Raw genomic sequence first — 72,089 nt, 5'->3', positions numbered from 1 at the left:
TGCACTGAGCTCAGAGTTGGGGAGACAAGCACAGTCTGCTCCCCCCAGCACACCTTGTGCCTCTTCCTACCTACCTCCCCTCACCCCCAACCACACTGCCATGCCTTCCATGGGGCTGAAATGCTCAAGTCCCAGCCATCCCTGCTCACAAAAACCTCCGCAGGGTAGAGGATTTCACTGCTAGCCCCTAGACAGCGGCCTTGAAGCTCTTGGGATCCTCAGCAATAAAGCACTTTACATCCCGCCCCCTCCCCGCCCCCCCCCCCCCCCCCCCCCGCAAAAAAAAAATGATAAGGATAACCAGGAAGCTGGTCGTGCCCACAGGGGCCTGGAAAGATGGGGGCGGGCCCCTAACATTCCAAAACAGGTCTAGCTGCAGGCAAGGTAGGTAGCATTCAACTCAGGGGTGCCAGGAACTGGCCAAACCTTTCCCTTGTCCACTTTCTAGTGGCGGGTGGGGGAGCGGGGTGTGGTGGTGGTGGTGGTGGTGGTGGTGTGGGCTAGGTTGCTAAAGAAGATTGGCCTTTTGTTTTTTCTTGGATGGAGGGACCCCCTGAGTCTAATTTCTCCCAAGTGTTGGTGAGTATGTACCCCCAAAAAGGGGACTCTCGAGGTACCGCGGCCTGGTTCCCCATCTACGGAGACACATGGGTAGCGAGCCGAGCTGAGAGTGAGAGGCGTCTCTGCCAGCCTCTGGGGCTGCTTGGGGCCATTCTGAGCAGGGAGGGTCCCCCATGAATCGGTCGCTCAGGCTCTGTCGTGGAAGTTCATCATGGAGAAAGGACTGTTGGCAAACAGACATACGTTTAGTCCATCTCCAGATGAGATTCCTCTCGGGATGTTTCCTTTTTAAAAATCATCATTCTTGCCCTAACCGGTTTGGCTCAGTGGATAGAGCAGCGATGGCGAACCTTTTGAGATTGGCGTGCCAGCATTTTGAAAAACCCTAACTTAACTCTGGTGCCCTGTCACATATAGAAATTTTTTGATATTTGCAACCATGGTAAAACAAAGACTTATATTTCTGATATTCATTTTATATATTTAAATGCCATTTAACGAAGAAAAAATCAACCAAAAAAAAAATTGAGTTGTGTCATAGGTTCACCATCACTGGGATAGAGCGTCAGCCTGCAGACTCAAGGGTCCCAGGTTCAATTCCAGTCAAGGGCATGTACCTTGGTTGCGGGCACATCCCCAGTAGGGAGTGTGCAGGAGGCAGCTGATGGATGTTTCTCTCTCATCGATGTTTCCAACTCTCTATCCCTCTCCCTTCCTCTCTGTAAAAAATAAAAAAATAAATAAAGTATATTTTAAAAAATAAAAACCATCACATTCTCCCCTGTTGGTTCAGTCTCTGGCTCATTGAAGTCTACATACACACGACCCTTCTAATAAAACCCCACAAAAACCAACAACCATCATATGTTGGCATCATTGGCTTAAAGACAGACATGCAGACAGGCAGACAGACAGAGACAAACCTCTGAGTCCCTATCAGGTGAATTGGGGATGATTTGAGCAGGAAAATATAGGTTGCCCCTGTCCCATGCCCTCATTGAAAGGGGACAGGTTCTGATTTTAAAACAGCCATCTGTCAGTCGGTCGGTCAGTGGGATACCCCTACCTACCGCTGTGGGCACACAAGCTTGACTCCCAGGGAGAGGGAGACTTGGTTGGGTAGGGTTAAGAATGGGTAAAGTAGCCCCGGCCGGTCGGTCGGCGTCTCCGAGAGCTTCAGTACCTTCACCTCTTAGAATCATTGCCATTTTTCCAAAAGCGGTATGAGTGAGGAGAAGGGGAGATTCCCTCTCACAGTCCTCGGAGCATCCCTCGGTTTGCTTCTGTGTGTTTTCTCTTTGTAAATCCAATTTCTGTCTTTTATTGTTGTTGTTTTCTACACTCTTTCTAAGGGTGACCTGGCTTCTGACAGCAGAAACAGACGCCTCTACCGTTTCACAGCAGACCTCATGGACAGATTCTGTTGCCTCGCTCTCAGAAACCAGCAGGTGTATACGTCGTGTTCACGGAAAAACATGCAAACCCGTAGAGAACTTTCATGAGTTTACTTGAGCCAAACTGTCCACACTTGCCGGGAAGCAGAACTGCAAGGGGTTGGGACAATGCTCCAGAGAATGGCTGTTTTTCACTGTGTTTTATACATTCTTTCTCCAAATTATTATTTAATACATTTTCATTGATTTCTGAGAGGAAGGGAGAGGGAGAGAGCGATAGAAACACCCGTTCCTGGGGATCGAGCCCACAACCGGGCCTGCACCCTTGACTGAAATCGAACCCGGGACCCTTCGGTCTCCAGGCCGATGCTCTACCCACTGACCAAAACCAGCTGGGGCGTTACTTTGTTTTATACGTGACAATCCAATCCAAGGAGGAGACATACGTGGGTTACAGGAAATCCACTGGTGATAGATGAGGGAGGGAGGGAGGGAGGAAAGGAGGGAGGGAGGGAGGGAGGGAGGGAGGGAGGGAGGGAGAAAACGGAGGGTGGGGTGGGGAGTGGGGGTACACCTCTGGGATTGGATATAAAGCAAAATGATAGATGCATACTTCTTTTTAAAAAAATATATTTTTATTGATTGCAGAGAGGGAGGGAGGGAGAGAGAAACATCATTGATGAGAGAGAATCGGGGATCGGTGTCCTCCTGCATGCCCCATAGTGGGGCTCGAGCCCGTGACCAGGGTGGGCATGCTCCCTGGCCCCGAATCCAACCCAGGACCTTAAGGTCTGCCACAGACTGACATCTGCTCTACTCACTGAGCCAAACCTGTCAGGGCCACACTTCCTTCTTTTCCTTAGGTGGGTGCAGAATAGATAGTTAACATGCAACAATACAGGTGATAACAATAACAATGAAGGAATTTATGGTCTCTTTCCTGCAGGGCCCCCAGGGGCATTTGCTTGTGTGTGTGTGGGGGGGGGGGGGTGGAGGTGGGGGGAGGGGGAGAGAGTAGGGGGGCTAATGTTACAAGTTCCTCTAACATTTCAGAGGTGTGTTGTCTTAGATGCAAAAGGACCATAGGTTCAGTTAAGGTAAACACTGACCTGGTCAGGGAAGACTCAGACCTAGGACGCGACTACCCACCACAAGTGCTCTTAGTTACAGCCTCCCTTCAGACCATCCCTGTGGTCGATTTAGGCCTTTCAGTTTGCAAGACCGCCAGGCAGGCCTTCCCCTGAGCTCATCGGGTTAGCATGTGGCCCCTTTTGTCCACAGTTGTGTGGGAATAAAGGAGTCATCCTTTCTGTCAAAGAAGGGAGCTTAGGCAGCCTCCATTTTGGCTCCAGGGACTTGGCAGCCGCCATTTTGAAACGGCATAGGTCAACCCCTCCCTCTTATCCTCTCCACCCCCCGCCCCCCGTTTTAATTTCGCTGCTTTGTTTCTCTTTTAAACAAATTCACATTTCATTTATGTTGACATAAACTGTACAAAATTAACTTTCTTCACCGAAAATAACAGCTATGTTTTCTGTATTCTTCCTAGATAAACTACAAAACTTATTCTTGTAGGTTTTCTAGGTTTCGCTTATAAATTGAGACGCGGCAGTAGATGTAACCACGGAAAAAGATAGAATGAAACAGACCGATCTGTTGTCAGTATCCATGGCCTCTGATCCTGTCTTGACCATGAAACAGAACTGTTCCGCATATTCTAGCTTATGGAGCCCTAACTGGTTTGGCTCAGTGGATAGAGCATCTGCCTGCTGACTAAAAGGTCGCAGGTTTGATTCCGGTCAAGGGCATGTACCTCGGTTGTGGGCACATCCACAGTAGGAGGTGTGCAGGAAGCAGCTGATCAATGTTTCTCTCTCATCGATGTTTCTAACTCTCTATCCCTCTCCCTTCCTCTCTGTAAAAAAATATAAATAAATAAATAAAATGCATTTAAAAAAATAAAAATCATCATTCTCCCCTTTTGGTTCAGTCTCTGGCTCACTGAAGTCTACATACACGTGACCCTCCTAAAAAAACAAACAAACAAACAAACAAAAAAAAACCCACCCCACAAAAACCAACAACCAAGTTGGCATCACTGGCTTGAGTCAAACTGTCCACACTTGCCAGGAAGCAGAACCGCAAGGGGTTTGGACAATGCTCCAGAGAATGGCTGTTTTTCACTTTGTTTTATTCATTCTTTTTTCTAAATTATTATTTAATACATTTTTATTTATTTCTGAGAGGAAGGGAGAGGGAGAGAGCGATAGAAACGGTCAGGATGACAGAGGATCACCCGTCCGCTGCTTCCTGCACACCCGCTCCTGGGGATCGAGCCCACAACCGGACCTGTGCCCTTGACTGTAATCGAACCCAGGACCCCTTCGGTCCCCAGGCCGATGTTCTACCCACTGACCCAAACTGGCCTGAGCGTCACTTTGTTTAATACGTGACAAAATCCAATTCAAGGAGGAGACATAAGTGGGTTACAGGAAATCCACTGGTGATAGATGAAGGAGGGAGGGAGCGATGGAGGTACCAAAGTGGGGCGGGGGGTGGGGGGAAACCTCTGGGATTGAATAAAAAGTGAAATGATAGACGCACACTTCTTTTTATTTATTTTTTTGATGTTTTACAGAGAGGAAGGGAGAGGGAGGGAGAGAGAAACCTCATCAATGAGAGAGAATCTTGGATAGGCCGCCTCCTGCACGCCCCCTAGTGGGGCTTGAGCCTGTGACCCGGGCGGGCGGGCATGCGCCCGGGACCCAAAATCGAACCCGGGACCTTAAGGTCCGCCACAGGCTGACCTCGGCTCTACCCACTGAGCAAAACCGGCCAGGGCCACACCTACTTCTTTTCCTGAGGTGGGTGCAGGATAGATAGTTAACAGGCAACAATACACGTGATAACAATAGCAATGAAGGAATTTATGGTCTGTCCTACAGAGCCCCTAGGCGCATTTGCTTGTGTGTGTGTGTGTGGGGGGGGGGTGGAAGGGTGAGGGGCGGGGATGGTGGGATGTTACAAGTTCCTCTGACATTTTATAGCATAGGTATGTTGTGTCTTAGATGCAAAAGGACCATAAGTTCAGTTAAGGTAAACACTGACCTGGTCTTGGAAGACTCCGGCCTAGGTAATACGGGACTACCCACCACTACTGCTCTTAGTAGCAGTCTCCCTTCAGACCGTCCCTGCAGTGGCTTTAGACCTCTCGGTTTGCAAGACCGCCAGGCAGGCCTTCCCCTGAGCTCATAGGGTTAGCATGTGGCCCCTTTCGTCGTCCACAGTTGTGTGGGAATAAAGGAGTCATTCTTTCTGTCAAAGAAGGGAGTTTAGGCAGCTTCCCTTTTGGCTCCAGGGGCTTGGCAGCCGCCATTTTGAAACGGCAAAGGTCAACCCCTCCCTCTTATCCTCTCCACCCCGCCTCCCCCTCCCAACCCCCCCTCGTTTTAATTTCGGCGTTTTGTTTTTCATTAAACAAATTCACATTTTATTTATGTTGACATAGACTGTACAAAATTGACTTTCTTCACCGAAAATGACAGCGATGTTTTCTGTATTCCTAGACCAACTACAAAAAGCATTCTTGTCGGTTGTCTCGCTTTCTCTTATAAATCGAGACGCGGCAGTAGATGTAACCACGGAAAAAGACGGAATGAAACAGACGGATCTGTTGTCAGGATCCATGGCCTCTGATCCTGTCTTGACCGTGAAACGGAAGTGCGCCACATGTTCTTGCTAAAAAGCTTATGAGGATATAGGCTTAACGAAGGAATGTAAACAGCGACACCCAGATGTGGGTGTAAGGATGGCGGGTTCTTTCTTCAATGTTTCACAGTCATTTGTTTAAGATCATCGAATAAAGACAAAAATCCACACCGAAATCCTTGTCTGGCAAGCTCACGTTTCTTTCACGAGCTGGTCATTTCACTGTTGGTTACAGATTTCTCGTAGCATACTTAAAACTCCTGCTAGTCAAAGGTTAGTCGTCAGCTTCATTGCACAATTTTATGAAACAGATTCCTCCCACACCTTCTCAAAATTTATTTCTTCAAAGAACTGATAACTCAATGCCCAACAACTGTGACAATGAATGTGATGTCTGCAATGACCTCACTAAAACAAGCCCAAAGTGCCATCGGCAGAGATCACGCAGAAGTGCAACGTGGCGCTTCCGATGATGCCTGCCGCCCTCTGGAAGAACAACAGTTAGTTCTCCAAAGCATGAGAGTTCACACCGGGACCATTTAAGCAGAGGATCAGTGGCTACTCTACTCAAGAGATCCAGTGATTAAGTGACCCACCTATATCTTACAGCTCTTCTCTGTTTCCTTTCAAATTTCTCAGACTTTTTTTCAATATCAAAATAAGAGAGAACGCATTTTAAAAGTCCTTCGGGTATTTCCGACACTTTTGGAATTATCTGTAGGAAGCTCCGACTTAGTTGTGTAGAGTTTGATGTATGTGTCCACCGTTAAATCCAAATCGTGTTTCACATCGAAATGCATGTTAAGCAAAGCTAAGCTACTTGACCTTTGCCCTGTCAAAGTGTTCCTCTGGTGTGCTTTGAGACGCTTTCGTCCGTTTTCATAGCATTCGTTCTCAACCTTCATCACAGGGAGAATTCGTAGGACATTTAGCAATGTATAAACATGAAAAAACTTGATGTCTGGCAGGTGGAGGGCTTCATACATGGTGGATGGAAGCTCTATATCTTTTCTTCTGGGTTTCCACTTGATTCTCCAACAATGCAGCTCAGCTGAGAGTGCTGCATCGGGATTGGGTAAGTCGCTGCTGTACATATCAGCCTGGACAGGAAGGGAGAGGGATAGAGAGTTGGAAACATCGATGAGAGAGAAACATCCATCAGCTGCCTCCTGCATACCCTCCACTGGGGATGTGCCTGCAACCAAGGTACATGCCCTTGACTGGAATCAAACCCGGGACCCTTGAGTCCGCAGGCTGACGCTCTATCCACTGAGCCAAACTGGTCAGAGCTTTTTGTGTGTGTGTGTGTGCTTTTATTGATTTCAAAGAGGAAGAGAGAGAGAGAGAGATCGATGACAGAGAATCATGGATCATCTGCCTCCTGCACACCCCCTACTGGGGGGTGGGGGGGCTCTGGGGATCCAGCCCGCAACCTGGGCATGTGCCCTTGGCCTGAATCGAACCTGGGACCCTTTAGCACGCAGGCCGACACTCTATCTCCGCCCAGCCAAACCAGCTAGGGTGTAATTTTCCTTTTTAAATCCCCTCATTTTTATTGAGTAAATTGCTGGCCATTAACTATCCTACGCCAACCTAAGTAAGAGAAGTATGAAGAAGTATGTGTCTATCATTTTACTTTAATTTTTATCCAATCCCAGAGGTTTCCCTCCCCTCCCCACCCCGCTTTGCTTTCTCTCGCCTCCCTCATCTATCACCAACGGAGTTCATGTAACCCACTTACATCTCCTCTTTTGCTTGTCATGTATACAACAAGGTTAAAACACACACACACACATACACACACACACACACACACACACATACACACACACCCCTTCCATTCTACGGAGCGTTATCCCAATATGTTGAGAATCTGCTTCCCGGTGGTGGACCGAAGGGTCCGGATTGTGGGCTCCATCCCCAGAAGGGGGCGTGCAAGAGACAGCCGAGCCATGATTCTCTCTCATCGTGGATGTTTCTAGCTCTCTCTCCCCCTCTCCCTTCCTCTCTGAAATCAATAAAAATATATATATATTTTTTAAAAGGTAGTTTAGGCAGCCGCCATTTTAGCTCCAGTGACTTGGCAACCACCATTTTGAAACAGCTAAGGTCAACCCTTCCCTTTTATCCTCCTCCCTATCTCCCCCCCCGCTTTTAAGTTCACTGTTTTAATAACAGGAAATACAAAACATCGTCCAAGCACACTTTTTACTACCTAAAGGTGGAATAATACATTTGTGGTTGTGTTTTTTTTTTTTTTTTAATATCTTTATTGATTTCAGAGAGGAAGGGAGAGGGAGGGAGCGCTAGAACATCCACGATGAGAGAGAGAGAGAGAATCACTGGTCAGCTTCCTCCTGCACACCCCACACTGGGGATCGAGCCCACAACCCAGGCATGTGCCCTTGACTGGAATCTAACCCGGGACGCTTCGCGGTCCACAGGCTGATGCTCTATCCACTGAGCCAAACCGGCTAGGGCCTTTTTTGTTGTTGTTGTTGTTGTTTAAAGAGAGAGTGAAAGGGAGAGGAAGGGGGCAGGGAGAGAGGAGAGAGAGAGAGAGAGAGAGAGAGAGAGAGAGAGAGAGAGAGAGAGAGAGAAAATTGTTTTTCCACTTGTTTATTCATTTTTCCCTAGCTATTAAAAAAATATACAACAGTAGCAATGAGGGAATTTGTGGTCTCTACCCTGGGACCCTGGGCTGTGCCCTGAGGGCACTGGGAAAAGGAAAGTGACTAGTTACCGGGACATTCACTACTCCAAAGACATGTGATCCTAGACTCTATGACCTAGAGGCATAGAAAGACAATAGGCTCAGATGCCAGTATGTTCAAAGGTGATCTCTCTCAGGGGAGATACCGGGCCTAGGGCATGACTGCCCACTCACTATACACTGCTTTCTACTTTAAAAAGTGTTTTTTTTTAAATTCAGAACATCCTGGGTGGTCACTTGAGGTGCCTGAGTTTGCAAGGCCAGGCCTCTCCCGAGTGGGTCAGGTTAGCATGTGGCCCCTTTTCATCCACAATGTTATGGGTTGGCTCAACAAGATAGACCACCGACTCAGAATCTAAATTTAAAAGCCTGTTATTAAGCTGGCCAGCTGACCCCAGCACCTATCTCCCCCTCTGGGAGATTCGGAGCATGTGGCAGAGATCAAGGGTGCAGTATGATCCTTTATAGCAAAACAGTGTTAAAAAAAAAACACAAAGCATTTCATTAGAAATTCACAAAAAGTTCATGAGAACGGAGGGGAGGTAAACAGAGTCACACCTGGCTGGATTTAATCATAACACATTGTTTTCTAAGACAATCCAGCAATTTTTCTCTGCCACGGTTCCTGACATTGACACAATCGGTAACCTTTTCCAGGCCGCAGTCCCTCCCCCTCCCACATTCCGTTACCCTTCCATGCCGCAGCCCCCAGTCCCTCACCCTAGCACACACAATGCAAAGCTTCTTATGTATTACCTTTTTAAAAATATATACAACAGTAGCAATGAGGGAATTTGTGGTCTCTACCCTGGGACCCTGGGCTGTGCCCTGAGGGCACTGGGAAAAGGAAAGTGACTAGTTACCGGGACATTCACTACTCCAAAGACATGTGATCCTAGACTCTATGACCTAGAGGCATAGAAAGACAATAGGCTCAGATGCCAGTAAGTTCAAAGGTGATCTCTCTCAGGGGAGATACCAGGCCTAGGGCGTGACTGCCCACTCACTATACACTGCTTTCTACTTTAAAAAGTTCTTTTTTTTAATTCAGAACATCCTGGGAGGTCACCTAAGGTGTCTGAGTTTGCAAGGCCAGGCCTTTCATTTTATCCTATTGCATTTCATTTCATTTTATTCACCGATGTGTCCCCCAATAAATTCAATTCGGAAAAAAAAAATAACTGAAAGGAAACAGAGAAAATGATCCCTCCGTTTTTGCCCCGTGAATACTCGCCGCCTTTAGAGTCGTGACACCCCCCCCAACACCCCCCCTCCCACCCCCACCCGTTGAGGTTTTAAAGGTCCCGGCACGCAAAAAGTGTTCTGGGTATGTCCTCTTGGTCCTCTGTCAGGCCCCACCCCCAAAAAACTTTTCCAGTCCCCATTCCGCTGCCAGGCCTTGTCTCTCGCAAAAGGGGCCTTCCTGGGTAAACTCCCGGTGTTGGACGCCCCGCCACCCGCCACGGGACCCGGCCGACACGGTCCCACTGGAAAGGTGGGCGCTGAGAGGAGATCGGCCACCCTTGTCCCCTGCCACCCCTCTCCCCACAAACACACACACAGTGGGCTGCGGGGTGCCCGCCCAGGCCGGGCCCATGGCCCAGGAGCCGCCCCACAGTTGTTCTTGGTGTTCGTGCGCCATCTGAAGGCCGTTTTTTTAAAAAAAAATATATATATATATATATATTTTTTTTTTTTTTTTACAGAGAGAAAGGGAGAGAGATACAGAGTTAGAAACATCCATGAGAGAGAACCATCAATCAGCTGCTTCCTGCACACTTCCTACTGGAGATATGGCCCCAACCAAAGTTCATGCCCTTGACCGGAATTGAACCCGGGACCTTTCAGTCCGCAGGCCGAAGCTCTATCCACTGAGCCAAACTGGCTAGAGCCCATTTTTCCAAATCATTTAGGACAATAAAGCACAGTGAAGTGAAGATGAGTGCTATGGGCTGAATGCTTGTGACTCCCACCATGCCCCAAATTCATAAATTGAAATCCTATTACGCCAGCTAATGGGATTAGGAGCTGGAGCTTTGGGATGGGATTAGGTCCTGGGAGTGGAGCCCTCATGTTGGGATTAGGTCCTGGGGGTGGAGTCCTCAGGAGGAGATTTGTGCCCTTATAAAGGCGGCCTGAGAGAGCTGCCTGCCTCATTCCCCAAGTGAGACTGCAACAAGTCGGAGGTCTGCCACTGAAAGAGGGCCCTCACCGACCGACAGACCATACCGGGCGCTCTAGCTTGCCTGGACTCTCGCAGCGCGCACGCGTGCGAGCGCGGTGGTGAACGGTGAACCAGTATGATGGCGGAACAGGATGTGGAAAACGAGCTTCTGGATTATGAGGAAGATGAAGAGCCCCAGGCTCCTACAGAGAGCACCCCAATACCCCCCAAGAAAGATGCCAAGGGGTCCTACGTTTCCATCCACAGCTCTGGCTTCCGCGACTTTCTGCTGAAGCTTGAGCTCCTGAGGACCATAGGGGACTGTGGCTTTGAGCATCCATCTGAGGTTCCGCACCAGTGCATCCCCCAAGCCATCCTGGGCATGGATATCCTGTGCCAGGCCAAGTCTGGAATGGGTAAGACTGCAGTCTTCGTGCTGGCCACCCTTCAGCAGATGGAGCCCATCAATGGACAGGTGGCCGTGCTGGTCATGTGCCACACTCGGGAGCTGGCCTTTCAGATCAGGAAGGAGTATGAGCGCTTCTCCAAGTACATGCCCAGTGTCAAGGTGTCCGTGTTCTTCGGGGGTCTCTCCATCAAGAAGGATGAAGAGGTGTTGAAGAAGAACTGTCCCCACATCGTGGTGGGGACTCCAGGTCGCATCTTGGCACTCGTGCGGAACAGGAGCCTCAACTTGAGAAATGTGAAGCACTTCCTGCTGGACGAGTGTGACAAGATGCTGGAGCAGCTAGACATGCAGCGGGATGTACAGGAGATCTTTCGCCTGACGCCACGAGAGAAGCAGTGCATGATGTTCAGTGCCATGCTGAGCAAGGAGATCTGGCCTGTCTGCAGGAAGTTCATGCAAGATCCCCTGGAAGTGTCGGTGGACGACGACGCCAAGCTCACGCTGCATGGGCTGCAGCAATACTATGTCAAGCTCAAAGAGAGAGAAAAGAACCGTCAACTCCTTGACCTCCTGGACGTGCTAGAGTTTAACCAGGTGGTGATCTTCGTGAGGTCAGTGCAGCGCTGCATGGCCCTGGCCCAGCTACTCATGCAACAGAAATTCCCAGCCATCGCCATCCACAGGGCCATGGCCCAGGAGGAGCGCCTAGCATGCTACCAGCAGTTCAAGGACTTTCAGCGGCGGATCCTGGTGGCCACCGATCTGTTTGGCCGAGGAATGGACATTGAGCGAGTCAACATCGTCTTCAATTATGACATGCCTGGGGACTCGGACACCTACCTCCACCGGGTGGCCCGTGCTGGGCGCTTTGGCACCAAAGGCCTGGCTATCACTTTTGTGTCTCATGAGAACGATGCCAAAATCCTCAATGAGGTTCAGGGTCGGTTTGAAGTCAATGTGGCGGAGCTTCCTGAAGAAATGGACATCTCCACATACATGGAGCCGAGCGGCTAACCACACACATGACATCCCGGAACCACCCTGCTTCCCACGTGCTGCTTCAACTCCTCTTTCTAGGCAACAGTGCGGCTTTCTTGCTCTGTTGAAACACTGTACATTTGTGTAACAATAAATTTGCATTATGGAAAAAAATAAAAATATGGGATTGTATTTTGCTTCCTCACCCCATTTTTTCAAGTCAGATATATATATATATATATATATATATATATATATATATATATATTGCTAGATTGATAGAAATATTCCAACTATTATACCGAGAATTCTTGTATACCCCTCACCAGTTCTCCCTAATGTTCCATTAACATGGAACATTTGTTAAAACTAAGACGTCTGCATATTATTATTAACTAAGCTGCAAATTTTATTCAGATTTCACCAATTTTTTGTCATAATGCACTTTGTCGTTCCTGGATCCAATTTGGGATACCACACTGCATTTAACATCTAGTAATTTTGTCAGAAAATATAGTTAGACGAAAATCCCAACCAACATTAGATTCTGTTCTGATTCATTCTAAGAATAAGTGTTCTGCAGTTATTATCAAGAATTATGTCAATGTATGATAAAAATAAAATTTTAATCCTATTATTTTCTTCCAAGTTTCAAACTGGAGAACCAACCAGAATCCCAAGTGGTGTCAAATACTGTTCTACAGTGTATTGCAATTTAGCAGTGACTCCCAAGTGCTGTCAAACACTGCTCTACACTGATTCCTGATGTATTTTTTTTAAATAAATGTATTTCTTTATTGATTTTAGAGAGGAAGGGAGAGGTAGAGAGACTGAAACATCCATGATGAGAGAGGATCATAGATCAGCTGCCTCTTGCACACCCCCTACTGGAGATTGAGCCTGCAACCCGGACCTGTGCCCTTGGCCAGAATGGAACCCTAGACCCTTCAGTCCGCAGGCTGATGCTCTATCCGCTGAGCCAAAACGGCTAGGTCTTGATGTGTTGTTTAAAGTATATATATTTTTTATTGATTTCAGAGAGGAAGGGAGAGGGAGAGATTGAAACATCCATGAAAAGAGAGGATCATGGATCGGCTGCCTCCTGCACACCCCGTACTGGGCATCTATTCCGAATCCTGGGCATGTGCCCTTGACCGAAATAAAAACTGGGACCTTTTGGTTCTATCCACTGAGCCAAGCCAACTAGGGCTAGTTTTTTTTTTTGAGTGTGGGGGAAAAAAAAGACAGTAGAAGGGAGGAGAGGAGGGAGGGAGGGAGAGGGAGGGAGAGAGAGAGAGATTGTTTATTCATTCGTCGGTAGCTTATATATATATATATATATATATATATATATATATATATGCAAATGTTCCTTTGTTCCAAATTTTAAATCTCCGAAAGCTCTTCACCGATTGCTTTGAATTTTTTAAAAAATATATTTTATTGATTTTTCACAGAGAGGAAGGGAGAGAGACAGAGAGTTAGAAACATAGATGAGAGGGAAACATTGATCAGCTGCCTCCTGCACATCTCCTACTGGGGATGTGCCCGCAACCCCAGTACATGGCCTTGACCGGAATCGAACCTGGGACCTTTCAGTCCGAAGGCCGACGCACGATCCATTGAGCCAAACCAGTTTTTGCCATTGCTTAGATATTTTGACACAACGTTGCATTCGAACACGCGCGTGCTTTTATATATCTATATACCTACTATTATATAGATGTCACACCTGTGACAGGTAAAAACATGCCTTTTTTGAAAAGCAGCGCCATCTGTTGGACATAAAAGCAACACACACTATACTAAATATTTTATGATTCCATTTCAATGTTTCTATTTACATTTATAAAGTGTAGGTAAAATTAACCGCAAATATGTGTGTCGAGCTGCAAAACGATTCATCAGCTGAGATATTCTCACATCAATTGCTGGGAATTGGGAACGGAAAGGTGCTGGTTGATCTGACCTCAGGACGAATTGCATTGCCTCGTCACTTCTGCAATTTAGTGACGTCAAAAGAAGAATTGGTTGAAAAAGTATTTCCCAATATTCAAACCGATTGTAAGAATCACGATTGGCTGAGTGAACAAGCTATTCTTTCGGCCAAGAACAAAGACGTCTACGGACTTAACAATATCATTCAGTCTAACATTCAAAGCGAGGCAGTCACATACAAGTCCGTCGACACTGTTGTGGAAGCAGATGAAGCGGTTAATTATCCAACAAAATTTTTGAATTCACTCGATCTGCCAGGGATGCCACCGCACGCACTGCAATTGAAAATCGGCGTGCCAATTAGCATGTTGCGAAATGTCAACCAGACCAAGTTTTGACAGGCACGCAGCTTGTAGTAAAAAAATTAATAAGCAATGTCGTAGAAGCAACAATCTTGACAGGAACTTTCAAAGGTGAAGATGTCCTCATTCCTCGCATTCCTATGATTCCAACGGATATGCCATTTCAATTTAAGAGATTGCAATTCCCAATTCGATTGGCGTTTGCAATCACCATCAACAAAGCTCAGGGCCAATCTTTAGAATTGTGCGGTTTAGATCTAGTTACGGATTGCTTCTCACATGGACAATGAGATGTTGCGTGTTCTAGAGTTGGCAAACCAGACAATCTCTATATCTGCATAGACAATGGAACAACACAAAATGTTGCATACCCACAGGCATTGTGAAATTAAGTGTATTAGAAACGTGTGCTTTCTCTTTTCTTTCTTTTCCATTTAACCAGACTGAGCCACAGCAATGCGTGCCTGGGTACAGTATATATATATATATATATACATATATATATATATATATATATACACTTCCCTTAGCCTGTTTGGTTCAGTGCATTGAGCAGTGGCCAGCCTGTGAACCAAAGGGTCCCAGGTCCGATTCCAGCCAAGGTCATGGACCTTGGTGGCAGGTTCTTTGGGCCCTTGTCCTGGTAGCAGGCAACCAATTGACGTGTTTCTCTCACATCGATGCTTCCCTCTGTCTTGCCCTGTCTCCTCCACTCTCCCTAAAAATCAATGGAAAAATATCCTCGGGTGAGGATTAACAGCAACAAATATATGTGTGTGTGTTTGTGTGTGTGTGAGTGTGTGTATTATTGATTTTAGGAAATGAGGGAGAAAGGGAAGGGGAGAGAGAGAGAGAGAGAGAGAGAGAGATACCTATCGGTTGCCTCCAATACATACTCCAGCTGGGAAATGAACCTGAAATCTGGGCATGTGCCCCAACCTGGAAAGCAATGGGTGACCTTTCAATGCACGAGGTGATGCTCAACCAACTGAGCCACACCAGCCAGGGCTCTGTTGCTTCCTGTCTGTGCCCTGATTGGGGATTGAACCCACAAACAGTGGCATAAGGGAAGACGCTCTCACCAACTGAGCCACCGGTGCAGGGCCAAATTGATTGATTTTGTACATTTCATGGACAAGGCCTCATCCAGATTTACCTCACTTCAAACACACATACTACAGTGTGCACCCGCTCCCCCCCAACACTTTCTTGTCATTCATAAGGTGAGTCACGCTAAAATCCACAACCACATGACATTGTACCAATGTTCCCCACACCCACCTGCTTGTTGTCTTTGGGCTTTCTTGTGAATATATATATATATACATAGGCAGTGGCAGATGTGGTCCATGTTAGCGTTTATTGCCTCTATGGCTTCCTGGCTTTGTCGCTTTGTTTGTATACCTTAGAAATGCCCCGTCCCTATGTTGAAAATAATAGATTTGGGGTGGTGGGTGGTAGTGGAAGGGGGGAACACAAAAGAAACCCAAAGAGAAAGAAACTGGGAGGGGGGGTTTTGTGGGGGAGGAAAATGGTGACAGAAAGAGGCTTTATACTTTGGGCTCTGTATTCAGGTGATGTTTTGTTGAGTTGTACACTTGAAAAACTTGTATGTATGTGTGTGTGTGTGTGTGTGTGTGTGTGTGTGTGTGGTGTGTGTGGTGTGTGTGTGTTTTCTTGGAGTTTCATACCATTAACCTGAGAAACACTTAAACCAGTAAATAATTTCTGTGATGAATTTATTTGAACCAGACTGTTGGCTACTGCCGGGAAGCAGAATCTCAAGGAATTAAAAATCTATTCCTTTCAAGGCAAGGTGGAGGCCTTTCCAAGGCCTAGATAACAAAATCCAGGGGCCAGACCAGGGGTGAAGTATAAACTTAAGTCATCACATAGGAGTTTAAAATCACCCGGCCTCTGCATAGATACACAGCACAGCAAAGCCCAAAGTCCACAAGCATGTCTTTGACCTATTTTTATAAATCACCATCCAAGGATGAGACTTGTAAGTGGTTTCAAACACTGTTCTACAGTCTTTCCTGCTATTGACCAGTGGGTTTCCATGAAATCCAGTGATGATAGTTGAGGGAGGTGGGAGAAAGCAAAGGGGAGGAGGCTGGGGGTTGGTAAGCTGTAAAATGATAGTGAGTGGTCAAAAATTAACATGATAACAGTAACAATGAGGGAATTTGTGGTCTCTTCCCTGGGACTCTGGGTTGTGCCCCAAGGGCACTGGAAAAATGGGAAGTGACTATTTACCTCTTGTCATTCACTAGTACAAAGATATGTGACCCGCCCTAACCGGTTTTGCTTATCTGGTGCCCGGCCAGGAACAGCTCTGGTGCTATGCGGGAAGTGAAGGATCTGCGTGCCTCCGCAGGGGCTTGATCCGAGGCTGATTCGAGCCCCACCATGGCCGACAAAATCCACATGTCACTGGATGACATTAGGCTGGACCGGAGCCAGCGGGGCTGCCATGGCGGGGGTCCCGGCTGCGGGGGGGGCGGGGGCAAGGACCTAGGTCGGACCGAGGCCCGGCCGCCTCCCAGGGAGGCCGGGGTTGTGGAGCGCAGGCTGCCGCACCAGAGCGCAGGGGCGGCGGGCTGTTCCGGAACCGGGCTGCCCTCGGCCGAGGCAGGATCCGGCCAGCGCCCTACAGCAGGCCGAGACAGCTTCCCGACGAGTGGCACCACGACCGCTTCCGCAGGGCCTTCAGCAGGGGCGCTGGCCTGATGACAGGGGGGAAGCTGTTGTTGTCGTCCAACCTGCACTTCGGAGTGTCCGACGCGGACATCCAGCAGCTGTTTGCGGAGTTCGGGCCTCTGAAGAAGGCCGCTGTCCATTACGACCGCTCTGGCTGCAGCCTGGGAACAGCCCACGTGCACCTTGAGCGCAAGGCAGACACCCTGGAAGCCAGGAAACAGTACAACGGCATACCTTTGGTTGGCCGTCCCCACACATCCAGATCCTCACCTCGCAGATAGATACGAAGCCCAGGCAGGTACAGAGTGTCAACAGAGGCCGGGTGACTACAAACCGAGGATCTGGAGGCTTTGGCGGCGGCACTTAGGGCCGTGCCCCCGGAAGCAACCGGCGTACAGGCAGGCGCACTGGCCGCCATTCAAAGCGACAGATCTCGGAGGAGAAGCTGGACGCCCAGCTGGACGCTTACAACTCGATGAGGGATACCAAAAGTATGAATGCCCATTTGGGCGCTTACAATGCGATGAGGAACACTAAAAAGTTGGACCCCCAGAAGGACGCTGACAGCTGCATGAGGGACACCGAGGAGTTGGACTCCCAGCTGGACACTGACAGCGCGATGAGGGACACCCCTGAGTTGGACACCCTACTGGGCACTTACAACGCTATGAGGGACACCGAGGATTTAGACGGCCAAATGGATGGCGCGGAGATGGACGCCCTGCTGGACGATTACGATGCGATGATGGACACCAGCTAAAGCACCAGCAAGTCAGTGTGTGGTAGGATGGCCAAGGACCTGTGGCCAATGATGGAGTTGTTTCTTCTGTTTGGAAATAGGATTTAAAACTCCTAGAAAGATTTTTTGTTAACTTTTATTTTATTAAATATTTCTGAAAAAGACCTGTTTTGTACGGAGTCATTTTGGGGATACATTTTACTGGTTGCTGTTTTCACCTTGGCCATAATCAACAGAAAGGGGCGTAGGAAAAACAAACAAACAAACAAAAAAACTCGTTCCTAGTAGAAGGGCCCCCTTTCCCCCCGAGGTGAGCCTTGAAGCCTAGGGCACAGGCCCGGGTGGAGCAGCTGCAGGTGCAGATCTTGGTGGTAGTAGCAAAAAATCAAAGGAGAACTTTGAAGGCCGAAGTGGAAAATGGTTCCATGTGAACAGCAGTTGATCATGGGTCAGTCGGTCCTGAGAGATGGGCGAACATCGTTCCAAAGGGACCGGCAATGGCCACCGTTGCCCTCAGCTGATCGAAAGGGAGTCGGGTTCAGATCCCCGAGTCCGGAGTGGCGGAGACGGGCCCGCTTACCCTTGCTCCCTTTTATAGCCCCGGAACATGGTGGGCGGAGCCAGAGACCCACCAATCAGCCGGCCCCAGAACTGAAGCGTCGTCGTCACCAGTTGGGGGTCAAGTTTAGGGTGGGGGCGCTCATGCCCCAGGCTAGATTCCCCGCAGGACACGCCCTTCAGGTGGCATTCACCAAAACCCTCTCAAGGAAAAGTTCTCTCTCTTTTTTTTTTAAAATATATTTTATTGATTTTTTACAGAGAGGAAGGGAGAGGGATCGAGAGTTAGAAACATCAATGAGAGAGAAACATCGATCAGCTGCCTCCTGCACACTCCCTCCTGGGGATGTGCCCGCAACCCAGGTACATGCCCTCTACCGGAATCGAACCTGGGACCCTTCAGTCCGCAGGCCGACGCTCTATCCACTGGGCCAAACCGGTTTCGGCGGAAAGGTTCTCTTGAACCTGGCTGCTATGCTTGGTGTGCTTGACTGTTGCCTCTAGTTCGGGCTCCTCGGAGCTGGGACCTGTGAAGAGTGTGTGTGTGTATGTGGGGGGGTATTTTATTTTATGTTATTTTATTATTTCTTTGCTCATTTCTCTTCATTCATTGCAATTGACTCTATTTCTTGGCAATGAATGGTTACAAACATCAGTCCCATTTGTATTTTTTTTATCAGTAGAATTTCTGGATTTTAAGGACTATTTCAGTGCTTATCGTTGCCTGTCACATATCTGCCTGTCCTTTCCATCCATGGCAAATGGATGCCCTCAAGCCTAATGAATTTATTAGTAAAAGTTAAAAATGATATTAACCACGTGCTTCATTTGAAAATTGACATACAACGCTATAGAAGCCCTGTTCACTGTCTCTGCTATCCAGGTTGTCAACTGTCCTTGAACACATCTAGCAGTGATGGTGTGTGGTGTGAGGTAGGGCTTGACCTTCGGCGTGGTCTGGTGTGTGTGTGTGTGTGTGTGTGTGTGTGTTTATCTTGGTTTTTCAACCTCCAATGTATGGAGAGGCTGTTCATTTGTCCTAGGTCAAGAATGCCGGTAACCACACACCTGGGCTCTGGTGGGCCCAGGACAATCCACAAGGAAAAAATCTCCTAGGCGCCCGTCATTCAGCAGATATCTTTTTAGCGGACGTTGTGCTCTCTACTGCCCCTGTGTGTGTGTGTCTACAAGAGACACTGGAGAAATAAAAGAAAGGAATTCAAACAAAGCACTACAGAGAGCCCTCAACATACAGGACAAGAGAGCAGGAAAATAAAAGAGGAACAGAGGATTCCAAAAAACTCAGAAAGCCATAACATTGCAAGCACACTTAACTGGCCATAATCTATTCAAGATAAATAGATGGGAAGATCCATTTGAAAGACGGAGCCTTTCTGGTGTGGCTCAGTAGGTGAGAGGTCATGTCATGCAATGGAAAGCTGAGGGCTCCATTCTGGGTCAAGAGATTCCTGGTCAAGGGCACATACGTGGTTTCAAATACCAGGTTCTATCCTGACTCTGGGCAGGGGGCATGTGGGAGGCAACCAATCCAAGTTTCTCTCACATCACTGTTTCCCTCTCTCTCTCTCTCTCTCACTCACATTCTCCTGTTCGAGGCTGTGATGCCTGGTATTCATTCCTCAAAAGGAGGGGGCAGCAGGGAGCAGTGGCTATGGGAGGGGAGAGACCCCAGACTCAAACACAATGAACGAAGCAGGCCTTGGAGGTCATGGGAGGCAGAGGCTGAAGTTGAGGTGAATAAAATGTGTATGGTTTTGTATATTAGCTCTGAGACCAGGATGCCAGGGGCCACCAGCAGCTGGTGGAGGCAGGCGAGATGCTCCCCAGAGCCCCCAGATGGGAAGGGGTCCCGGTGGCACCTTGATTTGTGACTCCTGGCACATGGACTCTCAGGGAATTCCTCTCTGTTCTTGTAACCCACCTCTTTGGTGGCAGAGGGACATGGCGATTCTAGGAGATGAATCGGATGCCATCCTTCAGATGTGCCCTTTGACGTCTGTTTTTCAAAACCATTGAAGCCAAGGAGGTCAGTTGTACTGTAGGTGTGATCAGAATTTCAGCTGAGCATCAAATATGATCCACAGGCCTGAGCCACCCGGCAAAAAGCCACAATGAATCTCCTAGAGGCGGGTCACTCAGCAGAAATCTAGGTGCCCTGACATTGTGCTCCGTGTGTGTGTATGTGTGTGTGTGTGTGTGTGTGTGTGTGTGTGTGTGTATCCGCGGTCACTCAGGCGAACTGGTGGATTTCCATTGTGGGATGGCATCTGTGAGCACCCCTCTTCTGCCCCCGCCCCGTTCCCCCTCCTGCACACACACACACACACACACACACGCACACACACACACCTGCTTTCTTGCAGACAGCGACCAGGGCTGGAACTTCCCCCAGCCCTGGGGTGTATAAACACCCGGGAGGTCCAGACACCTGGCTCTGTCTTTCCCAGAGAAAGCTGAGGAAGGAGGTGGGGGTGGGGGTGAGGAGGAGGCTTGCATTGGCACTCCAGGACCAGTAGAGGGCACCACTGGCCCGCTGAATAGATTCCCGGGCTTGGGGTGAGCTTGGTATATGGGGCAGGAGCACAAGAAGGCCTAATGGCTCCATCTCCAGGCCTTGCGGAGAGGCATCGCCATTTTCTGGGTTGAAGAGGGGACAATACCTATTTAGACAGGCTCCGGGGGGCCCAGGACAATCCACATGGAAAAAAGCCACAGTAAATCTCTTGGCGCGCGTCACTCAGCAGATAAATTGTTAGTGGACCTTGTGCTCCCCTGTGTGTGTGTGGAGGGTGGGAGGGGGAGGAGGGGGACTAGGTGTGTGCGCGCGGGCGTGCGTCTGTGCAGTCACGCACGGACACTTCTGGCTTTGAATGGTCCGTCGGCATCCATGAGCACCCTTCATCCTCTGCCTTCTCGAAGACAGAGCCCCCTCGGGTCTAGCCAGAACTGGGGAAGTCCAGTCACCTGGCTCTGCCTTCCCCAGAGTAGGCTGCAGGAGGGGGCTCTTGCATTGACGCTTCTCGACCAGCAGAGGGCGGGACGAGATCTTTGGCCTAGGCCAAGGCCCCAGTCAACCCAATCTCTGTAATCCACAAAGACTATGTCCAGTTCGGGCCATCTTGTCGACCCTCCCAACCCCTCACCTCCCCACCCCGCTCACTCTCTGGATGGATGGATGGTCAGGCCCCGGCCCAGAGACCAAGTCCGGGCCTGGCTATCTGGGCTTGCCGAAACCTCAGAAAGTTGAAAGGCCGGATCAACGTGTTTTCTGTGGAGGTTTTTTTTATTTTTATTTTTTTTAAGGAGTGTTTTTTTTTTTTTTTTTTTTTTCAATCTGGAATGACGTGGAAGGTGTCATTCCAGGCCCCCAAATCCAAGAATGTCGGGGGGAGGAAGCTGACCTGAATCCAGTTCCTCAAGCTGGTTTGCCTCCTCTTTTGGTCTGTGGGGACCTCATCACACTACAAAACTGTTCACTATTTACTAGGAGCAATGTCAGAGTCATCCTTCAGCACTCCAGCCATGTGTTCGTTATGAGTCTTAAATCGTCACTTTTTGTGAAGCGGGCAGGCCTTTTCCTTCTAAGGATAGGGGCCACTTTCTTTGGTCTGGATTCCTGCATGGAAGAAATACCCTGTCGCTTCAGATATTCTTTTGAATATCTCGCTGCCATTTCCAATTTCCTCCTCACCCATTGAATCTACAGTGACACTCCTCCACAGTTTCTGAAACTCTTTGTCCACAGAAAATTGACAGCTTTTATCATTGAAGAAAATAATTTTCTTTTTTTCTGGACGATTTACAAAGAATACCTGGTCCCGTAAGGCCTTCACAGCTTTCTGGGAATTGGGCAGTTCTTCCTCTATGTCTTCTAGAAGAATTCCTCCTAAGACTTGCTTTTCATGCTTATCTAAGAGACTAAGCAGAGCCTTCTTATATTCTACACCATGCAATACTACGCTGTGGTAAAAAAAAAGGAGAAGGGATTCTTGCCATTTACAACAGCATGGGTGGAACTGGAGAGCATTATGCAAAGTGAAATTAGCCAGTCAGAGAAAAATGAATACCACGAGATCTCACTCATTTGTGGAATATAGAGAACAACATAGACTGTTGAACAGGGACAGGTCCATAGACATCTGTACCACTACTCTGTGCTGGGGCCTCTGCAGCATAGCCACCACCAGACAGTCCAGGGCTATCCCGGTATCTTTATATTTCTATTTATCTATCAATCTATCTATCCCAAATCATGTTCATGTTCAATTTGTAACAAGGAAATTGGGGGTCACCACAACATGAGGAGCTGTATTAAAGGGTCGCAGCATTAGGAAGGTTGAGGCCACTGGTCTAAGGTTTATTTCTACCTCAATTTCTGGCCCCTACCCAGCCTGGCCCTGTTTTGGGCTTGGGCAGGAGGCAAACAACTGAGGTGTTTCTCTCACATGGATTATGTCTGTTTTCCCATCTCTGCCCCACTCTCTCTAAACATCAAAGGGAAAATATCCTCGGGTGCAGATTAAAGAAAAAATGAACAAAGGTGGGTCACCAGGTCAGAAGGTCCAATCTTCAAAGTGCATGCAAGCTGCTCCTTCCAAGGGGGTCCGGGCTGAATGCTTGAGAGCATCTCCAGGAAGGCCTTCGGGGACGGTGCTTCCACATTTTGGAAGGTGTTCTGGACTCTGCCTAACAGGATGAAGTATTTCATCTCCAGCCAGATGAACCCGAAGTGGTTCTCATCTAACAGGATGAAGACTCCAGGGCAGTGCCTGGGGTAGGCGGAGCCATGTAAGGTAACAATGTGCACTCCATAGTAACACATCCTGCAGGTTGCGGGGGGGGGGGGGGGGGGGGGTAGATCTGGTCCCTTGAGCCCACGCTCACAGGCAGAACAAACAGAACAGGCTGCTCCTCCGAAGGTGCAGCCCAGGACTCCCCGATGCTGGGCTGCGCAGGGCTCTGCCAGCCATGGCCTTTGCTTTCCACAGTTCTGTTTTCTTGCTGCTGCTGCTGCTCACCGATCACCTGCTCCTCAATCTCCTGGACCACGCGGGAGAGCTTGTTGAAGTTCTGGAAGGTCTCCCCATCTGGCAGATGGATGGGGCGCATGAGGTGGATCTCTAAGGTCCAGCTTAAGTCTCCCGTGATCTTCGTGACCCTGGCATACTTCCCATGGAAGCTGAGCATGGCAATCATTAGGCCGAAGCCATCGGATTTGCCTAGGAAGAGGCCTGGCCTGAGGAGGTCGTCCGGGTGGCTTGGGGGGGGGGGGGGGAGCGGGGAGGTAGAGATGGCGGTAGGTCAGTCGGTCATACAGCCGTCTGTCTTTCTGGGAGATCTCCAGCCCCCGTCCTCCCCTAAGCCGCGTTGGTGAATCCTGTGGGGGATCTCTCTGGATCTACCGGTTGCTGAACCTGTCCTTCTGAATCTGCATGTGTCGGCTATGGGAAAAGCTGTAGAAGTCGTCCATGTACTCCACCGTGGCTGATTTCCTCTGCGTCAGGTGAATTCTAAACGAAGGCTCGAATTGCACTGGGCCAGCCACATGGGTGTTACGGTGAGGCCCGTACATCCAACCAGTAATGCATAAGCCATCATCCACCACTACATTCAGCAGACTTCTATAGCCATAATCTAGCTGCCACAAACCCAAAAGGTTTCTGTATGGGAACATCTTGGCGTAGACTTCTCTATAAGACATACCACCGATCATCTCCGGTTTCTGCAAGTTTTCCGGAATGCCAAGCTCCTTGCGACAGCACAGTCTCCAGATGCTGTCGGTGTGCAGGATGTGCCGGAATTTGGTGCAGGCCTGGGCCAGGCTGGCCAGGTCGGTGCCCGGGAGCGAGGCGAAGATGTCCACCGGCATCTCCACAGGCAGCTCCTGCAGCGAGCAGTGCAGGGGTGGCATGGGGCTCGTGATTCCTCCACTCCCCGCACAGCGCAACGCTGAGGCGTCCGCCTCAACGCGCTTTTCTGCCAGGGCCAGCTTGCTTTTGGGCGCTGCCTTCTCAGCTGGGCCCTGGTACTCCTGAAGACACTGCTTGCCTTCTGCAGCTGCCATCTCAGCTGGGCGCTGGCGCTTCTGAGGGCACAGCTTGCCTTCGGCCGCTGCTGTCTCAGCTGGGCCTTGGCACTCCTGAGGACACCGACATCGCTGAGAAGAGCCCAAGCCGCAGAGGCAAGTGCCCTCCTCCATGCCTCCACGTGTAACAGCCAACACAATCCACCTATATCGTATTTTAAATAGTCTCTCTCACCCCTCCCACTGTGGAGTCAGCTCTCTGGCCACAGAAGCCTTAGGCTGCAGTGAGGTCTGAGCCAATCAGAAGCCACGCTAGAGCCACTTGCCCATTGCGGCGGTGTGATTGGTGGATTCCGCGTAAGCGCCTGTCCGTGGCTCCGCCCATGCCTGCCAGTGCCAAACAATCTTCAACCTGCACTTGCTGGAAGGAGCAAAACCGCTCCCAAGTCGCTCTCCTTTCCTCTCACGCATCCGAGGGTCGGGGGGGGGGGGGGGGGGGGGGGGGGAGAGGGGGAGGGGTCGGGGTGGCGCTGGGGCGCGGGGGGGGGGGGCATGGAGGGCCTGGGAGGACTGTCCCCAGTGCGCCCCGGGAGAAGTCACGCAGTCGGGCCCGGGGGGGGGGGGGGGGGTGGCGGGAGGGTTTGCAAGGCGCCACACCGCGGACCGAAGCGAGCGCACAGGGTCTGCGGCAAAGTCGGCCACCCATCCGACCCGTCTTGAAACACGGACCAAGGAGTCTAACACGTGCGCGAGTCCGGGGCTCACAGGAAAGGTACCGTGGCGCAATGAAGGTGAAGGAACGCCAGGGCCGAGGCCTCTCCAGTCCACCGAGGGCGCACCACCCGCCCGTCTCGCCAGCCTTGCCTGGGAGGTAGAGCATGAGCGCACGTGTTAGGACCGGAAAGATGGTGAACTATGCCTGGGCAGGGCGAAGCCACAGGAAAATCTGGTGGAGGTCCGTAGCGGTCCTGCTGTGCAAATTGGTCGTCCGACCTGGGTATAGGATTGAAAGACTAATCGAACCATCTAGTAGGTGGCTCCCTCCGAAGTTTCCCTCAGGACAGCTGGCGTTCTCGCAAACACAGTTTTATGCGGTAAAGCGAATGATTAGAGGTCCTGAGGCCAAAACGATCTCAACCTATTCTCAAACTTTAAATGGGTAAGAAGCCCGGGTGTGGAATAGGAGTGCATGGTGGGTCACTTTTGTTAGGCAGAACTGGCACTTCTGGATAAACGGAGCTCCGGGTTACAGCACCCTATGCCGACGCTCATCAGACCCCAGAAAAGGTGTTGGTTGATATAGACAGCAGGACGGTGGCCATGGAAGTCGGAATCCGCTAAGGAGTGTGCAACAACTCACCTGCCGAATCAACTAGCCCTGAAAATGAATGGCGCTGGAGCGTCGAGCCCATACCCAGCCCTCGCTGGTGGTCGGTCAGAGACAGGGGAACCGGAGCAAACCGGGCGGCGCCCGGCCCACACCCCCGCCAAGCTACGCCACGACGACTAGGAGGGCCGCTGCGGTGAGCCTTGAAGCCTAGGTCACAGGCCCGGGTGGAGCCGTCGCAGGTGCAGATCTTGATGGTAGTAGCAAATGTTCAAATGAGAACTTTGAAGGCCGAAGTGGAAAAGGGTTCCATGTGAACAGCAGTTGAACATGAGTCAGTCGGTCCTGAGAGATGGGCGAGCGCCGTTCTGAAGGGACGGGCGATGGCCTCCCTTGCCCTCAGCAGATCTAAAGCGAGTCGGGTTCAGATCCCCGAGTCCGGAGTGGTGGAGACGGGCACCACGAGGCGTCCAGTGCGGTAACACAACCCATCCCGGAGAAGCCGGCGTGAGCCCCGAAGAGAGTTCTCTTTTCTTTGTGAAGGGCAGGGCGCCCTGGAATGGGTTCTCCCCGAAAGAGGGTCCCATGCCTTGGAAAGCGTCGCGGTTCCGGTGGCGTCCGGTGAGCTCGAGCTGGCCCTGGAAAATCCGGGGAAGAGGTTGTAAATCTCAAGCATGGCCATACCCATATGCTCCGGGGGTGGGATGGCGTTTTCAGGACGGCGACGGGGGCGGGGAGGGGGGCGACGAGGACTTGGCTGCGTGGCGCCCCAGGTGGTGGTGCCAGGTAAGGGGGAGGTCTCCCGCGGGACCCGGGGGCAGAAACACGTGAGCGGGGTTTGGCCAGGGGAGGGGAGAAGCAGTGGCGACAGCGACTCCTGGCGCAAGCCTGGCCCTTCCCATGGTTTGCCCCAGCTATGGCAGGCATTGCGGCCGCCCGCGGGGAACCATTCAGGTGGCCTGTCCTGCCCGGGGTTGCATTGGGGCTCGCCTGCATTGCTACTCCTGGCCTCGCACGCACGCGCGAACAGGTCTTCCCCCCCGGACAGGACCGCCCCTGGGGCCATGGTTCCGAGTGGCCCCTCGCCCTGGCTGGCACCTAGCAGCCAGCTTCGAACTGGCGCAGACCAGGGGAATCTGACTGTTTAATTCGAACAAAGCATCCCAAGGCACGCAGCAGGTGTTGACACGACGTGATTTCTGCCCAGTGCTCTGAATGTCAAAGTGAAGAAATTCAATGAAGTGCGGGACAAGGGCGGCAGCAACTATGACTCTCTTAAGGTAGCCAAATTGCTCGTCAACTAATTAGTGAGGTGCATGAATGGATTAACGAGATTCCCACTGTCCCTACCTCCTATCCAGCCAAACCACAGCCAAGGGATTGGGCTTGGAGGAATCAGCGGGGAAAGAAGACCCTGTTGAGCTTGACTCTAGTCTGGCATGGTGAAGTGACATGAGAGGTGTAGCATAAGTGGGAGGCCCACGGCGCCCATTTCCTGAGTCTCCGCCAGGAGCATGGAGTGGGCATTCGGGCCTTGCGGGCCACAGGTGAAATACCACTACTCTGATCATTTTTTTCACTGACCCAGTTAGGCGGGGGTGGGGGGGGTGGGAGGATGGTGCGGGGTAGTCCCCCAGATGGCCTGGCCCTGGAGGGGCGAAGAGCCCGTCCCGCCCTCTGCTGGTTGAGAAGCGCCAATGCAAGCCATCCTCCTGCAGCCAGAGCCCATTCCCTTCGAGGAATGAATGCCGGGCGAAGCCATGTTCAGCAGAACCTTTCCTTTTGGTCCTATCGGTGATTGTCACCTGAAGGGGTGTGCCATGCTGGGCCTAGCATGGGGCATGTGCGGCCCCGCCTTAAACTTGACGCCCGACCTGTGACGTTTTCAATCCTGGGGGTGGCTGATTGGTGGAGCGGGCGGGAGGCTGATTTGGCTTCTCCCACCACGCTCTGGGGCTATAAAAGAAAGCAGGGTCTCCTTTGCAGAACTTCTCAGCCCTAGGCTTGTTGTCTTGGTCGTCGTCATCCGCGTTCACCAAGGGGGCGTTCAGGGGAGAGATCTCGCCAAGACACGTCCCGGAACGTAGAAGCTGCTGGAGCACCTGGCTAGAACCTGCCTAGGTTGCTGATCAACTGAACACTGTCTCTGTGTCATTTCTTCTTTGCCGACTCCGTCCACACTTTTGGGAACGCCTGGAACGGCTGGGCCGGGACCCCAGCAGAGGCAGAGTAGAAGCTAGCCATTCCCAAGATGATGAAGAGAAAGAAAAGTCATCCTGTGCTGCCGCAAGAGGCCATCAAAAAGCCTCACAGTGGCCTGCATAGGCACTTGCTGGAGTCTAAGCAGGTTTTCCAAGCACTGGGCAAGAGGAATGATGAGAAAGCTGACCCGTCTTCCTCGCGGGCCCTGGGAAACTCAAGCAATCCCAAAGGCACCCAGCCATGCCAAGTTTTCAAACCCTGGCTGGATACCTGCCCGCACCCCCACCTCCATGAGGGCAAAGGTCCAGTGAAAACTCAAGTCAAACCCCAAAAACCATATGAAAGTTCGGACCAAGGATCTCCACCTTCATCCTAGGACAAGCTGCCTTCTCCTGGGAAGGTCAAGTTGGTGCCATCGGGTGTCCCACCCATGGACAACAAGCCGCCGGCTTGACCCGTGCCTTGCAGGCCACAGTCTCGAGCATTATGTTGGCCTGCCGTGACCAACCCTGCAAAGCCTGCTGCAGTCACTGCAGCCCTGCCAACTCTTGCATCTTTGACAGGTCCTGGCAGCTTAGCTCTGCCAATGTCGACCAACTCAGCCGGACCAGATTTCAACAACCCTGCCCTGCCTAGTGTCCCTCGGCCTCCTGCTTCTAGGCCTGGGTCCTACAGAACATCATCTTGTGCTTCCCAGAAGCGGGAGCCTGTTCACTCTGCTGTGAGCCAGCCCTGGGCCCCACCCAGGCCTCACAACCACTCTCCACTCCAGCATTTCACCTGCAAACCAATTCTATGGAGGACACCTGAGGTTCTGGGGCCAGTAATGTCAACACCTGTCCCAAATGAGCAGAGGCCAGAACGAGAGGCCATGAAGAGGAAGGCTCAACTGGAGCGTGAGAATGCTGCCAAATTGGGGAAAAGTCGTCAGCATTTCACTGAGAGGGAAACAGCACTGGAGATTGCTCGGCACTATGGCTGTGTGACGTAGGAGATGATGGGAGTGCTGGTACCCCTTTCGGTACCTGCTGTTGTTCCATAGATAGATCATAGGTAGGTAGGTAGGTAGATAGGTAGGTGATAGATAGATAGATAGATAGATAGATAGATAGATATTAATTTCAGAATATCGATATATTTTATCACTTAACAAAACTGAATAAGTATTACAAATCGGTCGTCCGACCTGGGTACAGGGGCAAAAGACTAATGGAACCATCCAGTAGCTGGTTCCCTCCGCAGTTTCCCTCAGTATAGCTGGTGCTCTGGCAGACACACAAAAGATGCAGTTTTATCCATCCGGTCAAGCAAATGATTAGAGGTCTTGGGGCCAAAACGATCTCAACCTATTCTTAAACTTTCAATGGGTCAGAAGCCCGGCTCGCTGGTGTGGAGTGGGGCGTGGAATGCGAGTGCCTAGCAGGCCACTTTTGGTAAGCAGAACTGGCGCTGTGGGATGAACCGAACGCCTGGTTCAGGTGCCAGATGCTGACGATCATCAGACCCCAGAAAAGGTGTTGGTTGATAGAGACAGTAGGACGGTGGCCACGGAAGTGGGAATCCGCTAAGGAGTGTGTAACAACTCACCTGCCCAATCAACTGGCCCTGAAAATGGATGGCGCCGGTGCGACAGGCCCATACCCGGCCGGCCATAGCTGAAGGTCGGTCGGAGACAAAGAGGGACTGGATCCACGGGCGCGCGCGCGCGCCCCTTCCCGGCCCAGCACACACCCGCGCACGCTATGCGATGACAAGTCCAAGTAGGAGGGCCACTGCGGCAAGCCTTGATGCCTAGAGCGTGGGCCCGGGTGGAGCAGTTGCAGGTGCAGAGCTTGGTGGTAGTAGCAAAAACTCAAAGGAGAACTTGGAAGGCCGAAGTGGAGAAGGGTTCCATGTGAACAGCAGTTGAACATGGGTCAGTCGGTCCTGAGAGATGGGCGAGCGCCGTTCCGAAGGGACCGGCAATGAAATCCGTTGCCCTCAGCAGATCGAAAGGGAGTTGGCTTCAGATCCCTGAATCCCGAGTGGTGGAGACTGGCACCGCGAGGCATCCAGTGCTGTAAAGCAACCGATCCCGAAGAAGCCGGCGGGAGCCCCAGGGGGAGTTCTCTTTTTCTTTGTGAAGCGCAAGGCGCCAAGGAATGGGTTCGCCCTGAGAGAAGGGCTCCTACCATGGAGAGCTTTGGGATTCTGACGACGTCCGGGGAGCTCCCGCTGGCCCTTGAAAATCCGGGTAAAGGGTGTCAATCTCGAGCCGGGCCATACCCATATCCTCCGGGGGTGGGCTGGGGTGGGCTGGGGGTTTCGGGGCGGGGCCGGGGGCAGGGAGGGGGGCAGCCAGGACTTGGCTGCACAGCATCCCAGCGGTGGTGCCCGGTAAGGGGGGAGGTCTCCCACTGGGCCCTGGGGAATGGACTCGTGGGCGGAGGTTGGGAGGAGGGAGCGGCGGCGACAGCGACTCCAGGCACGAGCCTGGCCCTTCCCATGGATTGCCACAGATGTGGCGGGCATCGCGGCCACCCTCAGGGAGCCAGTCTGGCAGCCGGTCGAGCCAAGGGTTGCATTGGGGCTCGCCTGCACTGCTGCTCCTGGCTGCGCGCCCTCACGCACAGGTCTGCCCACGCCAGGACGGCCCCGGGGCCGCGGTTCCGCGTGGCGCCTCGCCCTGGCTGGCACCTAGCAGCCAACTTTGAACTGGTGCGGACCAGGGGAATCTGTTTAATTCCAAAAAAGCATCCCAAGGCACGCAGCGGGTGTTGACACGACGTGATTTCTGCCCAGTGCTCTGAATGTCAAAGTGAAGAAATTCAATGAAGCGCGGGTCAAGGGTGGCAGCAACTATGACTCTCTTAAGGTAGCCAAATTGCTCGTCATGTAATTAGTGAGGCGCATCAATGGATGAACGAGATTCCCACTGTCCCTACCTCCTATCCAGCCAAACCACAGCCAAGGGATTGGGCTTGGAGGAATCAGCGGGGAAAGAAGACCCTGTTGAGCTTGACTCTAGTCTGGCATGGTGAAGTGACATGAGAGGTGTAGCATAAGTGGGAGGCCCACGGCGCCCATTTCCTGAGTCTCCGCCAGGGGCGTGGATTGGGCATACGGGCCTTTCGGTCCACAGGTGAAATACCACTACTCTGATCGTTTTATTCACTGACCCGGTGAGGCGGGGGGGTGGTGGGGGGAATTCCCCCAGATGGCCGGGCCCAGGCGTGGTGAAGAACCCATCCCACCCTCTGCTGGTCGAGAAGTGCTAATGCAAGCCAACCTTCTGCAGCCAGAGCCCAGTGCCTGGACTTGATGGGGGAAGGACAAGCAAGGGGCACGGTAATATACAAAGCCATACACATTTTATTCACATCAACTTCAGCCTCTGCCTCCCATGACCTCCAAGGCCAGCACAAATACCCCTCTGCAAAGACCTGAGCATTGCTTTCATTTCACAGAGTGCCTTACACGGATATGTCCCATGCTAACCTTCTGTATGTCATGTCTCAACTTTTCCATGTGTGCTGCCTAAGCGATCTCGCTGTTGCCTTCCGCCCGCCAAGTACTTAAGGCCAGGCGATCTCACTGCTTTCGCGTTTATGGTGACTGGGTCGCGTCTTTTGGCGGTGGCCTCGGAACGGTGAGGGGAATTTGATGCAACAGGATCCCCTCCCGAGGCTCGCGTGTTGGTCGCGGTGATAGCTAGGCTGCTGAGACTGAACTGCCGGGTTCACCTGTTCCCGTGGGACATGCAAATGAGCGCAGGGTGCATCTTGGGTGATGAGCAGGAGGCAGGGCTGAGAGTGTCCAGGTGGTGGCGCTGTTTGGGCAGAGCAGGCGGGCAGCAGCGAGTACCGCCCACGCCTCTTCAGGTGTGTGCGCGCAGCGCTTTCGAGGGCGGGGCCAGCTGGAGAGCCTGCATCTTGGAGGCGTCTGCAGTGCTGTGCATGGCGGTGCGGTGCGGGAGGGCTGGGCCGGGACAAGGCGATACATCCAAACACGTTGTTTCCCTCTCAAGTATCCTCTGATGAGTATCTGGAAAAAAAAGACGTACTTCCTCAGCCATTATCACACCTGGAAAAGTGAACGTAATTCCTGAATATCACCTAATAGTCACTGTACATTCAAATTTCTTTGTTTCAAAGATGCCTTTTGTTGTTGGTTTTCTGAAGACTCAAGCCAAGTCCCGTTAACTGCATTGCATGTGGTTAGTTCATCATTTAGGTCCTTCATTCTCCAACGGCACACCCTCCCCACATCTCTTCCTGCCCTCGTGGGGAAGCTGGATACAGTGGGGCCTTGACTCAGGAGTTTAAGTAGTTCCAGGACAGAGCTCGCAACTCAAATTCCTCTTATGTCAAATTATTAAAGTGAATGGGTGAGACACGTGATGCTGGGCTGATGTTGTGGCATTCACTGTGACCTTGGCTACGCCAACCAGTGGTGAGGTATCTGAAGCTGGCTCATATCCCGAATTTTATCTCACAACTCAAAGAAAATAGCCGGCTGAGAGACGGATCCTATCTCGAAAAACTCGTTATTGGGTTCACTTGTAAGTATAGGCCCCACTGTATTTGCCCCGAGGGGTGTCACAGTTCTTGCATTTGGCACATTTCTCACTGATCATGTCGTTTAACTTCTCTATCTTCCATGTTTCCTGGGTATTTTCTGAATGTTGTCTGATCAGGCTATGCACTAATTGAAAGTCCCATCTAGGAATTATTATGACAGCATGTTGTAGTAAAAAGTTTATTTAGTATAAGATAGTATAATCAAATTTCACTTTTTTAGTAGAGTGAATTTTAAACTTTTCTTCGAAGAGGCACTTAATTTGTGTGTGTGTGTGTGTGTGTGTGTGTGTGTGTGTCTGAGACCCCAATAAATAACTTGTAACGATCAGCATGTTAACTCATGACAAATAACTTGTAACTACTGACCAACAACTCCCTGCATGTTAACTCCTGATAAGTACCTTGTAACCTCTGCTCGTGTATCCTGATAAGTGCAGAAGGCCACCGGAGCACACTGATATGAGACATGGAAGAAGCCCACCCATGGGGCATAAAAGAAGGACCCTCACAGCAGCAGTCAGACCACTGTCTCACCTCCACAGAGAAGCAGTCTCCCCCGCCCTGGAGCGGAGGGTGTCCACCCGGGGCCAAAGAGCCGTCACTCCCTCTGCTGGTCCAGAAGCGCCAATGCAAGCCTTCTCCCCTAAACTTGGTGCCCAACCAGGTGACGCATTCGTCCTGGGGCGCTCATTGGTCAAGCCGGTGGCTGATTTGGCTCCTCCCACCACGCTCTAGGGCTATAAAAGAAAGCAGCGTCTTCTTTGCAGAGCTTTTCTCAGTTCTCAGGCTTGTGGTCACGGTCGTCGTCCTCGTTCTCCAAGGGAGCATTCAGGGGAGAGATCTCGCCAAGACCGGGTCCCGGGACTGAGAAGCCACCGAAGCACCTGGCTAGCACCTGGCTAGGCTGCTGATCCACGGAATGCTGTCTCCAAGTCGTTTCTTCTTAGGCGACTCCAGCCACACCTTTGGGAACACCTGGAATTGCTGCCGCTGGACCCCGCCATCTCGGGAGCCGCAAGGGGTGGATCAGAAAGGAAGAACTGGTCTTCGCAGTTTCCTGGCCTGTTCTCGCCCTTCTGAGACTAGAGGCGAAGGGAAGAAGGTAAGAGAAGCGCAGAGCACTCGGGTGGGGCAGCGTCTGGGAGCCTTGGCTGCGGTGAAAGACCACCAAGGGCCCCGGTCGAGTCCCCCCCTCCTACCCGCCCCCCCCCCCTCCCCGGCGGAGCCTGGGTGGTGAGGCCATGCCCAGAGCCCGGTGAAGGCTCGCTGCCGGCTTCATTGTGACGCAGTGCCTCTTGGCGGAGCCCCAGGCTCTGCCAACCTGGTCCGCCCTCCTGCCCCTGAAGTGATTCCTCAATCGGGGTCTGGACTGCGGTTCTCACGCCCCTGCTGTGGGAAGCGGGTGTTGAACCTGAGGCCTGCGATCCTTCGGTGTCTTGCGGGTGTTCTGTGTACGGACATATTCTGCTCTTAAGATGACAACTAGACATATCTTGAGCGTGTCCACGTCTCCACGCCCGACCTTCCTTAGGAGTCCTTTGGCACCATGGCCTGTGTGCATTATAAATTCGCTTCCAAACTCAACTTTGCCATCGCCACCTTTGATGGGCGGCACATCTCCCTCAGCGACCTAAAGAAGCAGATTATGGGGAGAGAGAAGCTGAAAGCTGCCAAGTGTGACCTGCAGATCACCAACGCGCAGACTGAGGAAGAATACACCGATGACAATGCTCTGATTTCTAAGAACGTATCTGTCTTTGTTAGAAGAATTCCTATTGGAGCTGTGAAATCTACTAGCAAGGCGGACGCTATAGGTCGAACTGAACCAGTGATGGGCACTTCAATGGTCACTGATGACTCTTCTGCATCTCTGTTTCTGGCCCAGCTCACAAAGACTGCCAATCTGGCTGAAGCCAATGCTTCTGAAGAAGATAAAATTAAAGCCATGATGTCGCAATCTGACCATGCATACGGCCCCGTCAATTACATGAAGAAGTCTCTAGGTCCACCACTTCCATCTTATACCCGTTTCCGCTATGATAGACCCGGCACCATTGATTAGCAGTGACATCTTGATACATAATAGGTTGTTCTACTGGGACCTCCTTTTTATATCCCCAATGCACTTCAGCAGCTGGCACTGTATCTGTATTCAAATTTAAAAAATTTAAAGTAAATAGAGCTCTTAATAGTCTTCATCGGGCAGCCTGGCCTGTTACCAGCTCTCCTCCCCCTTTTTGTTTTGGCAGCATTTCCTTAAGGGTTTGGTTCTGCCGTTCAATAATTGCTTGACCTGTACTGTTTCCAGGAATTCCTATAATATGTTTAATATAAAATTGTTGAAAAAATGTTGACACTTACCTGATAAATATGCTGAGCCATTGTCAGTTTTAATGGCTCGGGGCTTGCCCATTACAGCAAAGGCTTCTAAGAAATATGTTATAACAGCATCAGCTTTCTCAGAGGACATCGCTGATGCCTAGGAGAAATGAGAATAAGTATCAATAGAATGGTGAACAAATTTAAGCTTGCCAAATTCTGGCACCTGAGTGACATTCATTTGCCAAAGGGCATTAACAGTTTTTCCTCTGGGATTAACCCCCATGGGTAAGCGTGCAGTGTGGAATGGCTGCCAGTGAGGGAAAGTTTTAAAAATATTTTTAGCCTGTCTCCAAGTAATATTATGCTTTTCCTTCAATGCTCTAGCATTGGAATGATGCATATTATGCTCTCTTTGAGCGGAGTTTACTGTACTAAACAATTGATCAGTGTTAACATTCCCAGTAGATAAAGGTCTAGTAAAGAATGAGCGTGAATGTGTGTTATATAGATAGGATCATGCCAGAGGTGCAAGAGCATTTGAAGCTGTAGAAATAGTTCATGCAAATCAGACCCATTATTAAAGATAGTAGCCATTTCAATGTGTTGTACAGTAAACTCCATATATTGAGAGTCAGTGATAATGTTAAGAGACATAGTCTTTATCTTGTAGTAACATGACAACTGCAAACAATTCTGCCTTTTGTACTTTTTGGTAAGGAGATTGCACTACTTTATTTTCTTTAAAATTACTGTATCCAGCCAGTCCTTGTTTGTTTGCATCAGTAAAATAAGTTTCTGCTCTAGATAGGGGGGCGGGGTAGGATAAATTATTTTTGGCAAAATCCATTTTTTTGGACTCCCCATGAGTCCTTTTCAAAATCTGAATTCTTTTGTCTTTAGGATAAATATTATGAATTTTTCCCATAAAATTACTAAAGGCTCTTTGCCAATCATCTGATAATTGCCAATGAATTTCTTGTTGTTGTTTACTAAAGGGTATTATTATTTCATCTGGATCTTGTCCACATAATTGTCGCAAACGGATTCTTGCCTTTTTTATTAAAATGCAAATTTTCTGTAAATATGTAGATAATTTTTTACTCGGTTTATTAGGTAAAAATAACCATTCAGTTATGTTAGTATCCTGCATAAGAATTCCCATTGGAGAATGTGTAGTATGAATAATTAAAACCTTAAGATTCTGTAATGATTGTATATGATCTAACTGTCCTGATTGAATTTGTTGTTTAATTAATTGTAATTCGATTTCTGCCCCAGGAGTCAATTGCCTAGGAATATTGAGATCTGAAGATCCTTCTAATGTTTGGAATAGATTAGTTAATTGATAGGTAGGGATTCCAATAGATGGTCGAAGCCAATTTATATCCCCTAACAGTTTCTGAAAATCATTTAAGGTGTTGAGACAATCCCGTCTAATCTGAACCTTTTGAGGTTGAATAATGCTTGCTGAAATTTTCTGTCCTAGATATAACCAGGGCTCTGTTTGCTGATTTTATTCTTCTGCTATTTGGAGTCCATACTCCTTAAACAATTTTTTGGCATCCTGTAACATATTATCAACCTCAAGTTTTTCTTTATGGGCTAATCGTATAATGATCACAAATGCCTGTAGCAAACATCTGCTTTAATATTTGTAAAGGTTGATGAACATAAGCTTGACAAATAGTAGGACTATTTAACATACCCTGGGGGAGGACTCACCATTGATATCTCTGATTAGATTGGCTGTCATTTAATGAAGGGACCGTGAAAGCAAATTTGTCACAATCCTGAGGTTGTAAAGGAATTGTATAAAAACATTCTTTCAAATCAATAATCACTAGATGTCAATTTTTAGGAATTAATGCTGGATTTGGAATTCCAGGTTGTAAAGGTCCCATAGGCTCAATAATCTCATGAATCCGTCTTAAATCAGTTAACGTTTTACCCGTTTTTTTTCTTTATAACAAAGATAGGGGAATTCCATGGACTAGAGCTAGTTTCTATATGCCCTAGTTGTATCTGTTCTTTCATAATAATTTGGAGCGCTTCTAACTTCTCTCTTGTTAGGGGCTACTGCTCTACCCATACTGGTTTAGTTGTTTTCCATTTTAAAGGCAGGGCGAAGCGCTTTGGAGTGGCCCCCTTTATAAATTTTGGTCCAGAACACGGGTGCTATCACCAGCTTGATAACTCATTTGTCTATGGCCTTTCTGTAAAGAAGGTATAGTAATTGTAGCCCCCCATTGTTGTAAAAGATCTCTTCCCCACAAAGATAGTGCAATGGAGGCAACATATGGCTGTATTTTGCCCTTTTATCCTTCAGGCCCCTGACATTCAAGTTTATTAGAGCTTTGTAAAATTTCAGTGAGGGCCCCTAAATCTGTAAAGGTTACATTTATCTTGTGTACCGGCCAATATTGAGGCCAGTGCAAAGTAGAAACTATAGTTACATCAGCTCCAGAATCTACCAGGCCGGTAATTTTTATTCCCTCCAGGAATATTACTGTAAGTTGAGGTCTTTGGTCTCCTAAGACTGTATGCCAAAAGACCTTTCTTCCCGTGCTACCAAATCCCCTAGTTTGCTTAACTGGTGCTGTATGCCCTATTTGTTTATAGGAAAGTAATAATAACTCTGCCATTTTTTCTCCAGCCTTTATATTTATAATACTAGAAGCAGACATTTTAACTAAGATTCCTCCTTCATAATCTGCATCAATAACTCCAGGAGCATGTTTAGCTTTCCCTTGTGGGACCCTTGTCTTCAGACAAGCCCTTTTTCATATGTCCCACTTTCCCACATCCATAACATTTAACAGGATGGCAATTGCAGTTTTTAATGCATCAGCCAGAAAATTAGCATTGTCATTATCATTAATCATTTATATAAGATTTTAATAAGATTATTATTAGTAGTAGTAGTAGTATTATATTATCATTTGTATAACTTTAGAAAATGATTGGGCTGGGGTGCCGGCCTCCTCCATTTTTGACCAGGCCTTTAAGAAACAAGCTTTAATCTGTGCAATAACTGCATTCTCTAACAGCACCTGTTGCTGTAAGCTACTATGTGTCCCAGTTCCTGTTAACTGATCAAAGTTAGATCCAGGTGGATTTTGTTGGGCGTTAATCATCGCCACTCTCCTGGCTGCTTCCCAGCACCAGGATTTAAATTGCAGATATTGCCCTGGGAATAATACTGCCTTAGCTATAGCATTCCAATCATAAGGAATTAATTTATAACCTGTATAATTATAACAATCTATAATAATAAAAAGGTAATATGCTAATTAGACTGGACAACCAAACAACCTTCCGGACGTCATTCCAAACATTCTTCTTGATGAAGCTGCAGCAGTGGGGACTGAGGCAGAGGCAGTTAGGGGCGATCAAGCAAGCAGACAAGGAGTTAGGGGTGATGAGGCAGGCAAACAGAGTGGTTAGGGGTGATGAGGCAGGCAGGCATAGTGGTTAGGAGTGATGAGACAGGCAGGTGAGTGGTTAGGGGTGATGAGGCAGGCAGGCAGAGTGGTTAGGAGAGATCAGGCATGCATGCAGGCAGGCAAGCAGTTAAAAGGCAGTGGTCCCAGATTGCAAGAGGGTTCAGGCTGGGCTGAGGGACACCCTCCCCCCAGAACGAATTTCATGCACCGGGCCTCTAGTTTTTAATAAGCCTGTTAGTTGTTCTTCTGTAACAGAGGGACCACTTGCTTTTAATAACTGTTTCAACATTGTGATATATTGCTGCTGTTCTGTGGACAGCTTTTGTCCCATTATGAAACCTTAGCTGAGAAAGAATTCCCTCGAACTTAGAAATCCCAAGTGGGCTCCAATGACTTACTGCACAGTTACTTTCGTTTTTGAGGGTTCTGTTGTGTTTTGTTGTGTTCCTTGGTCCTCACATGGAGCACCACTTGCCAAGGCTGACCAGCAGACCCTAAACGACAGATAAATAAATTACTCAGACACTCGTTTCTGTGAAAGCGAGGCTAAAGAACTGCTTGGCTATAGGCACCAAGAAGCCCTGTTAATCTGCCTCCATAGGCTTTTATTGTAACAACAGTTTGAACTAAAATTAACCTCTAGATACAATCAGCAGGGAAGGTAGCATTGAGAAAACACATGCTTCTACAAGGTCGGGTCTAAAGGACTAAACAGACAGATTCCAGCAAAATACCCAGGGGCTCAGACTTATTTGGAAAAGTCAAGGCAGGGGCTGCCGCCTTCAACAAGGTCCCCCTAAGAGGCCCCCGACCTTTTGGAGAATCCTCTTTACAGATTTCCAACCCAGTCCCGTGCTTCCCTACATTCCCCCACATACATCCATCCTCCCATTCCTTCACAAGTATCCTGGATCATCTAGATCCTCCACCAATGCACATAATCCTTCACAAACATTTCCATTCCACACTCTATATTCCCTGTCAGTCATCAGAGTCTTCCCAAATTCCCCACCTTGCTACAGCCTGGGGTTCTATGAACTGACCCTGTGCTTAATCCATTCCTGGAGCCTGAGATGGGACCTCCCAAGGGACACCAGATGCCTGTAAGAGAAGGTGAAGAAGGGGCTCACATGGGGGGTGGGGGAGAAGAATATATTGTCCTCTACATCGCCTCTCTGGAGATTTCCTATTCACTTTCCAATTGGCTGGACTGACTCAGAGAGAAACCTACAGATAACACAGCACAGAAACACACAGGTACAGAACACCTCCAGCCTCTGCTGGGCACTCAGGTGCCAGGCTTATGTCCAGGCTACAGGCTCACACAGACCCACACAGTAGACATGGGCAATACCTTGAAGGGGAACACACACACACACACACACACACACACACACACACACACAGAACAAACAATTGGGGCCACCCAGAGAGTGCCACAGGATACACACAATGGACATTCCTCCATATGCTGGCAGGAAATCCTATCATCAATCCTGTCCCAATAAACAACCTCTCTGCCCCATCAACCTCACATCCCATAGTATATTGTCCCTCAGAGTCCAGGGTCTATCACCTTACTTCAGCAGTAAGAGTCTTCTCTGCACTGGCCAAACTTAAGGATGGGGACACCACCTGCATTACACCCTTCCACCCAATGTGTTATGTTGAGACCAAGTCTCAACTTCTGGAAATGCTTATATTGCAGAATGTTCTTGCCATTGAAAAAAACATAGCACCGTTATCCGGAGAATCCATGGCATCTCCAGGACTGGCTGGAAAATTACACAGAAATGTAAAAGTACAGAGATTCAAACAATGCCTGTGGGGCCCATGGGTGTGTGTGGGCTGGTTGAAGGTAGGTGAACTGATTTCAGGGCCTCAAGTATCAGGGGCTGCTCCTGAATACCTGGGAGAATTCTGGGCTCCTCAACCACTCAAATACAGAACACCTCAGTCTCAACTCCTGGCTGAATGGGGCAGAGACCACAAGGGGCATGTCCAGGCCCAGAGCTTTTTCCAGGCCCTTAGGTTTTAGTCTCAGGGAGCACAGGTATCATGATTCCCTGTGAGTGATTGTACAGCTCAGCCCGCTCCTCACCCTCCTCACTGACAGCAGGGGACCCTCTAATACTGTTCTCTCCTTTACTGTGTGTTCTGCCCGCATGAGAACCCTGCTGGTTGCTTCACCACAGGGTCCCTGGTCTGTGATGGTGTTCACATGTGTTGACTCATCTGGTAAAAACAAACAAACAAACAAACCCCCAAAAAACCCCACACATATATATTGATTAGAGAGAGAGAGAGAGAATAATGGGGAAACTTCAATTTGTTGTTTCATTAATTTTATACACTCATCGTTTGATTCTTGCATGGGACCTGAGGGGGGAATGGAACCTGCAACCTTAGCATTATTGAGATGATCATTTAATCAATTGAGCTCTCTGGCCATGGCCAAATTTAGCAGGGGCTTTAAATAAAATAAGTCACTAATGTATCTGAGAATAGATAGATATTAGAACTACCATGATGGCAGATAATGATAGAAGGCTGGGGTAGGAGTCTTAAAATTTCATAACTGTTTTCTTTATATGAATACTAGAGGTCTGGTGCAAGAATTTCATTCATGGGTAGGGTCTGGCCAATGATCAGCATTGATCAGGTCTTCGGCCTGTCTCCCGGGGACTTCATTTATTCTGTGTTTCCCCCTGGTGGTCAGTACATGTCATCGTGAGCAATCAAACTCCTGGTCTTAGGGTCAAACTCCCAAGGGGGCATTTTGCATATTAGACTTTTATATATATACTAGAGGCCCGGTGCACAAAAATTTGTGCACTCAGGGGGAGGGAGGGTCCCTCAGCCCATCCTGTGCCCTCTCGCAGTTTGCGACCTCTCGGGAGATAACAACCTGCTGGCTTAGGCCTGCTCCCGGGTGGCAGAGGGCAGGCCCAATCCCTAGGTGCAGACCAATGTTGGGCTCAGAGCAAGGCAGATCGGGAGGTTGTAATGCCACCCTCAGTCACGCACAGGGTAGGGCTGATTGGGGGTTTGGGGCACCGCCCCCTGTTACAGTCAAGGCAGGGTCGATGGGGAGGTTTTGGTGCCACCCCCTGTCACGCACAGAGCAGGGCCCATCAGGGGGTTGAGGAGCTCCCCCCTGTCACTCACAGAGTAGGGCCCATAGGGGAGTTGGGGCACCACCCCCTATCACCCACAGAGCAGGGCCGATCAGAGGGTTGGGGCGCCGCCACTGTCACACTCAGGGCAGGGCTGATGGGGAGGTTATGGCTCTACCCCGTAACACACAGAGCAGGGCCCCTGAGGGGGAGAGGGTTGGAGTGCTGCACCCTGTCACACACAGAGAAGGGCCGATCAGAGGGTTGGGGCGCCGCACCCTGTCACACACAGAGCAGGGCCGATCAGGGGGTTGGGGCTCCGCACCCTGTCACACACAGAGCAGGGCCAATCAGGGGGTTGGGGCGCTGCACCCTGTCACACACAGAGCCGCAGGGCGATCAGGGGGTTGAGGATCTCCCCCTGTGAGGCACAGACAGGACTGATCAGGAGGTTGGGGCGCCTTCCCCTGTCACAAACAGAGCAGGGCCGAGAGTGACGTTGTGACCCCGTCCCCTGTCACACACAGAGCTGCAGTGCAATCAGGGGGTTTGGGCGCTGCCCCCGTCATGCTGATCCCAGTGCTGGGAGGCTTCGCGGTTCCACTGATCCCAGTGCTGGGAGGCATATTACCCTTTTAATATATAGGATAGAGGGCTGGTGCACAGGTGGGGGCCGGCTGGTTTGCCCTGAAGGGTGTCCTGGATCAGGGTGGGGGGTCCCGCTTGGGTGCCTGGCCAGCCTGGGTGAGGGGATGATGGCTGTTTGCAGCTGGTCACACACCCTTCAGGGTGGGGGTTTCCACTGGGGTGCTTGGCCAGCCTGGATGAGGGGATGATGGCTGTTTGCAGCTGGTCACACACCCTTCATGGTGGGGGTCCCCACTGGGGTGCCTGGCCAGTCTGGGTGAAGGGCTGAGGGCTGTTTTCAGGATGGCAGGTGACTGAAGCTCCCAATGTGTCCTTTTTTCTTTTTTAAAAGTCTGGGCCAGCTTTAGCTCTTAGTCTTGGCTCCAGGTCTTAGGCCTCAGCTTCTGAAAGGAGGTATCTGGTTTGTTTGGGTTCTATAATCGAAACACTGTTTCAACTCCTGCTCTGAGATCCCGACTGGCTGAAAACAGGTTTCTGGGGTTTTGATTAGCTTCTATATTTGTAACAATGTTTCAAACTGCAAGCTCAGAGGCTGGCAGCCGCAGGCAGGGAATGTTGAAGTCCTCCATCACAGAAGCAAGCAAGCCTCCTGTTAGCTTCAAGCTGCCTAGCTGCCGGCCACAATTTTGGCTGGCAGTTAATTTGCATATCACCCTGATTAACCAATGGGAAGGGTAGCGGAGTGACACCAATTTGCATGTTTCTCTTTTATTAGTGTGGACTAGAGGCCTGGTGCATGAAATCATGCACACGTGGGGTCAAGCTTCCAGGAGAGGGGATGTGGGAGATTGGCCACTGGCCCTGTCCCTGATTGGGGATGGGCCAGTCAGGTGGGTGTGGAACAGAGTGCTGATCAGGGCGAAGGACAGCTGAGGGGGAGCTTCAGGAGGTTGGTCAGCTGGCATCGCCCCCATAGGGTCAGTTGGTCGGCCACAGTGCATGTCAGGAACTGGTCATTCTGTTTATTCCAGTAGTTCTGGTTGCTTGGCTTTTATATATATAGGCAGATATTTGAAATAAGCTATTATGCCCTGACCAGTTTGGCTCAGTGGATAGAGCATTGGCCTGCAGACTGAAGGGTCCCAGGTTCGATTCCAGTCAAGGGCATGTAGCTTGGTTGCGGGCACATCCCCAGTAGGGTATGTGTAGGAGGCAGCTGATTGATGTTTCTAACTCTCTATCCCTCTTTCTCCTCTCTGCAAAAAATCAATAAAATATATTTATATATTTTAAAAAGAAATAAGCTATTACAAAGGTAGATTATGTCATTGCAGCAGTAATTTCATGTACCAATTAGGAAGCACTGAAAAGGGGAGGAGGATTTAGTTTCAGGTAGGCAGGCATATATTGAAACATAAAAGTGTTTGTTAAAAAGTGTGTTTTAGTCCAGACAATATTACTCAGTGGATAAGTACAACCTATTAACCAAGAAGTCAAGGTTAGATTCTGGTCAGGGCAAAAGCCATGATTGCAGGCTTGATAAACAGTGTGGGGCATGCAGGAGTCAGCTGATCAATGGTTCTCTCTCTTCCTTGATGTTTCTCTCTCTCTCTCCCTTCTCTGAATCAATAAAAACATTTTTAATATATATGTTCTTAAAATGTATGCTTTAAATTAATTACAATTATATCAAACTTTTAAAAATGTTCAACACTTGCCACTTGCCAATAATTCAGATGTTTTATTATAAACTAGAGGCCAGGTGCAGGACATTTGTGCACCCGGGTGGGTGGGGTGTCCTTCATATTGGCCTGCACTCTTTCACATTCGGGCATCTTTAGCGTTGCTGTGGAGGCAGGAGGGGCTCCCGCTACCACCATTGCACTTGCCAGCCTTCAGCCTGGTTTCTGGCTGAGTAGCGCTCCCCCTGTGGGAGTGCACTGACAACCGGGAGGCAGCATTGAGCTTCTGTCCCCTGGTGGTCAGTGTGCATCATAACATCCAGTTGTTCCACGGTTGGGTCGATTTGCAGTTTACCCTTTTATTATATAGGATTTTCTTGAGCTCATTCACTGCTACTTTATCAGTATGTTGAAAATAAAATATAACGATGTACTAGTGTAATATCTTATCATGTCCATGTCCAATGCCATTGTTCTGGCAGTTTGAACCTGGTGATAATGAAAGTATTTAACCAGGGAAATTGACAAATACTACAAACCTAGACTTCACTTAAAGTATTAATAAATGCTTGGACTTAAATAATACTGGTGGAGAATGTTAACAATGCAGATTAAACTTATTAGTGTAGGTTACAAGTGGCTATAAGTTGTCCATAGGATAAAAGTTGAGAAAAACAATTTTCTTTCTAAAATTGAAAACCAATGGTTCCATATGACAAAGAAGTCACTTGAGTAATTGAGGAAGCAGAGAAACTCAAACACATGTCTTAGATGCTGCACTGTCCTCCTATTGGTAAGAATAATAAATTAAATTAAAAAATAGGCAAAAGTTCCTGAGCAGACATTTTAGCAAAGGAGATAAAGACAGTGTAAATTAAAGCAAGAAGAAATGCTCACCATCAAAAATACTTAGGGAAATGTTATCAAAACAAAAACAAGTTAATAGTATACTCATTTACTGGCCTACTATTTAAAAAAAAAATAGCCGTCATATGTTCTGCCAGGGTAATGTAAAACCTGGAATTTTTATTACTGTGGGTGGGTAGGAAGGCAAAGGGAATGACCATTTTAGATCACAGATCTGCATATCTTAAAATGTAACACGTTCACTGACACTGCAACAGTTAGGTAAATAAAACATACACCTGTAGGAAGAACTGAATGCAATATTCCCAGCAGTTTTATTTATAAAACCCCAAATGTGGAAATAACTGAAACCATATACAGATCAATGGATAAAGTGGTTATCCATAGAATACAACATTATTAGCAATAAAAATTAAAGTTAACTATTTACATAAACATTACTGTTGAATCTAAAAATACCTGTGTAGCATAAAGGAAGCCAGTGTTTGTTAAAAAAATTATACACCTTATAGTGCCTTTAAAATTATGGAAAATATGAACTTATCTATTGTAAAAGGAGGTAAATCAATGGCTATATGGAGAACTGGAGGATCCGGAAGATTATAAAAGGGAAAGAGGTAAATACAGGGTGTGCAAAAGTCGGTTTACAGTCGTTAGTATTGAAAATAATACAACAGTTAATAAATAATAATAAAAGAATAAAGTCTCCATGGCTACTGTTTCTTATTTTTTTGGGCATGATCACGTTCACTGAAAGGTCATTGATTTAATTCCAGATCAGGTCACATGTGCGCCTGGGTCTACAGTAGTGGGCATGCAGGAGGCAGAAGATTGATGTTTCTCTCCCTCTGCATCTTCTCTCTAAAAATCAATAAAAATAAAAATTAAAATATATAAAACTAGAGGCCCAGTGCACGAAATTCCTGACCAGGTAGGGTCCCTACGCCTGGCTGGCAATCAGGGCTGATAGGGGCCTTCCTTTCCTAGCTGCTGGCTTCTGGCCAGGGCCTTCCTTCATTCTGTGCCGCCCCCTGGAGATCAGTGCCCATCATAGCAAGCAATCAAACTCCTGGTCTCCCGTTCAAACTCCCAAGGGGATACTTTGCATATTAGCCTTTTATATAAATAGTTATTTAAAATAAGAAAATAAATTATGTGTTTTGCATACTCACAACCATAAGCATACTTTCGCCCCACCATGGGTACGGGTAACAGAGAAGCATATTTTACATGTGATGGTTTCTGAGCTTTATCCATACGTTCAACCTCACCAAATAGTGCACATTAGAAAAGTGCTTTTTGTTGCATGTCAGTTATACATACACCTAAGTAAAGCCTTAAAATGTGGTTCCAAATAAAAACACAGATATCCCTCTGTTGTTAGAAAATTAAATGGAAACTCTAATCACCATCTCTCTCCTCATTTCCTGAGAGAATCATTGTTGCCTCAGTGGCAGCAAATATTGTCAAGAAGTGAAGACTACTGCCATCAGAATGATCAGGAATGCTGAATTGTCAAAAACACATAATCTGGGACTAATCATACAATGATCCTTCCTCTAGCCTTGAGTTCTTGTTGTGATAACCTTGAGGTGCACACCATAGAGTAGTGGTCTCAACCTTCCTAATGCCGCAACTCTTTAATACAGTTGCTCATGTTGCGGTGACCACCAACCATAAAATTATTTTTGTTGCTACTCATAATTGTAATTTTGCTACTGTTATAAATCATAATGTAATTATCTGATATGCAAGATGTATTAGGCAACCCCTATGAAAGGGTCATTTGACCCCCAAAGGGGTCGCGAACCACAGGTTGAGAACCGCTGCCATCAAGGGACTCAAGGGAATCCCCAAAACCATGAGATTCTTTTCACAACCAATCACTTCAGGTACACAAAGAACAAACAAGCTTCAAAACTGGGTCATTTGTGGATAATGTTCAGAAGAGGCAATTTTCATCCAATATTCTGCCGTCTCTTCAACTCACTATGAAAACAGTGTTTGTCCCAGTATTACTTGCACTTCATAGTGCTACAACAAATGAAACCAGCCTAAGAAATTTCACACATCATGGCACAGGGCTCTTTTGCAGTATTTAAGACATACTGTGAACAGAGAATATAATTCATATTGTTCACAGAGCACAAAAAAGGACTCTTCTTTTGGGTGATCTTTGACCTCACCAATATACAGGCACCAGGCTAAAAAATTAGAATCAAATACTCATGCAGATTTTCATTAAAGGACTTGGTTAGCAATACAAAATATGCCAATATTGGACAAAAAGTGATTTCTTGCCATTATTATGTGCCTTCCAAAACTCAGAATGTTTGGGACCCCACCATATCTGTTCCCCTATGCGTGTGACAGATAACAAATATCCTTTCAAATCTTCCCATGCAGTGAATATAACCCACAAAATTAAAGGTAAAAAAGCAAAAAAAACAAAAAACACCTTTACTAAGAGATTATAAACCAGAACAGAGGACAGCAAGCAGTTTGTAGGTTGGTGAATTAGAATCTAAAATTCCTCAGAGGATAATGTTAGAACAATGATAGAAGCACAAAAAAGGACTCCTCTTCTGAGGGACCACTGACCTCACCAACATTAGAGGCACCAGGCTGCAAATTAGAACCATAAAGTTATGCAAACTTTCTTTCATTGCCTTGGTCAAAGATATAATATAAGCCAATATTGGACAGAGTGATTTTTCTGACATTATTATATGCTTTCCAAAGAACAGAAAGTTTGGGACCCCACCATATCTGTGATGGTTGATCACAACATTCGTATCAAATCATCCAGAGTGAAATTTCTTTAAAAAATTAAAGCTACAAAAGAAAAAAACATCTTTACTAAATATCATTAACCAGAATCAGAGGACAGTAAGCAATTTTCAGGTTGTTGAATTATAAAGTAAAACAATTCATAAAAGCATAATGTGAGACCCACAATGTCCCTGAATGTGGTAGTACTCCTTAGCTTCAGATATGTAGTCTGGACAAACCTTGGGTCAGATGCATTCTCTAGTCAGAGAGAAAGGAATGAAGATCCTGTCAAGAGCTCAGAGTAACCTGAATTTTCCCAAGCACAAGTGAGAACACAGAATACATTTCCCTTGAGCACACAGGGTTTGTGACTGATGCACACTCTTCGGGTGAGCCAGGTGGTAGAGGTGAAATCTCTTCAGCCACACATGCTCACTGTGACATCAATCAGGTGTTAGATCTGGGCATGTTAGCAAGTGCAATACAGCGCCTTCAAGCCTCACTTGTACCCGAAACTTATGAGGAATCTAAAAGAGTGTATGTTCCATTAAAATGGGTTTAAATTTAGGAAAATAGGCCCCAAAGAGTTGCCTTTAGTGTTGTTATTCTAAGTGAGAAAAATAAAAACATTCCCTGCACATTTAACACATCTCTCCAGTGTGAACTTTCAGGTGTTTAATAAGGTTAGATTTTTGGCTAAAAGATTTCCCACATTCAGTACACTCATATGGGTTCTCTCCAGTGCGAACTCTCAGATGTGCAGTGAGTTGAGCCCTTTGCTGAAAGGACATCCCACATTCTCTACATTCATATGGCTTTTCTCCACTGTGAACTCTGTGGTGTTTTTCAAGGTAAGACTTATCACTGAAGAACTTCCCACAATCATAGCACTCATATGGCTTGTCGAAACTGTGAATTTTCAGGTGTTTAATAAGGTTAGATTTTTGGCTAAAAGAATTCCCACATTCAGTACCCTCATATGGCTGCTCTCCAGTGTGAACTCTGAGGTGTCCAGTGAGGTGACTCCTTTGACTAAAGGACATCCCACATTCTCTACAGTCATATAGCTTCTCTCCGGTGTGAACTCTCTTATGTTGAATGAGGTTAAAGATTTGTCTAAAAACTTTCTTACATTTGTTACACTCATAAGTAAGTTCTCCAGAACAGACACCCTGAATTTTAACAATTTTAGGTCGTTTCTGCCAGCGTTTTCACATTCACCCCCCGATGAAGACTTTTTCCATCAAGAAATTCCTGGGAAATCCCACTGCCACAGTGTAGTTCCTCAGGGTTGGAAGTGGCCTGGTGCTGGGGAAACTCTGAGTTGTATTTAAAGTCTTCTCCAACCTTCCTGCTGGTTGAAGGCACTGAAGATAAGTAGAAGCTGCACCTGTTCACAAAGGAGGCCCTATCCATAGCTTATTTCCAGGGCCCCTGTCCACATTCATTCCTCTGTTGCTGGTGAGGGTTTGCAATGAAACAGACGTCTCCAACACGTGCGTCACTACAGAATGCTTTATGCTTAAAATATGCTACATCTGACTCAGTCAGGTGCAAAATATGTTGTAACACAGAGAAACACCGCTTACACAGAAGGGTTTTCTGGGTTGCTGGAGCTGTCTTAAAAGCCCTGACCTGTGACTCTCCTTGTATAGATACAGTTTGACCAGAACAGGCCTCCTTATCATCCATGTTATGCCAACAACCTGAAAAGTGAGAAATTGTGAGGAAATGAATGTTAAATGTGGTGACAGGGGGAATTTCCATTGCAAAGGTGTGTTATGTATCACAGTTGGTACATGCAATTCTCTGAAAATAAGAGATATGCAGAAAGGATTAATAAGAGGCTCTTGTAACTTTCTGGGCTAATGAAGATCATAAAACAGAAAGGCCTTGCCAGAAATATGACACAAAAATGGCAAGCACCACATGGATTAGAATATGGAGCTCCAGCTAATCCTTCAACTAACAGCATTTAGCAGGGCTTGTTGACTGGGGAAGGGGGCAAGCTGAGCAAGAGGTTGGTTCCGTCTTACTCCAAGTAAAATTCAATAAAGGAGTAGCTGCTTTCGAGGAATAATTACCACATATGTGCACATCATAACACATGTGCACATCAAAGTTGCAGATGATTGCAGAGGCACCAGTGCAGAGAAACAGGTGATGAAGAGGTGAGCAGTCATCACTGGGCCAGAGCTACACAGCTTGCTATAGTATTCAGGGAAGGGACTATTCCAAAAAATTGAATGAAAGCCTTAAAAGAATAGCCCATAGTTCATGTAAGTGAAGACCATAACATGACCCAGGTTGCCACAAAGAACCGTTACCCAGAAAAAGAGTACAGAAGTTGAAGCCATGCATATGCACACTGTCAGCCTCCCATGAAGAGAAAGTGCAAGCTGGGACCTATTAAGCTCACTTCAAGACTCCTCACTGTTTCCTTTACTTTTTGAGGTAACAGGTGTTAGGGATGTTCATGGAGACCTTTGTTCAGGGCTCTACATCCAGCTCATCCCTGGCAGCCACAGCACATTTGACAAGGCAGTGGGTAAAATGACCAGAGGCCATGTTCCCACTGTGGGAGAGAGAAAGCTTTGCCTGAGGAATAAAGGAAGAGAGGTCATCACCTCAGGACACTGGGAGAACATCAAGGTCTTACCTACAGATGACACAAGTGCAAACACTTCCAGCATCACATCATAGTATAGAAGTCTCTGAGCCTCATCAAAGAGCCCCCATTCCTCCTGAGAGAAGACAATGACCACATCCTCAAAGTTCATATCCTGTCATAATGGGGACAGTACAGCCCAAGATGAGCTTCACTCCTAAGATTCTTAGTCTGTCATACTCCCCACCCTCCACATCCATCTGCTCTGTCCACTCCACACATCAGAGAAAATACCAGGACTTCATCCCATGAAAGCCATTGTCTTCTTATATTCCTACTGACATTTTCTCTTCCCACTATAATAAAGGCAGATAAGACACCTGAGCTATGGACTCCTGTGTACACCACACTGACTTTTATCAACAGAATGGGTGTCAAAACCATAGGTTAAAGAGAGATGCTGGCCATAAAGATAGTGTGAGTGATTTGATACTGGTCTTGTCAGGCAATACCCTCATATTGTTTCTCAAAGACACCAAATACATGGCATCACACTGCACCCTCTTGACCCCAATCCCAAGGTACTGAGGCCATGGTTTTGCACTACCTGTTACTCAGAGTTCTTTGAACAACACTTCTCTCACACAGCTTCCTTCTCAGAAGCACAACTTCAAAGTTAATGCAAATTTGCTGTGGTGAGGACAAATTGTTTCCTAATCACTTTTTTCCAAAATTATAGTTCACCACATCCATAATCTCTTACCCCTTACCCTTCTCCCTTACCCATTCCAGTGGAGATTTTGAAGCCTGGGTAATACTGATGTAGGCTATCTCATTCTTATCAACCTGTGTGTCACCCCCAACAACAAAAGGCAGTTGGTTAGTTAACTGGCAACGAAGCTCTGTACCTAGAATGTAGCACCAAAACACCCCTCTTTACAGGAAATCACCCTAAAAGTCACTGTATTGGATCATCCAGACACCACCAGAAATGGACTCTTTCGTCATTCACTCTTATGTCAATGTCAGGGTGCTGTGGTCATCAATTCACATTCCCTCTTCAGGTGCACATCACTCTTTTCCACACGTGGCTCACACCTGCACTCCCTCAGCCCCAGCCCCCGGAGTGCTCTCCTTGGCCTCTGAGTTAATTCAGCATTTGTTGTCCAGAGAATGCTTGCCAACATCTCTCACTTAACTGCAACTCAAGTCCCACACCCGATGGTATTCTGACCATGCCCAGTGAGTTTCACAGATGACCACTCAAGCCTCTAAGCTAATCCACAAGACTGTCTGCAACTCTCCAAAACCAGGCCACACCAAGGGTCACAACAAAATCCTGGTGAGTGTTTAGAGAAGTTAATATGTACAAGCCCTAGTCTCACTTTGTTAGAATAACTCTTCAGCTTCTAAATAATATCAGGTCCACTCATCTTTTAAAGGCCTTGGCCACTGCAAAATGATTACCTCTCCCCCACACTCTACATGACAACTTCTATCTCTCTGCTGTGTTGTGACACCCACCTTCCACGGTGGCCCCAGCAGGAAAGCTAGACCTCAGGGTCACACTGTCCTTTCTGAGCTACTACTACTGTTACCAACCTGACCATAATTTCCTATATATTTTTAAAAATATATTTTTATTGATTTCAGCGAGGGAGAGGGAGAGAGATATAGAAACATCAATGATGAGAGAGAATCACTGATTGGCTGCCTCCTGCATGCTCTCTACTAGGGATCAAGCCTGCAACCTGCACTGTTGCCCTTGACCAGAATCGAACCTGGGAGCCTTCAGTCCACAGGCTGACGCTCCATCCAGGCAGCCAGGGCTCCTATATTAAAGTGATCTACAGTCCTGGCTGATGTGTCTCAGTTGGTTGAGTATAGGTCAGTGATGGTGAACCTATGACACGTGTGTCAGAGGTGACACGCAAACTCATTTTTTGGGTTGATTTTTCTTTGTTAAATGGCATTTAAATATATAAAAATAAATATCAAAAATATAAGTCTTTGTTTTACTATGGTTGCAAATATCAAAAAATTTCTATATGTGACATGGCACCAGAGTTAAGTTAGGGTTTATCAAAATGCTGACACGCTGAGCTCAAAAGGTTTGCCATCACTGGTATAGACACGTGCACATGACTTGGTTGTGGGCTGGATCCACAATAGGGGTAGTGCAGGCTGCAACCAATCCTTTTTTCTTGCTCATCATTGTTTCTCTGTCCCCCTCCCTCTCCCTTCCTTTCTATATCTAAAACTTTATATATATAATTTAAGTACCTGCCAGTTCCTAAATCAGCTCACTCTTCACTACAAGCCTTTGCACAATCTGTAACCAATGTCCTGCAGGAGCTACCACACATAACATTGGTTGCTAAATACAAGGTCCGCTACATGAAGCCCTAGTCATGACCTTAGGAGTCTGGGCTTAGTATCTGTTCAAAGTCCCCAGGTCCAAGGGATACAAGAGCAGCTGGACAGCACCAAGACACAACTATCTCAGAGGCCACAAGAGTGTGAAGCCCTGAACTTATCTTCACCGTCCCGTACACCCAACTCATTCTGCATTTGCAGGAATTTGTGTAAAGAAAATGGTCTGTTGAGAGCCTGGCAAACACCGCCAAGATTTATGGGCTCAGGCTGCTCAGTGCCCTTGCCCAGCCCAAAGGCCAGGTGCCCTCCAGATGCCTGTATTATCTCAGGCCTCCGCCCTCAGTGCTCACTCTTGCCAGTTACCTGATCATTTATAGGACTTCACCTTCCTGTCTACAGATGCTGTCTTCTGTCTTCTAGTCTGTCCTTCCTTTGAGCAATGTTAGGAAAAGTTAGAACCCTACCCCACAAAATGTCCCTCCTTTTCCCCCAACCATCTATGTTCCCAGCATTCTGAGGGTGAAAGTAAAACTCCTCCTGCAAAACCTCACCTCATCTTCTTTGTTGCCTTTAGACCCAAAACAGGCCTGGGTTTTCCTAATCCCCATGGATCAGCCTCACCACCGTGTCCTTACAAGGTGGCACTGCAGCCTGTGGCCCTCTTCCCCATCACACCCTGTGTCACCCAGGAGAGACTCACTATTCTGGATGTGACTTCCTGGGCTGCAGGACCTGAGGGGCGCCAGTCCCCAAGGCTGGAGGGTGAAATGGGGTGAGGCTGCGGGAACGCTGTGGGCAGAGAGGAGTCCCGGAGGCTTGGAGGCCCCACTCCCAGCCTGTTGGTGCTCAACAAGCCTCAGACACACGCTGCACAGCAAGGACGCTGCCTCCTAGGCCTCCTCCTACACATGTCCAGTGGGCTGAAGACTGTGAGTCCTTGAACTGAAGTGGTCAAAATGCCCACCAGGAGGAGGAAGGTGGAAGTCCTGCCCAAAGGGGATGCACTGACACCAAAACACCTGTTAGCTCCGCCCATGTGGGCCCATTCCTTTCTGGGAAATGTAGTTTTCTCAAAAGCCACGGGGAGGGCTAGCATTCAGGCCAATGACACTAGTGAATAAAGGTGATGTGGTTCAGCAAGTGGCCCTGGGGAAAGACAAGATGGGACCAGAGGCCTGGTTAACTGGAACAGACTGGCAGGTCTCCCAGGGGCGGGGTATGGGGAGGACTGGGAGAGATCCCCCAAAGAATATATGCACGCGGAAAATGGGAGACTTCTGTAACACTAGAAACAATAAATAAATTGTGTTTTTTTTTCAATTTTTAAATAATATAGCACCGCTGGTGTGACTCAATGGTTGAGCAGCAATCTATGAACCAGGAGGTCAAGGTTCTATTACTGGTCAGGGAACATACATGGGCTGTAGGTACAATTCTCAGTTAGGGGAGAGGTACATGAAGGAGGCAGCTAATCAGTGATTCTCTCTCATCATTGATGTTTTTATCTCTCCTTCTCCCTCCCTCTCTCTAAAATCAATAAAATTATATTTTAAAAGTATATACATATATACATAGCCCAAGGACATAGATAATAAGGTGGTGAGGGCCTAGAAGCAGATGCGGGTGGGCGGCAGGGTAGAGGGAGGCAAAGGGGGATGGAGATGGGGGAAAATGGGAACATCTGTAATAGAGTTAATAATCAATAATAAAAAAGAATAGTTTGCCCACATACCATGGTTCATTGCTTGCATGTGGACCCATAAACCATGAGATCACTGGTTCAATTCCAGGTCAGGCACATACCCAGGTTGGAGAGCTCCATCCCTGCAGGGGGCATGCAGGAGGCAACTGATCAATGATTCTCTCTCATTATTGATGTTTCTCCGTCTCCCTCACTCTCTAAAAAAGCAATAAAAACATTTTTAAAAGAATAGTGGTAAGATTGATTTGATTCAACAACACCAAAATGAAGAGGCACTTTTCATCTAATTCACTGCAATCTTTCACACTCACTATGAATGCAGTTTCTGTCATACTGGTGTTTATATTGAAACCTCAGAGTCATACAAAAAATGACACCAGGGCCCAGTTGATAGAGCATCAACCTGCAGACTGAAGGGTCCCAGGTTCAATTCTGGTCAGGGGCACACGCCTGGATTGCAGGCTTGATCCTCAATAGGGGGCATGCAGGAGGCAGCCAATCTATGATTCTCTCTCATCATTAATGTTTCTATGTCTCTCTCACTCTTCCTTCATCTCTGAAACCAATTAAAAAATATATAAAGAATGACACCAGTGTATGAAATTTCATACATCACAGGACATGGCTCCTTTAGTGTATGTGGGGAACAATTCCCCTAAACATTGTTGAGAATTATGTAATACTTATTGTGACCAGAGACTATAATTAATATTGTGCACAGAAACACAACAAAGGCCTCCTTTCCAGTGTGAACGTTGACCGCACCAATAATAGAGTCACCAGGCTGCAAATTAGAACCACAAAGTCATGCAGATAATTTTTCAAGGTCTTGGGCAGAAGTTAAAAAAAGCCAAAATTGGACAAACTGATTTTCTGCCATTACTATGTGCCTTCCAAAGCACAGAATGTTTGGGACCCGATCATATTTGTTCACCTCTCCATGCTGACAGGTCACAACTTTCCTTTATAGCCATCCCAGGAAGTGAACATAGTCCCCAAAATTAAAGGTACAAAAGAAAACAACAACACCTTTACTGAATGATCATAGCCCAGAACAGGACAGCAAGCAGTTTGCAGGTTGGTGAATTAGAATCTGAAACAATTCATCCCAGCATAATGTGCACACCACAATGTCCCTGACAGGTGTAGCACTTTTTAGCTGAGGATGAGTGCCCTGGATGAATCCTGTATCAGGTGCATTACCTTGTAATAGATAAAGAAATGAAGATACTGCCAAGAGCTCAGAGTAATCACAATTTTCTCAAGCACAAGTGAGAACACAGAATATATTTCCTCTGGTCACACAGAGGTTGTGACTTATGCACACTCTTCAGGTGAGCCAGGTGTTAGAGGTGAAATCTCTTCAGCCAGAAATACTCGCTGTGACACCAATCAAGTAGTAGGTCTGTGAAGATGTGATCCATAGAATACAATACTAGTCAGCATTAAAAAAAATTCAGTATTCACATAAGCATTTGTATTGAGTCTCAAAATATCTGTAGCATTAAGGAAACCAGTATTTGTTTAAAAGTACACACCTTACAGTGACTATAAAACAATGAATAATATGAACTAATTTAATGTAAAGGACGGAAAATGAATGATTGCATGGAAGACTGGGAAAGTCAGAAAGAGAGATTATAAAAGGGCAGGAGGAAAATGTAGAGTGTGGGAAATGTAGGTTTAGAATTGTTGGTATGGAAAATAATACATAAAAAAATACTGGAATAAACTCTGCTTTCACCGTGTACCTCAGCTAGGTGGGTATCAACCAGTACATTGAAATGTCCTGGTTCAATTTCAGGTCAGTACACAGCCCCACCTGTGGCCCCAGTAGGGAGTGTGCAAGAGGCAGCTCATGTATATTTATCTCTCTCCCCCTTCCCTCTTTTCCTAAAAAATAACATAAAGATATTTTTTTAAAAGCACAAATGCTGTGGTTTATGTACTCATAACTGAACATCCACTTATGCCACACCTGGAATATAGTGACAGATAAAATTATTTCAACTGTGATGTTTCACAGCTTTATCTCTCGGTAAAGGCTCACAAAATAACACACAGTAGAAAAGTGCACTTTCTTGCATGTCAGTGCTCATTTCCTGGGAGGAACAGATTTGCCTCAGTGGCAGCAAATGTTGGCAAGCAGTGAAGACTACTGCCATGGAATCAACAGGAATGCTGACTGGTTACAAAAGACACATCCTGGGATTGATTATAGGATTATCCTTCCTTTAGTTTTGAGTTCTTACATATTGAGAAATGACTTTGTGGTGAACACCTTACAGAGACCAGGGGAATCCACAAATCCTTTAAATTATTTTCTCTGCCAATGACTGCAGCTACAGGAAACATTTTTGGAGGTGCTGAGAATATCTGTACACAAAGGTCACACAAGCCACAGGCCAGGAACATTTGTGGATTTATTTTCAGAAGAGACACTTTCCATATAATTTACTCCAGTCTCTCTCATGACTATGAATATAGTGTTTCCATCTCAATGGTAGTTTAACCTCAGAGTCTTACAACAAATGTCACAAGACTATGAAATATTGTACTTTATGGCACTTGGCTTCTTTGCAGTATGTGGGGAGGAGTTCCCCTAACCATTGATTAGAATTAAGAAATACCTACTGTGAAAAAGAACATAATTCATATTCTCCACAGAAGGACAGCAAAGGCCTCCATTTCTGGGTGACCATTGACCTAACTCATAACCAAGATACCAGGATATAAATTAAGACTACAAAGTTATGCAATCTTCCTTTCAACACCTTGGGCAGCAATGCAAAATAAGCCAGTTTGGAATGAAGAATGATTTTCTGCCATCATGTTCTCCTATCCAAAGAACTGAAGGTTTGATGTCCCCGCAATATTGGTTCACATTTACATGCTGACAAATCACCAGAGTGCTTTCAAAACATTGCAGGCAGTGAATGGAACCATCACAATTAAAGGTACAAAAGGAAAAACACCTTTACCAAAATATCATAAACCATAGCCAGTGGTGTTCAGATTGGTGAAATAGAACCTAAGCCAATCATCACAGCATAACATGAGAACCATGAACTCCCTGAGAGAGATACCACTTCTGTTCCGAGGATGGGTGTTCTGGACAAACCCTGGATCAGGCCCATTCCCTAGGCAGAGAGAAAGGAATGAAGATCCTTCCAAGTGTTCAGAGTATTTAGAATTTATTCAAGCACAAGAGAGCACACAGGGATTGTGACTGATGCACACTGTTCAGGTGAGCCAGGTGTTAAAGATGAAATCATTTCAGCCCCAATCACTCATAGTGACATCAATTGGATAGGAGGCCTAGGCAGAATGGCAAGTTCAAGTAGCTCCTTGAAGCCTCACTTGTATGTGAAAATTATGAGGAATCTAGCAGAGTGTATGTCCTGATCAAAAGGGATCATATTAAGGCAACAGTGTATCATAAAGTCTCCTTGAGTGTTGTTATTCTGAATAAAAAAATGAAACATTCCCTTCACATTTATGGCTTTTCTCCAGTGTGAAGTCTCAGGTGTCTCATAAGGCTATATTTTTGGCTAAAATATTTCCTGCAATCTGTACACTCATAAGGTTTTTTCCCCAGAGTGAACTGGCTTGTGGATAAGGAGCTGACTATTTTGCCTAAAACACTTCCCACATTCACTGCACACATAAGGTTTTTCTCCACTGTGAACTCTATTGTGGATAAGGAGATGACTATTTTGCCTAAAAGACTTTCCACATTCACTACACACATAAGGCTTTTCTCCACTGTGAACTCTCTTGTGGATAAGGAACTGACTAATATCCCTAAAGGACTTGCCACATTCACTACACCCATAACGTTTTTCTCCAGTGTGAACTCTCTTGTGTATAAGGAGCTATTTTGACTAAAGAATTTCCCACATTCTCAGCATTCATAAAGTTTTTCTCCAGTGTGAATTCTCTTATGGGTATGGAGCTGTTATCCCTAAAATACTTCCCACATTCACTACACCCATACAGTTTTTCTTCAGTGTGAACTTTCTTCTGGATAACGAGCTGACTATTGCGGGTAAAAGATTTCCTACATTCACTACACTCATAAGGCTTTTCTCCAGTGTGAACTCTGTGGTGTTGAATGAGGGTGGAACTCTGACTGAAATACTTCCCACAATCTGTACATTCATATGACTTTTCTCCAGTGTGAATTCTCTAATGTCAAAAGAGGGTGGAACTCTGAAGAACTTTCCACAATCCATACATTCAAATGGCTTTTCTCCAGTATCAACTCTTTTATGTCGAATGAGGATAAAGATTCATCTATAATTTTTCCTACATTTGCCATACTCTCCAGAACACACATCCTGACATTCAAGAACTTTGAGGATATAGCTGGCCGCGTTTTCACAATCACCCCACTGGTGATTACTTTTTCCAGTGAGAAATTCCTGTGAAATCTCACTGCCACAGTTTGGCTCCTCATTGTTATGAGTTGCCTGGTGCGGGAAAAGCTCTGAGAGAGTTTGGGAGTCTTCCCCAACCACCCTGCTCTTTGAAGGAACCTCTGATAAGTAGAAGCTGCACCTGGTCACAAATGAGGCCTTGTCCATACCTTCTTTCCAGGACGTCTCTCCCCTGGCATTCCTCCGTTGCTGGTGAGGGTTTGCACTGAAACAGAAGTCTCTCACACATGCCTCACTGAAGAAGTCTTTATGCTCCAAATGTGCTGCTTGTAACTCATTCAGATGCAAAATATCTTTTAACACCGAGAAACACTGCTTAAATAGATGGTTCTTCTGGGTTGCTGGAGCTGTCTTAGAAGCCCTGACCTGTGACTCTCCTTCTATAGCTACTCTCTGATTAGAATAGACCACCTCATCATCCTATTGATGCCAACAACCTGAAAAGAGAAAAAAGGTGAGGGAATGAATGTTGATTGTAGTGACAGGGAAGTTCCATTACAAAAGTGTGTTGCCCATGACACCTCAGCTTCATGCAATTTTATGAAGAGAAGAGATATAAAGGAAGAGTTATAGCAGGCTTCTGTGAAATTATGTGCCTCTGAAGATCATAAAGGAAGGAAGACCTTACCAGGAATACGACACAAAGACGGCAAAAACCACATGGAAGAGAGGTAAGACTTCCAGTCCTTCCTTACTCTAACAGTGTTCAGTAGGTCTTGTCTGCAGGAAACATAGGCAAGCTCTGCAGAATTTTGTTTGTGTCTCATTCCAAGAAAAATTCAATAAACTAGTAGCTGTTTTTCCAGGACTACTTAAGTATGTATGTGAACCTCATAACACATGTGCAGGTCAAAGTTGAAGAATACTACAGAGGCAGCAGTGCAGAGGAGCAGGCAATGTAAAAATGCCACAAAGTTGAAAATGGTGGAAAGCTAGGGAGAAGCAGGTGAAATGACATGCCAGGAAGTGTAAAGTAGTTCAAAGGAAAGGTAAAAATGAGGTGTGGGCAGTGACACCTGCATCTGTGCAGTGATGGAATCAAGCTGGTTTCTGGTATAATTTGAAAACAGCCCTTGTGTCACACATTCTGTTAGTTTCCACTCAGCTGGGCCAGAACTCCTCTGAGACCATACTGCATGTTCACCCTGTTAAAAAAAAATACTAGGGTTCTCTCTGTACCACCTTCTCTACAAATACATAAAACCGAAATATTCCAAGTATTAATGAAAGATTACAGAAGTGACCATCCAGCCCTGGTCCAGAGAAAATCCACTTGGAATAGTATACAGGGAAGGTAATATTATAAACACCAATTGAAGGAGAGTCTTACAAGAAGAGTCCATTGTTCATGTAACTAAAGAACATAACCTGACACAGGCAGTCACCCAGAACCTTTATTAGAGGAAAGGTGCCGAAGTGGAAGCCAAGGATCTAGACATAGCCACCCTCCCAGGGAGGGAAACTGCATGTGGGACCCATTAAGCTTTCTGTAAGATGCCTGGCTCCCAGACATCCTGCACTTTCTGAGGAAAATAGTGTTAAAGAAGTTTGTGGAGTTTATTTCTCAGGGCTCTCAACACAGCTCAGAACTGGCATCTATAGCACATTTCACATGAGAGTGAGGATAATTTGCAGAGCCCGTGGTCTGGATGTAGGAAAGAGGAAGCTACAGGTGGAATATCAAGGAAGAGATGCCATCACCTCAGTCCATTAGGATATATGTGAGGGTCTTACCTACAGATGATCCAAGTGCAAACACTTTCAGCATCACTTTGCAGTACAGAAGTCTCTGAGCCTCATGAAGAATTCTCCATTCCCCTGGAGAGACGGCAATGGCCACATCCTCAAAGTTCATATCGTGTCATAATGGGGACAGTTCAGTCCATTATCAGCTTCTCTCCTACGATTTTACATTTATCATACACCCCAACTTCCATATCCATCTGCTCCCTAGACTTCTGACTACAGAGAAGATATCAGGCCTTTGTTTCATCAAAGACACTCACTCCTTATATTCCTACTGATGCAGTGTCTTCCCATGACAATAAGGGCAAAGAGCATATAGATCCTACCTGCTCTCTAGTACAAAACTGTTGTACACACTACGCCTTTCAATACAGTGGGTGTCATGAACATAGGATATGGATTGATGTTGTCCATAATGAGAGTGTGAGTGATTTGACACTGTTCTTGTCAGGCAATAACCCTGTTGTTCCCTAGAATCTCATCCCAATTCCCTGTAAATTTTGGCATCAGACTTTACCTTTTTGAAACCAAGCTTAGGTTGCTGAGACCATCAATTTGCACTTCCTGCCACACATAACTCTTTGAACAACACTTCTCTCACATAGCTTCATTCCCAGAGGCATAATGCCAAAGGTAACACAAATATGTCATGACTTGGACCATTTTTCTTAATCATCATCTTTTCCAATACTCTAATTCACCCCTTCAGTAATGTGTTTCTCTCTTACCCTTCAACCTTCCCAACACTAGCCAAGATGAAACTAATATATGCTCTCTCATTCCTATTGATCACTGTAACTGCCCTCCAAAAAAAAAGCCACAACCTCTCCTATTGAGATCCACATCAAATCTCAGATATCCAGAGCCTACCTCTTCTGGTGCTGCACTTGATGTCCCTTCACCAGTCATAGCCTTCAGCACTCAAGTCCCATCACCTATGGCCCTCTATCTCAGGTCCAGTGTATCTCACATATGACCACTCATTCCCCTCTGTAAATCAGTCAGACTACTGACCACAAAAAGGCTCTCAACACAATCCTGGTGTGTGATTCACAAGCAAAGATGCAACAGCTGCCGTCTCATCTTGTTTTAATTTCTCTTTGCTCTCCAATTAAACAGAAAAAAAGTTTTTAAAAAGATGATCTACTACTCTACCCTGGTCACTGCACTCCCAACTTTAAAGACATTTTCAACCTGAACTTCTCCTCAGAGTTCCAGATGCTTATGAAGTGCTCTCTGAAATATCGCACACCAAAACAGATAAAAAATAACAATTTTGTATTCCCAATGAACATTACACGTCTACTCTGAATACCTGCATCTCAGTTGATAGTGCTTCCATATATGCAGCTGCCAAATTCAAACCTTCAAATCATTCCTGGCTCTTACCTCTCTCTCAGACTCAAAATTAGAAAATCCAGTTGGCCGCACATAAAACACCAATCCAGAAAACAAAAGCTTATTTCACCCCCACAGTCACCATCATGGGTAACTTACCATCATGCTCACCACAGCAACCTCCAGTCTAGACTTTCTACCACCTCCCTCACAGCAATATGGTTTGTTATGCTTCAGCCACAGGAAGTCTAATTAGACCTGGGTCAGATCACCTGCCTCTGCTGCTCCAAATCTTCCATTACTCCCATCACCTGCAGACCAGACTCCAAAGGTTTCACAAGCTCTTCTACACCTCATTCCTGTTCAATTGTCACCAGTTCCTATTTTAAAAAATGGACACAAGCCCCAGCTGGTTTGGCTCAGTGGATAGAGCACCAGCCTGTGGATGCCGGTTGGTTCCTGAATGAGCTCAGTCTTCACTCTAAGCCTTTGCACATAAAGGAACCTATGACTGGAAGGTCTACTCACATCTTATTCCATTGTTTGCCAAAAACAGGTGTCATTTCAGACAACCTTAGACATGTACTTAGAATTCTGGGCTTGGTGTCTCATCAAGGTCCCCAGATATTGGGGCTAGAACAGAGGCAAGACAATCCCAGGATATCACTATCACAGAAGTTGTAAGAGTGTGAGGCCCTGATATGAGTTCCACAAAACAGAACCCTTAAACCACTCTGCATTTGCAGGAATCTGTGTTCAGAGAAAGATCTGTTGAGTCTCTGGCCACCAACCCCAGGATCCATGGGCTCAGACTGCTCAGTACCATTTCCCAGTCAATAAGCCAATGTGTCCTCAAGATGACCACATTCCTTCAAGACTCAGTCCTCAGTGCACAATCTTTCCAGTTACCTTATCTTTTATAGGACTTTTGCCACCTGTCTCCAGCTGCTATCATCTCTCTTCTAGTCTGTTCCTCTTCTGAGCTGCTTTGGGAAAAGTTTACAGAACTACCTCACACAATGTCCCTCTTTTCGTCAGGACCTTTCATGTCCCCAGATTCCTGAGAATGAAAGTAAAACTCCTTGTGCAAAACTCTGCCTCATCTTCTTTGTTGCCTATATACACAAAACAAGTCCTACGTTTCCCAAATCCTCCTAGTTCAGTCACACCATCATGTCCTCACATGGAGGTATTGTAACCTGTTAACCTCTTTCCCCATCACACCTTTTGCTACACATGAACTCACTGTTCCTGGCAGTGGGACCGGGACTGCAGGACCCCAGAGGTGCCCACACACCAGGCTGGAGAGTTAATTCAATGAGGCATCGTCGAACTCTGTAAGCAGAGAGGTGTCCAGGAGTCACAAAAGCCCAAATTCAGGCTTGTTGGGGCTCAGCAAACCTCAGACACACCCCTTCATAGGGGGATACTGCCTCTGATGCCTTGTCCTTCTGGAGACCTGGCGCTGGGAAGCCTCACTCTCTGTGAACAGACCAAAGAGGTCAATATGACCACCAGGTAGATGCAGGAACTGCCACCCTCAACCATGTACACCTGGATAATATGCCTCTCCTGGGTTTTCATTGGCTAAACCCAGCCATCATTAGGGGCATAGCCCTTTGGGTAATATACCTTTCCAGGCCTCCCAGGTGTAAATAGTATCCCAGTCACTCACTGACCATTGAGAATATAGGTGTTTGGAAGCCAGAATGTTGCTGGGAAATGACAACATTAGGATCGGGTGGCCAGTGGTAGTTTCTGGGGTTTGTTGTCTCCAACTGATTTTTTTGTTAATTTGTTTTTTGAGAGATAGGATGGGACAGGGAAAATAGAAACATGGATCAGCTGCCTCCTGTCAACCCCTCACCCTCCCACTGGGCATCCAGCCAGATTCCTGAGAACAGTGCCTATTTCAGAGGCACTAGACTGTGCCTCATGAATAATTTCACCAGAAACCTTCCTGTGCATGGGAAGATTCTAAATCCTCTGGGCTATACCAGCTCTCAGATTTTTTATTTTTAATAAAAAATATGACATTTTTTAAGAGACAAATCAGGCTATGAGAGAATATATACAGTACAATTTTATTTGTTTAAAAACAACATTTGAAATGCTACAAAGAACAAAAGGTTAACCCTTCATACAATGTTAGAATGTTTGTATTCAGTACACATTGTGGAACTATGGAGCTAATAGCTACCGAATGTTTACTGCATGTGCCAGACCTGGAATTCAGTGCTTTGCATGCATTATTATGTCATTTAGTCCTTTCTGCAAACTGAGATTTTATGAAGAGCAAATTGAGGCTCAGAGGCTTTATGTAAATTGCCTGATAGTAGAGTTAAATAAAGGCAGGGCTGGAAGGCAAACCCAAGTGTTTCTAATAACAGAGATCTGACTTAAAACGTTAGGCTCTGCTGCCTCCAGGAGAGTAGAATTGTTAAAGCACACCCATTAGGACCAGCTAGATCAGTGGTTCTCAACCTTCCTAATGCTGTGACCCTTTAATACAGTTCCTCATGTTGTGGTGACCCCCAACCATAAAGTAATTTTCGTTGCTACTTTATAAATACAATTTTGCTACTGTTATTAATCATCGTGTAAATATCTGATATGCAGGATGTATTTTCATTGTTACAAATTGAATATAATTAAAGCATAGTGATTCATCACAATAAAAATATGTAATTACACATGTGTTTTCCGATGGTCTTCAGCAACCCCTGTGAAATGATAATGTCGTTCAAACCCCAATATGGTCATGACCCACAGGTTGAGAAATGCTGGGCTAGATGTTATGGTGAGTAACAAACATTCCCAAAGCTTCAGTGGCTTATACTAAGGAAGGTCTCTTTCTTCTTTTTTTAAAAATAATTTTGTCATTGCTTAAATTATTACTAAGAGTATTACATATGTCTCCGTTTTTTGCCCATTTCCTTGACAATGCCCTGGCCTCCCCTACCTCCCAGTGTCTTATGTCCGTTGGTTATGCTTATATGCATGCATACAAGTCCTTTGGTTGATCTCTTACCCCCCCCCCTTTTACCCCTCCCCCCGGCCTTCCTGCTGTAGTTTAACAGTCTGTTCGAGGCAACTCTGCCTCTGTATCTATTATTGTTCAAAAGTTTATAATGGACTCTATTATCCATGAATGAGTGAGATCGTGTGGTATTTTTCCTTCATTGACTGGCTTATTTCACTTAGCATAATGCTCTTCAGTTCCATCCATGCTGTTGCAAAAGGTAAGAGTTCCTTCTTTTTTACAGCAGCATAGTATTCCATCGTGCAGATGTACCCGAGGTTTCTAATCCATTCATCTACTGATGGGCACTTAGGCTGTTTCCAGATCTTAGCTATTATGAATTGTGCTGCTATGAACATATGGGTGCATATATCCTTTCTGGTTGGTGTTTTTGGTTTCTTGGGATATATTCCTAGAAGTGGGATCACAGGGTCAAACGGGAGTTGCATTTCCAGTTTTTTGAGAAAACTCCATACTGTCTTCCATAGTGGCTGCACCAGTCTGCATTCCCACCAGAAGTGCACAAGTGTTTCTTTTTCTCCATATCCTCTCCAGCACTTGTCATTTGTTGATTTGCTGATGATAGCCATTCTGACAGGTGTGAGATGGTACATCATTGTTGTTTTGATTTGCATCTCTCGAATGATTAGCGACTTTGAGCATGTTTTCATATGTCTCTTGGCTTTCTGAATGTCCTCTTTTAAAAGATGTCTATTTAGGTCCTTTGCCAATTTTTTGATTGGATTGTTTATCTTCCTTTTGTTAAGTTGTATGAGTTCCCTATAAATGTTGGAGAATAGGTGCTTATCAGATATAATGTTGGCAAATATATTCTTCGATGTAGTGGGCTTTCTTGTTGTTTTGTTGATGGTTTCCTTAGCTGTGCAGAAAATTTTTATTTTGATGTAGTCCCATTTGTTTATTTTCTCTTTAGTTTCCAATGCCCTAGGATCAGTATCGGTGAAGAAATTGCTTCGGCATATGTCTGAGATTTTGTTGCCTTTAGATTCTTCTCGTATTTTTAAGGTTTCCCATTGTATATTTAAGTCCTATATCTATTTTGAGTTTATTTTTGTGTATGGTGTAAGTTGGTGGTCTAGTTTCATTTTCTTGCATGTATCTGTCCAATTTTTCCAACACCATTTATTGAAGAGACTATCTTGACTCCATTGTATGTTCTTGCCTCCTTTGTCAAATATTAATTGAATGTATTGGTTGGGGATGATTTCTGGGCTCTCTATTCTATTCCGTTGATCTATATGTCTGTTCTTGTGCCAGTACCAGGCAATTTTGAGAACAGTGGCTTTGTAATACAGCTTGATATCTGGCATTGAGATCCCACCTACTTTGTTCTTTCTCAGGATCGCTGCAGCTATTCGGGGTCTTTTTTTCTTCCAGATAAATTTTTGAAGAGTTGGTTCTAGGTCTGTGAAATATGCCCTTGGTATTTTAATGAGAAGTGCGTTGAATTTATAGATTGCTTTGGCAGTATAGACAATTTAATGATGTTGATTCTACCAATCATTTCAGCAGCGCTTGGCGGTGTGGGACTGAGGAGCAGAAGAATTCCTCCTAGATGGTGACGGCTCCCCCGGGAGCATCCAGGAGAGCGCCTGGTTCCAGGCCGACAGGCGAGTGCGCCCCCTCTCCGGAGCCCAAGCGCGCCTCAGGGACCAGAGACACTGGCGGGACCGACGTGGGCTCGGGCTCGGGTTGGGGCTCCAGCACCGAGTTGACTCTATGCAGGGCACAGCCTTCAGCCACGACCAGCACTGAGGTGAGAGCGTCTGCGGCCCAGGGCACCGGGGGGCCTTTCAGGCTGGGCGCCATCCCATCTTCAGAGGCCGCGGGCTCCTCTATTTGGCAGCGCTTGGCGGGCCGGGTTCCTCTGGAAGCCGGTTAACACTGGGGCGCAGCATGGGTGCTGATGCTGAGGAGTTGGCTGCCTAACATCCCAGTGGCGCTGCGGGCGGTGCTTCTGGAGAATGGCAGAGGGCGAGTGTCACTCACTGTCTGCAACTGGGGGTGGTGGGGGGCGGGCTTGGTGAAGCGTCTGGCACCCACACCTTTCGGGTTCAGGGGTCAAGTCCACCTGATCAGCAGCCTAGCCAGGTTCTAGCCAGGTACTCCAGTGGCCTCTATGTCCCGTGACCTGGTCTTGGCGAGATCTCTCCCCTAAACGCTTGCTTGGTGAACTCGGTCGCCGACCAAGACAACAAGCTTAGGGCTGAGAAGCTTGGCAGAGTAGACCGAGCTTTCTTTTATAGCCCCAGACCGTGGTGGGAGGATCCAAACCAGCCGCCCGCCCGCTCCACCAATCAGCCGCCCCCAGGAGTGAAAGCATCAACTGTTGGGCGTCAAGTTTCAGGTGCGGGCGAACATGCCCCAAGCTAGGCCCCGCACCGCATGCCTCTTCAGGTGGCATTCACCCAAAGGACCGAAAGGAAAGGTTCTGCTGAACGTGGCTGCGCCTGGCATTCATTCCTCCAAGGGAATGGGCCGGGCGAGGGTGGGGTGTGGATGTGGGTGGGTGGCGGACGCGGGTAGACCGGAGACGCAGACACACCGAATGAAGCTGGCCTTGGAGGTCATGGGAGGCTGAGGGGGAAGTTGATGTGTATAAACTGTGTATGGTTTTGTATATTAGCGAGCCCCTTGCTTGTCCTTCCCCACTCAGGTCAAGTCCGGGCACCGGGCTCTGGCTGCAGGAGGGTGGCTTGCATTGGCGCTTCTCGACCAGCACAGGGCGGGACTGCCCCGCCTGAGCTGGGTCATCTGGTTGACAACCGCCCCGCCGCGCTCCCTCTCTGGATGGCTGGTCAAGCCCCCACCTAGAGACCAAGTCCGGGTCAGGCCACATGGGATTGCCTAAGCTTCTGTGCATTGAAAGGCTGGATTGATATCATTTCTAAGGAGGGTTTGTTTTTTTTTAAAGAGTTTATTTTTTTAAAGAAGATTTTTATAAGGAGGGTTATTTTTAAGCTTTTTGTTTGTTTGTTTGTTTGTTTGTTTGTTTGTTTCAACTCCCTCATTGGACACAGCACTCCGCCAGCTCTCCCTAGGTAAGCAGTGCAAGACGACGTCCTGGCCTAGCTCCATGCAATCACGGCCTTGCTGGTGCTTTACCTTGTGGTGACCATTGTGCCCTTTTGGTGGAGAAAATGGATTGGAGTATTGAAGCGGCAGTTGCCACTTTTGCTCAAGCAAGACCACCAGGAATTTATACGGGTGATTATTTGAAAGAACTTTTTCGTCGCTATGGTGATATAGAGGAAGCACCAGCCCCACCTGAATTGCCATATTGGTGTTTGGAGGATGATGAAGAGGAAGATGAGGAAAAGGATGGAAAGAAGGAACCAGAACCTGGGCCAAGCGCCTCCTTTGGCAAAAGGAGAAAAGAACGGTTAAAACTGGGTGCTATTTTCTTAGAAGGTGTAACAGTTAAAGGAGTAACTCAAGTAACAACTCAACCGAAGTTAGGAGAAGTACAGCGGAAGTGTCATCAATTCTGTGTCTGGGAAAGGTCTGGATTCCCTGGAGCACAGCCTGTTTCCATGGACAAGCAAAATATTAAACTTTTAGAGCAGAATCCATATAAAGTAAGCTGGAAAGCAGATGGAACTCGGTATATGATGTTGATTGATGGCACAAATGAAGTTTTTATGATTGGTAGAGATAATTCAGTGTTCCATGTTTCAAATCTGGAATTCCCATTTTGTAAAGATCTCCATATACATTTATCAAATACTCTGTTGGATGGGGAAATGGTTATTGATAAAGTAAATGGACAAGCTATACCTAGATATTTGATTTATGACACAATTAAATTCAATGCATAGCCAGTTGGAGATTGTGATGTTAATGTTCATCTTCAGTGTATAGAATGAGAAATAATAAATCCTCGACATGAAAAAATGAAGACTGAGCTCATTGACAAAACACAGGAACCATTTAGTGTCAGAAATAAGCCATTTTTTGACATTTATACTTCAAGAAAGCTACTTGAAGGAAATTTTGCAAAAGAACTTAGCCATGAAATGGATGGACTTATTTTTCAGCCTACTGGAAAATACAAACCTGGTCGATGTGATGATATTTTAAAATGGAAGCCTCCCAGTCTGAATTCTGTGGATTTTCACCTAAAGATAACAAGAATGGGAGGAGAAGGGTTGCTTCCTCAGAATGTTGAACTTCTTTATGTTGGAGGTTATGAAAGACCCTTTGCACAAATCAAGGTGACAAAAGACCTAAAACAGTATGACAACAAAATTATAGAATGCAACTTTGAGAACAACAGCTGGGTCTTCATGAGACAGAGAACAGACAAAAGTTTTCCTAATGCCTACAACACTGCCATGGCTGTGTGCAACAGCATCTCAAACCCTGTCACCAAGGAGATTCTGTTTGAGTTCATTGACAGATGTGCAGCTTCTTGGGGACAGAAACGAAAGCATCATCTGGATCCTGACACGGAGCTCGTGCCTCCACCACCTCCCAAAAGACCGTGCCCTTTGACCTAAGTCCTGCCTCTGACTTCAGAATTGAGAGGAGAGATGAATGAGGAAAAAATGCTGTCGCCCCATTTGCAGCCAGAGAAATTCAACAAACAATGTGGCTTGATGTTGATACACATTTGAATTTTTTTTTTTTTAGAAAAGTATTGTAGCCAGGCTGTAAATATTTGACTCATTTGTTTTCTTAGTGCTACAATAAATACATCATGGATTTAAACATTTTATTTATATTTGATGATCGATGTTCCTCTCTCATCGATGTTTCTTTTTTTTTTCTTTTAAAGAATATTTCATTTTATTGATTTTAGAGAGAGACGAATGAAGAGGAGAGAGAGGGGGGAGAGAGAGAGAGAGAGAGAGACAGAGAGAGAGAAAAAGAAAGAAAGAAAGAAAGAAAGAAAGAAAGAAAGAAAGAAAGAAAGAAAGAAGCACCAATTAGTTGACACCTGCTGGCCCTCCAATGGGGACTGAGCCTGAAAGCTGGGCATGTGCCTGACCATGAAACAATCCAGTGATCGGTTGGTTCATTGGTCGACACTCAACAACTGAGCCACACTGGCTGAGCTCCAAAATCTATTTCAACAATAACATCAGCGTTTCTTGCTTCTCCTCAAGACAACTCAGTTGGTTAATGTGTCTTTCTCCTAGGTCAAGTTTGCAGGTTCCGTGCCCGGTCAGGGCACAGACAGGAGTCAGCCAATAAATGCAATGCTAAGTGCAACAAGAAATCGCTCTCTCTCTCTCTCTCTCTCTCTCTCTCTCTCAAAAATCATGAATTAAAAAATATAAGGTACAGTAATTACATTGGTAAATTACAATCACTATTTGGTCATGATTCTATAGGAAAATACAGAAAACAAATATTTATAACCTGGAATTGCATGGGATTCAATATGCTGAGTGAGAGAGGCCCGTCAGACAGACAAGTTATCCCAAGATTTCCCTTCGATGTGGAATCTATAGAACAAAGTGAATGACCAAACACACTCCTAGGCACCAAGAACGGACTGATAGTCGTCGTGACCAGGCCTAGGGAGCGGGGGGGGGGGAGGGAGGGGGGATAGAGGAGGCACTGCAACGCCCCCTAAGATGCACCCCCAACACACTTCCCAAATTAAAAATTAATCTGGTCAAAATGCCAACATTGGCCTAGTCTGAAATGCACTCGTTTAAAATAGAAACCACGCCCTGTGTGTGAAGGGGGGCCAGGGGAACCCCTGATTTCCATAGGATCTCAGAAAAGATGCACAGGGCACACACCCAGGACTTCTGAGACCAACCTCCGTGCATCCATCTGTGCATTTGTCCACCGAACCATTCATCCACCCACCCACCCATCTATCCATTCCTCCATCCATGCATCGGTAATCACTCACTTCCAAACCCCAGGCCTCGGACGCCCTCGCCCTACACACCGCCTGCCAGTCCAGACTGGGGAACTCTGTCTCTCTTCGATGTTTATAACTCTCGATCTCTCTCCCTTCCTCTCTTTAAAAAATGTATAAAATATATTTAAAAAAAATAAAAATAAAAATCAACAACAACAACAACAACAACAAAAAACGGGAACAAACACAATATTTGTATTTGCATGTGGCTCGTGGGCCATAGTTTGAGGACCTCTGATCCACATCATCTGCTTCTGATATTCACCTATTGACAACATCATGACATATCGTCAGAAAGTCAGTAGTAGCTTAACGCTACGTCACAATGCCTATGTCATTCACCTCATTTCATCTCACCACATAGGTATTTTATTATCTCATACCATCAACGGAACAATAAGGGTGTATACAGTATAGTAAGATAGATTGAATGAGAGAGAGAGAGAGAGAGAGAGAGAGAGAGAGAGACCACATTCACATAACCTGCATTAAAATAAAGGAGTTCAGAATGGACCTCGCTAAGATGTGCTACTTTGGCCTGTGGATCATTTTGAGCTGAAGGCAATAGAGGCTTTGCAGGCCCAAAAGAAACTTTTACCTCTCTGTGAAATATTTAAATTGGGAGCCTTGCCCATAATAAGAGTTATTACCAGAAATAACTTTTTAAAAAATATGTTCTTATTGATTTTAGAGAAGAAGGGAGAGTGATAGAGATATAGAAACATCGATGAGAGAGAAACATCAATTGGCTGCCTCCTGCACACCCCATACTGAGGATCAAGCCCGCAACCCGGGCATGTGCCCTGACCAAGAATTGAATCAGGATCCTCTTGGTTCATGGGTCGATGCTCAACCACTGAGCCACACCAGTCGGGCAGGGCAAACTTCTAATTACTGAACATCTGATCTTCAGGTCATCCTCTGAATGACCTTCCTCTCCTGTGAAGCCCTCAGGTGCCTTACCTCATTCTCAGCTCAGAATGTCATACATACCTCATTTTCTCTTTCCTATATGTGGCGTCTTTAACTCTTATGTATGGGATTTCCATATTTACATATGTAATTAAATTTGGTTATTCTCTCTTGCGAATCTATTCTGTCTCATATAGATTTAATTATTTGAGTAGCTGAGAAACCTAGGAGGGTAGAGAAAAGTTTCTTCCTCCCCACAACAGTATATTGTGTAATTGTTCTACTTTATTATTAGTTATTGTCATTAATCTCTTAACTGTGACTAATTTATGAATTAAACGTCATCATAGGTTAATATGTATAGAAAAAACATATATAGGTTTGGTACTATCTATGGTTTCAGGCTTCCCCTGGGAGCGTTCCTGAATGTATCTCCCATGGATAAGGAGGCTTATTGCATGACTTTCTGGAAATTTCCAATAGAGCAATTATGTCCTAAGGAACAGAGGCTAATAGTGATGTTCATGATACTACATTTTCATTTTCACCTATTTAGATTTAACCTCCACTTAGTAAGTCCCATTTCTAAAACAGTTCATTTCAACCTAAGTATTTCTTGGAGGAAAACTCAGATTTAGGGCCTCTACCCTGTATAAAATGACAGAATTAATGGATGTTCAGTCTTAATGTTCACATTATAGTATTTTACTCTTCATTGAGGAAGATGAAATAAATGTTACCAGTGGGGTGTCCTCTGCATCCCCACCTGTTACTGATGGAAGTGAGCTTCTTGGGATGCCCCAGAAATAAAAATTTCCTGAGGTCCCCATGGGAGAATGAGGTATTGTGGAAAGCTTTATTGATGAGTTGACATTAAGGACCTTCCCTTCCAA

At 46.9% G+C, this 72,089-nt stretch overlaps 1 protein-coding gene and 3 pseudogenes across 1 annotated transcript; 3 read left to right on the top strand and 1 right to left on the bottom strand.

Annotated features, from left to right (window-relative positions):
• The first annotated feature begins 10,676 nt into the window (after positions 1-10,676).
• Positions 10,677-11,963, top strand: LOC139000903 (ATP-dependent RNA helicase DDX39A pseudogene; annotated as a pseudogene).
• A 4,676-nt stretch (positions 11,964-16,639) lies between these two features.
• LOC139000902 (aly/REF export factor 2-like) lies at positions 16,640-17,690 on the top strand (annotated as a pseudogene).
• A 5,077-nt stretch (positions 17,691-22,767) lies between these two features.
• On the bottom strand, positions 22,768-24,447 carry LOC139000900 (F-box only protein 31-like). The gene is made up of 3 exons (XM_070402858.1): positions 23,651-24,447; positions 23,146-23,505; positions 22,768-23,071 (listed from the first exon to the last, which is right to left on the bottom strand). Exons 1-3 carry the CDS (start codon positions 24,445-24,447, stop codon positions 22,768-22,770), a joined length of 1,461 nt encoding a protein of 486 aa, XP_070258959.1.
• A 42,315-nt stretch (positions 24,448-66,762) lies between these two features.
• On the top strand, positions 66,763-68,902 carry LOC139000899 (mRNA-capping enzyme pseudogene; annotated as a pseudogene).
• Positions 68,903-72,089: the final 3,187 nt, after the last annotated feature.

The sequence above is a fragment of the Myotis yumanensis genome, unplaced genomic scaffold (genome assembly GCF_028538775.1).
Source record: "Myotis yumanensis isolate MYYU_CA2020_CCGP unplaced genomic scaffold, mMyoYum1.0.hap1 SCAF_41, whole genome shotgun sequence".
Taxonomy (NCBI): domain Eukaryota; kingdom Metazoa; phylum Chordata; class Mammalia; order Chiroptera; family Vespertilionidae; genus Myotis; species Myotis yumanensis.
Note: the sequence above shows the minus strand (reverse complement) of the source record. Positions and strands in the feature narration are given on the sequence as shown.

Bases quoted from the DNA above. Each gene is read 5' to 3' on its own strand.
- LOC139000900 (XM_070402858.1), bottom strand. From the start codon at position 24,447: ATGGAGGAGGGCACTTGCCTCTGCGGCTTGGGCTCTTCTCAGCGATGT. The intron at 23,506-23,650 runs GTAGATCCAGAG...CCCCCCCCCAAG, and splicing joins AAGGACAGGTTCAGCAACCG to CCACCCGGACGACCTCCTCA. The intron at 23,072-23,145 runs GTTTGTTCTGCC...CGCAACCTGCAG, and splicing joins TCGGAGGAGCAGCCTGTTCT to GATGTGTTACTATGGAGTGC.